The sequence below is a fragment of the Arachis hypogaea genome, chromosome 17 (assembly GCF_003086295.3).
Source record: "Arachis hypogaea cultivar Tifrunner chromosome 17, arahy.Tifrunner.gnm2.J5K5, whole genome shotgun sequence".
Classification (NCBI taxonomy): domain Eukaryota; kingdom Viridiplantae; phylum Streptophyta; class Magnoliopsida; order Fabales; family Fabaceae; genus Arachis; species Arachis hypogaea.
In genome coordinates this window covers 9810604-9874937 of record NC_092052.1, presented here as the reverse complement: position 1 = coordinate 9874937, position 64334 = coordinate 9810604, and the positions used below count along the sequence as shown (strand labels likewise).

At 31.9% G+C, this 64334-nt stretch overlaps 2 protein-coding genes and 1 long non-coding RNA gene across 3 annotated transcripts; 1 reads left to right on the top strand and 2 right to left on the bottom strand.

The window, feature by feature from the left end:
- The first annotated feature begins 14619 nt into the window (after nt 1-14619).
- On the top strand, nt 14620-17613 carry LOC112765319 (uncharacterized). Its single transcript, XR_003183638.3, has 3 exons — nt 14620-15244; nt 15319-15761; nt 17224-17613. It is a non-coding gene; the product is annotated as an uncharacterized lncRNA (long non-coding RNA).
- A 4887-nt stretch (nt 17614-22500) lies between these two features.
- LOC112766721 (RING-H2 finger protein ATL66) lies at nt 22501-23652 on the bottom strand. Its single transcript, XM_025812614.3, has one exon. It carries the CDS (start codon nt 23225-23227, stop codon nt 22670-22672), a length of 558 nt encoding a protein of 185 aa, XP_025668399.1. The 5' UTR covers nt 23228-23652; the 3' UTR covers nt 22501-22669.
- A 24688-nt stretch (nt 23653-48340) lies between these two features.
- Nucleotides 48341-49891, bottom strand: LOC112766208 (uncharacterized). The gene has a single exon (XM_025812101.2). It carries the CDS (start codon nt 49742-49744, stop codon nt 48671-48673), a length of 1074 nt encoding a protein of 357 aa, XP_025667886.1. The 5' UTR covers nt 49745-49891; the 3' UTR covers nt 48341-48670.
- Between the last annotated feature and the right edge of the window lie 14443 nt (nt 49892-64334).

Sequence of the window (64334 nt, the reverse complement as noted above, 5' to 3'; positions counted from 1 at the left end):
TCAATCCTCGTGGGATCGACCCTTATTCACGTAAGGTATTACTTGGTACGACCCGGTGTACTTGCCGGTTAGTTTGTGGGTTGTAAAATACCGCACCAAGTTTTTTGCGCCGTTGCCGAGGATTGACTGTGATTAACAACTATCAGTTGTTTGATTGCTTAGATTAGGCGTTTTATTTTTAATTTTATTAAAATTTATTTTTAAAAATTTTTCGAAAAAAATAATATATATTTATTTTGATTTATTTTATTTAATTTTTTTTCTTTTCTCTTAATTTTTGAAATTAAGTTTGGTGTCCCCGTAGTAATTTTTCTAAAAAAAAATAATATATATTTTTTAAAAAAATCCTAGTATCTTTCTTTGTTTAATTTTTGGAATTTATAGTTCACTTCTTTTCATTTATTTTCGAATTTTTATTTATTTTTATTATTCTTTATTTTATTCCTTTTCAAAAAAAAATATGTTCTGTCTTCTTTGCTTTCCTGTTTACCACATGGTGCGTTTCATTCTGTTTGGTATTTTGTACTAAGGAAAAATAATGGAGAGAGATTACATGGGTTACTACTCACACCCAAGTAGTGATTCATATTATGGTGGATGGAGGAACTATCCAAATTTTGGTTGGCAAAGTCAAAACCAAAGAAACTTCAATGCTCCATGTTCCAACTATCAAGAGCCACCACCTCCATATTCATACCACGAACTACCATCTCCATATTTGTACCAAGAACCACCACCTTTCTATTCATATCAAGAACCATCATCCTTCTACCCATATCAAGAGCCACCATCTTCCTATTCATCTCAAATACCATCAGATCTTGAACTCCTCATGAAAGAATGCCTACATGAAGACGAGTGTAAAAAATGTAGAGAATTATGTGCAGACGATGATCAAGAACCAGGAAGGGGAACAAGCAAATTCCTTCCCAAGAGATACAATGCAAGATCCTATGGAAGAAAGTGAGGAAACCAATCAAAGGAGTTTATACTCCAGTGAATTAGAGAACTTTCCCCCCTCACATATGGAAGAAGAGGAAGATGCACAACCTCCCATGTCCTTGGTAAGCAATGAAGAAGAGATTGAATTAGAAGAAAGCTACCAAGAGGAAGAGGTTGAAATTGAGGAAGCTTGCAAAGAGGTAGAAGAATTCAAAGAAGAGCACAAGGGAGTGGAGCTTGCAAGACCTCTTCCAAAGCCATCACCATCCAATACAACATTTAAGTGGGTAAAATTCCTATCCTTAACCTTTGCTTTCCCACTTGAATATGGGCTACTAGAGATGGATAATCAACTTAGAGCTCTTTGTGGCATTAAGAGTAAGAGGAAGATGGTTAGTGACAAGAGATGTCAAGCAAGGTTCAATATGGTTGCATGCTCCAAATTGAAGTGCAAGAATTGGTGTAGAGCTCACTTGAATGGGTCTAGAAGGTTGTTTGGATGTCTCTGTAAGGATTCAGATTGCTTGCCACCCGGTGGGAACAATAGTGATCCACAAAAAGACGGATGTAAAAGCAAGGTTTGGGACCCTGAAATTCATTCCCATAATCAACACTCTTGGGGTCTTGTCACTTGCTTCAACTAGCTCAAAGGCGTTATGCGCCTAGTTTGGGATCCCAGTAGCCATTGGAATTATAAACATTGGTGGAAATTCGTAGATCAATACAAGCATAAGCCACCATGACAAGGAGCTCACCACATGTCCAATTTAAGGACTTTAACTAAAAGTGCTTGGTAGGAGACAACCCACCGTGGTATGATTATTCCTTTTCATTCTTAGTTATTTTTTGTAGTAGTAGTTTTCTTACTTATTTGATTTTTATTGAGTTCTTACTAATTTTTTGATCATGCAGCTATTTTAGAACAGGAATCGGAAAAAAAAAAAAAAGAAGAGAGCATATGACGCGCAAGCATCGCTGACGCGTACGCGTCATATGCATGTGCGTGAAAAATAAAATTTCACAGAGAGTTGCGCGGGAGTGGCGCAAGAATGATGCCTATAGCACAAACAAATCCACGCGTACGCGTACCCCACGCGTGCGCGTCGTTTGTGATTTTCACAATTCGCGCGGGCGCGTCAGCGACGCGTACGCGTGACCTGAAAAATTGACGTAAAAGTGTGTTTGGTCAGAGAGTTATGCTGGCTTGGGGAAGGAAGTGTGCTAGACGCACAAAATTGACCACGCATACGCATCCCTGACGCGTGCGCGTCATTTGCATAAATGGTCGTCCACGCGTGCGCGTGCATGACGCGCACGCGTCGTATGAAAATATTGGTTCCCAAGCCACGCGAACATAGAGTTGTGCGTGCGCGCGGCTGGTTTCGTGCGAATCGCACAAAACCCAGGGCACGCGTACGCGTGCCTGACGCTTATGCGTCATTTAGAAAATTCCGCGACCCACGCGTACGCGTCGCCCGCGCTGCACCCCTACACTAGTTCGCCGCCCAGTTTTTAATTTTCTTTCTCTCTCTCCCAATCCTAATTCTCTCTTGTTCTTTTACCTTTATATTCTTCTTACTCTCACTATTTGTTTTTTTTTTTCAGTTCTTCTTTGCTTGAGGACAAGCAAACCTTTAAGTTTGGTGTTGACGCTTCGCTTAACGGGTTTTCTGTTTATTCCTATGGCACCAAAAGGGAGGCAAATCATCTTCACTGAGGAGCACAACCTGAAGAATAAAATGACCGCTCGGATAACTAAGGTGGTTGAGTTCTTTTCATTTTTTCCCTTCCGCTTTTATTATGTTATGTTCCGGTTTCTTGCTACTTTGTTTTGTTTAGTGCATGATCCTTTATTAGTAGATTTACAGGTCTAGTTTAGTTTTCTCTTAAATGCTTTAATTCTGAAAAGATGTCTCATGTGTTACCCACTGAGCTTGAATTCAAATAAAAAATACAGAAGTGATGTATTGCATGAGAAATTGAGTTAATTTTAAGAGTAGTCTTATTTACTTAAATGTGGTGGTATTTTCTGTAATTCTGAATGCATGACATGAACAGTGCATATTTTTGATAGTGAAGTTTATGAATGTTAAAATTGTTGGCTCTTGAAAGAATGATGAAAAAAGAGAAATGTTATTGATAATCTGAAAAATCATAAAATTGATTTTTGAAGCAAGAAAAAGCAGTGAAAAACACAAAGCTTGCGAGAAAAAAAATAAAATAAAAGAAAAAATAAAAAATAAAAAAAATAAAGAAAAAGAAAGAAAAAAAGAAAAAGCAAGCAGAAAAAGCCAATAACCCTTTAAACTAAAAGGCAAAGGGTAAAAAGGATCCAAGACTTTGAGCATTAATGGATAGGAGGGCCCAAAAGGAATAAAACCCTGGCCTAAGCGGCTAAATCAAGCTGGCCCTAACCATGTGCTTGTGGCGTGAAGGTGTCAAGTGAAAAGCTTGAGACTGAGCGGTTAAAGTCGTGATCCAAAGCAAAAAGAGTGTGCTTAAGAACTCTGGGCACCTCTAACTGGGGACTCTAGCAAAGCTGAGTCACAATCTGAAAAGGTTCACCCAGTTATGTGTCTGTGGCATTTATGTATTCCAGTGGTAATACTGGAAAACAAAATGTTTAGGGTCACGGCCAAGACTCATAAAGTAGCTGTGTTCAAGAATCAACATACTGAACTAGGAGAATCAATAACACTATCTGAATTCTGAGTTCCTATGGATTGCAATCATTCTGAACTTCAAAGGATAAAGTGAAATGGCAAAACTAGTTAGGATTGCAGTTGTAAACCCCACTATAAGAAGAGACATGGGCTTAATCGAACTCTCATTCTCATGCAAATTCACATCCTAAGCTTATATTAGTTTTGGTTGCTTGAGGACAAGCAACAGTTTAAGTTTGGTATTGTGATGCGTGAGCATCTTTCCTATCTTTTCCTAGTAAATTTGCATCTAATTTGTTGAGTTTAATAAAGAATTAATTATCTTTTAGCCAATATGGATGCTACTTTGAGTTTTTTTCAATTTTATTTATTTTAGGTAGCATTAGGCTGGATTTGATGGAGTTTCTGCAGCACAAGAACAAAAGGAGATGGCTGCGATGAGCAACGCGCACGCGTGCCTGACGCGTGCGTGTGATTTGGAGGTATCCATGGCGACGCGTGCGCGTGACTAACGCGTACGCGTGAATTGAAGATTTGCTCAGCGACGCGTGACTTGCGAAAAAGACCATCGACGCGTACGCGTGACTGACGTGTACGCGTGACATGCGCCACGTGCAGAAAACGCAGAAAATACTGGGGGTGATTTTTGGGCCCCATTTTAGCACCCAAGTTAGGCGCGGATCCAGTGAAGCCAAGTAGTCCCCACGTTACAAGACGCGGAGTAGTTAGTTAATTCTGATTTAAATTCAAATTTGATTTTAAAATAGAAAAAGATATTATCTTAATTTTAAATATTAGATTTTACAAGACTTCTCTTTTATTGACATTCCATTAGGGAATTCTATACAAATTTACATTCCATATTCCATGGGCAACTAATCCTCCATTGTTAAGGTTAGGAGCTCTGTCTATTTGTATGGATTGATTTTATTGCTTTCTCTATTTTAATTTATGCATGGATTTATAATTTAAGAATTGTTTTCGCTCTTTATTTTATGAATTTGGGTGGAACGGAAGTATTACCCTCTTTCTATTTGAGTTCTTGTATAACTTGGAAAAGCTCTATACTTGAACAACAGATTGAAAACAAATTCTCCTAAATTTTAATTATCTAAATTTAACAGGATACGTGACATATAATCATTTTACTTCTTGGGTAATTAGAGTTTTTGTGGCATATAAACTCGAAATTGATTATCACCCTCTAATTGAAATTAATTGACCAAGGAATTGGCAGTTAATGAATTTTAGAGGAGACTAGGAAGGTCTAAAGAATTAGGGTCTAGTCACATACAGTTTGCCATAAATTAAATCCTACATAATTAAAATAGTTAGTAAGAAAAGTAAATCTGGAAAAATAGATAACTCTGAAGCCTTAACTGCTTTCTCAATATTTTATTCCCAACGTATTTATCTGCCTGCCTTTAATATTCCAAATTTACTGTTAATGCTTTTGAACTTTCAAACACTATTTTCTGTTTGTCTAACTAAGCCTATCAAACACTATTATTGCTTAATCCATCAATCCTCGTGGGATCGATCCTTACTCACGTAAGGTATTACTTGGTATGACCCGGTGCACTTGCCGGTTAGTTTGTGGGTTGTAAAATACCGCACCAACATCCTCTAGTGAGTGCTGTAGTGACATCCTCTCAAGAGTCACTAGGAAGAGTAGCATGTCAAATCTTTGGAAAGGGATTGTATCCGCTTGGCATGAAGTAAAAAAGAATTCTATTTGGCGTATTGGAGATGGATCCTAAATTAAATTTTGGGAACAATTGGGTGCCTAATTTGGGCAGCTTGCAACTACACACCACTCAGGTAATTTCTCTTGGTGAATTAGAATCATCTTTAATGGACTTCCTTAATGTTTCAGGGGCATGGAATGAAGAAAAGCTAAAGAAATGGCTTCCAGAGTCAACGGTTACAAGGATCATGGCCATGGCACCCATCTCCGTGGAAAGAAGCGGATTGCATTGTCTGGGAAAACACTCATGACGGATGTTTTAGCTTGAAATCGGCCTACAAGTCTATCACTGAGATTCAGTCTCCTATAAATCGTATTTTCATACTTATTTGAAATTGGAGAGCTCTAGAACATATCCACCCCCTTCTTTAGTTGGATGCTCACCAAGCAATCCTAACAAATGTATAGAGAGCAAGAAGACATTTAACTAACTTAGATGATTGTCCAAGATGCAACAATGCTAAAAAAATAACTTTACATGTGTTGAGAGATTGTCCTTTTGCCAAGGATGTTTGGCATCGACTTTAAAGATAAAGAGAAATTCATGACTTCTTCAACCTGAATACTAGGGATTGGATTTGCAACAACATTTCAAAGAAGAATGAGTGGTCATCCTTGTTTGGAGTAGCCATCTCAGATCTTTACTTCTCTCGTAATAAGTTAATTTTTGAAGAAAAGCATACTCATTCAACCGCTGTCTCCTTGTAGATAAAAGTTAGAAGTGAAGAGATCATAAATCTTGAGACTCAGTAATCTTACCACAAGAAACAGTAGGTAGAACCGGAGCGTCTAATTCGGTGGAACCCTCTTCCGAAACATTACCTCAAACTAAACATTGATGGGCTTTTGTATGCCTATAATAGCAATGCAGCTTGTGGCGGTGTGTTTAGAGACCACTAGGCAGATTTGTGATGAGTTTCTCTTACAATGTTAAAAATTGCTCTATAACGCATGCTGAGTTGTGGGTTGTTATTAAAGAACTTCAAATTGTAAATGCTAATGAATTTCAACAAATTGTAGTGGAGTCAGACTCTTGGACGGAAATTAACTTCATGAAAGAAGGTTGCTCTTCTTCCCACCCGTACAACACGCTTGTTGATGATATTAGGATTCTTGTCCGACGACTTCAAAGTGTAGTGTGGAACCATACTCTTCGTGAAGGAAATATGGTAGTAGATTTACTTGCTAAGAAAGGACAAGAACTTTCTGTTGGTTTGCATATATTTGATATTCCTCTTCCTGATTTGGGTTATGTTTTATTTTTGGATTGTTCTGGTGCTCTCAGGTTGAGAGGACCTAGTTAGTTTGTGTTCCATATTTTAGGGCTTTGCCCCCTCTTTTTACAAAAAAAAGAAAAAAAGAAAAAAAAGAAGAGTATTGATGGATTTTGATAAATACTAAATATCCTAGTACACAAATAAATATCATCTAATATACAATACTTTAAATGATAACATAATCTTTTATTTTTAAATAAAAAAATAAAACATATTAATACAAAAATATAAATATTTGTATTCATTAAGATTAATTATTATGCAATAAAGTTTTTGTAATATTAAAATAATATCTAAACTGAACATAAAATATAAAATAATTAACTTTTATTTTATATATTCGACAAATAATTTGGTTATTATATTCAAAACTTATTAACCAACTACTTTTGTTAAAATAAATAATATATAATCTAACTTTTTATAAAAATATTTGTAAAATTAAAAATATTCACAATTTTTAAAAAAAATTATTCTTTTATCCTTTTGCACTTCTTTTTCTTTTTTTTAACACTACCATTTCAACCAATCACCGATCAGTGTTGGCTGTCCACACTGACCATTCATTACTTTCGGCAATCCTAAGTTCTAAATTTAAAATTTAAAATTCTAAATTTTAAATTTTAAATCTTAAATTCCATACCTTAAATTGATTTATTATATTTTCAAGTTTTTTTACTTGAATTTTAAATATTTTAATTATTTTTAATTTAAAATATTTTTTAGTGTTTAATTATTGTTAGTTAATATATTGACCAAAATATTGTTGGTGTAAGTCCCAGAATTTTTAAAAATTTTATTATAAATTAATTTCAAGTTTAATTATTTATTTATAACTTTAGTTTCAGAAATTTCTTTACCAAAGATAATTAAAGTAAGTTTTGATTAATTGAGTTTGGAATAAATTAAAAATCTTATTCAAATTTTATAATTATCGAGGTATTTTCTATATTTAATTTATAAAGTTTAGTAATTGTAAAATAATAAGAATTTTATATGATTTGGTTTAAATAATTGAGATTTTGAAATTTAATATTTTTAATTTTTACAGACAAAGAAAATTAATTATATTATCTCTAATTTTAAATTAAAATACTTAACTGGAAGTTAATTAACAAATTGATAATTAAATAATATTTTAAAAATAAACTTAAAGGATTAAATTAGATTTTTAATTAATACTATATACTCCTAATTTTATTAAAATTACCTAAACTACCCTAATATCCCCAAATTTAACTCTAATCCTAATTTTACCTAATCCCTACCCACACCCACTCCTCACCGCCACTCACTCACCCTCACCCCTCACTCACAGAAACCTCAACAAGAAAAGAAAAAGGGGGAAATGGAAAGGGGAAATGAGAGGGAAGAGAAGAGGGAGACCGTGAGAGAGGGAGAGTGCCAGGGGAGGAGGAGCTGTCGCGCCACCACCGTCGTCTCACCTGCGGCATCACCACCGTCCGTCGCGCCGCCACCACACTGCGTCGCTGCCGAAAACAGAGACGCGAAGGAGAGGAGGCCGCGGGTCACTGTCCTCGAAGCTTCTGTCATCACCGTGCAGAGCCGCCGCCACCGTCATGATCGCGGGCTGCTGCTGCTGCGCGGGTGATCGTCGCCGCCTTTGGGTCCATCACCATCGAGCAGAGCCACCGGGGAGAACCATAGTTGTCGCCGAAGCTCCAGTCGTCGTCAGAAGCTGCTGCCGATGCCGATCTGCATGCGCCGTCACCGTTGAGATCCTCCGCTGTCATTGACGACCCAGCCGCCACCGATCTGGTCCGAGAGAGAGGAGATGTGAATAGAAGAGAAGGCGGAGAGCCATCGCCGCTGCTGCTGAGTCACTGAAGCTTCTGGACTGAGCTTCTGCCACCTGAAACCCGCTGCCGTCGCCGGAAAAAGCACTGCCGGTAAGGTTTTAAGCTTTGGGTTTCATTTCTCTTGAGATTCCGAAAGTTTTATTGTCGTTGCGTGTTTGTTACAGTTGTGGTCATCGGAATTCGTTGCTACCACCACCATTAGAGGCAAACCCAGTTATTTTCTCGCTGCCGAAGGTATTACCGTCACTGCTCTGGTTCAATTTTGTATTGCTATCGCTGCTGTTGACTTGCCCCAATTCAAGTTTAGTGTCACTGCCTTAGTTTTAGCCTTTCTCTTGACTCTGTTTCACTTTTATACTCTGAACTGCCTTGGTCTCGTTTATCTTTTTGTTATGGTTTTAATTCCATTCTAGTTTCGGTGTCGCTTTGAATTTTCAGAGTTGTTTATGCGTTTGATTCCATCAAATTCGAATCTATTGTTGTTGCTGTGAGCGAAATCGGAGTTGGTGATGCTGCCATCGTCCCTGTTGTGTTGGAATCGCCACTGCTGCTGTGAGTTTAAACTAAGCGGGACTGTTGTGTTAAATTATGCGATTGCGACATCGAGGTAGGGGTTTTTCTTAAAATCTATTTTACATTACAGAGTTGTGATAAATAGATATTGATGCAAAAAGATATATTTCTGTGATTATATTTGTCTTGTGGATGTGATGGTTTGTTGGACTGGATTATTGGGTGCTTGATTGCTTGAGTGAAGTACGGTTGTTGATAAGAAGTGGATTTGAAAAGTTATTTACTTGATTATTAGGAAAAATAGTTTTTCTTGGTTTGAAGTTAAAGCGGTTTGATTTTGAGTGGGTCTGATGTTATAAATGACTTAATACTTGAGCTGGTTTAACTTAAAAAAGAGTTTTATTATTGGAATTGGTCTGGTCTGAAAATATTTGATACTAGAATTGGTTGAATTTTGGAAAGTGATTGAGATTTGAAAATGGTTTGAGAAATGTTTGGATGAGACCCGAAAAGGGTGGCAGTATTCGAGTTTTAGAGGAGATGCTGCCGAAATTTTATAAAATTAGAAGTTTCATTAAAAGTAGTTATTTTAAAAAGGTTTTAAGTATTATATGATTTAAAACTATTTCATTTATCAAAGGAAGAGTTATGTTTTGGATTGGGAATTGTTAGTGAACGGAATGGAAAGAAGGATGATTGAGAATTTTCTCTGAAATATGGTTTTTGAATGAATTTGGAAATGAGATTTGGATTGATGAATGATTATGATGTTGAGAATGTTGAGAATGTTGAGATATGATCTTTGAGTTATTTATATGGCTTATGAATTTGAAATATCTGAGATACGAGGTTCCCTGGATTAAGTGCCGTGGCTTGCCACCACGTGTACCAGGTTGAAAACTCGATACTCTGTTGACCCTACGACGTATGTGTGACCGGGCACTATATAAATTCCAGGAAATGTTTACCCCCATTGAGCAATATTGATTATTTGAGAAAAGCTATACATAGACTCTTGGGGATGCACGTCGGGGGACAGTCTAAGGACAATTCAGACTTGTCGGGTTGGCTGGATAACCGACAGATGAGCCTCATCAGCCATAGGACAGGCATGCATGATATGCATTTGTATGCTTTGTTTGGGTTTGAACTTGTTTTGGTTTGCCTAATTGCTAAACTCCTTAATTGCTACTTGAACTATTTGCTGTAACTGCTACCTACTTGTGCTTTCCTTGTCTGTCTTGCCTGTGTTTGTCCTGGTGTACTATATTTGAGAATGAACTTTGATGCTGAATTAATGATTGTGTTGCTTGATTGCGTGGTTGGTTTCTGATTGAGATTTTTCTTATAAAAAAGGAAAGGTTTCGGATTTCTAAAAGACTAAACATTGTTAATTTTGAAAAGGTTTTGAACGATTTTCTATTGGTTTTTAAAAGATTCATAAGGCATTGATAATCACTGAGGTTGAAAACAGTTTTTTTTATTGAATATCTTCTTATGACAACTTTGAAACTCCGTGGTAGACCGTGTGGTTAGGTTCTCACCCCCCTACAGCTTTACCTTTTCAGGAACCGGATGAAGAAGCATTAAGAAGAATTATATTGCGTTTGGTTTATATGTTGTTCTGTTAATTAGATTATTTTCTTTCCTCGTCTTTTTTTATAAGAGGGATAGGAGTTGTATGTTTTATATGTATATTATGTTATGAGATATTATGTAAGGAGTCTTGTATATGAATCTATGCCTGCTTGTATTTTTATTAAGATAAAGTATTTATTTCCGGTTTAAAAAAAAAGAAATCAGCGATACAGTATCGAGTCACAGGCTTTTATTTTTAATATTTAGTATGTAAAGTAGTCGTAATACTCCTTGCTATCAGAGTAGCGCAGCCGGAAGCGTGATTTCTGATAGTGAGGGTGTTACATTATGGTATCAGAGCGGTCCTTCTTGTAGAGCCTGAGGAATGGATTGACCATGCTTCAATTGCATACTCTGAGCGTTTGTCATGTAATAGGTCTCGTTCAGATAACGAGAATTAAAGTTTTATGCACATGATTGCCTATCAATTAACATTGTTAGCTTACCGTTGCATATATGTTGATGTTAAGTCTGGCCAACTTAATGTTGATGACTTATGTTAACGGGAAAGTTAATAGGTAATTATAGGCGAATAGGAATTGATAAGTAATAGGTAATGCGAGTCACGAGGTTCGGCGTTCGCTTTTCGTGCTTGGTTTCGATTTATGATTCTTGTTTACATTGCTTAGGTTCGTTAATAACCTTGCTTGATTGTATTCCTGAGAATTTGTTTGAGTCTTTTAAAAAAAAAAAGAAAAAAAAAAGAAAGAAGAAATCTGTTTTTATCAATGTTTATTTGCAATATTTTACCTATCTTTTTATAGACATATAAAAATAATTTCTATCTATGATTTTCTTCTTTCAGTACAACTTGAGTTATTTCCAACCTTATCGTAATCTTCATATGTATTCTTATGTGAATTGGAACCTAGTATTTTTCAAGACTCTTGAGAGAATATTTTTGCACATAGCTCAATTAAATTTTGTTTTACAAACTTTGCATAATTTATTTTAATTTCAGCTGTTTTGATGCAATACCTTATTTAAATTTTTTGTATTTCTTTTGGGAAGTGAATTCATTTCTTTTTGAGATTAGAATGTTATGTGACTAAAAGCTAAGCGAATTACAACAAGTATAGTTATTAATATTTAACTTTGAAGGTTTCGTATTAAGTATTAACTAGAAAATTAGTTATGATTTTTTAAAGTCGAATTATAAAATCTGATTTTCTGCACTACTCTTAAACAAAGTAGAAACTTTGAAAATCTATAACTAATTCTGTGATGATCGGAATTACATGGGACCAAGTTTGGATTAAGCTTGGAAATATAAGGAGCTACATTGGTGAATTTAAAACCTTTCCGTTAAGTTTATGATTTATGGTGAATTTTAGAATTGTGGATTTCAAAATTGATTTTTCTGCAGAAAGTTTAATACAACAGTAACTTGTTTCCTCTACTAGAAATTCTCCAGTTTGAATTTCAAAATGAAACCAATTTTAAATGTAACTTTAGTCTTATTACTTTAATTTCATAAAAATTCAGAATTGTTGAGGTTGTAGTTTTAAAAATATGGATTTTTGAAATAAGATGTATTATGTAGTAAAACTCAGGTTTTGTTTTCTAAGTTGGTAAATTTGAAACTTTATAATCTTTAGTTCTGGAGTGACATTGAGATACAATTAATTGGTGATGGAAGTTGAGTATATGTAGCATATATGATTTAAATTTCAGGGTTTTCTATGTTTTAATAAGTGAGTTATGGGACTTGGAAGAGATTATATTCAATGGTTTCTAAAACAGAATTCTACATAAAATTACTTAACTTCTAAGTTACATGACTCATTCATTAAAAATGATATTAATCTAGAATCAACGGGAAAAAGAAACCTGGATAAGTGAAGTTAAACCACATTAATTTTTTAAGGTAATTGGATTTAACTTAGATTTTATATTAAATTTTAAATATCATATGCTACTGCTGTTTTCTGGTTTTTAAACATTGCAGAGCAGTCACGATTTTTCTTCCATTCCCAAAGCTGGAGTAAGCAAAAAAAAATTATTATGATTTTTGATTTAATAGAAAGTTTAATCCGAGACAGTCGTATAGATATAAAGTTTGTACAATTCCAAGTTCATTTGATATTTTAAAAACAAGGTTGTAATTTGAAATTCAAGAATTTACTTCTAGTATTTTTTTTAATTCAGCTCAAATCCGGTTTAAATGAATACACTATTCTTCCTCTTGATTGTTCCCATCGAAGTTCTTAGATTCAAATTCTTTCTTGGGATTACAACTTGATTTCCGACCAATTTCGCTTTTGTTTTTATGCAAATTCTTGATTATGTAAAATGTTTTTCAAGGTTTTCGATGAAATATTTTACCCTTAGTCTAACTAATTTTCATTTCACAAACCTTGCATCATCTAGTTCGACTTGAAATTATTTTAACATGACGCAATATTTATGTTTTTACTAATTCTCTTGAATTTTGTAAATAATCGCCCTGTTCCCTTTCATGATTTCTAGTGGAGTTCTTTGAAATCAAAATTCTTTCCTATTTGCATTTTGAATCTTTCTTCCAACATACTTCACGACTTTTGACTATTCTAAGTTGTTGGTGATATAAACCATTCCTTCGTATTCTTGTAACTTTTATGCTCCTCTGATTTGGTTTCAGCTTATTTTGCTCTAATTTATGATTACCCTTTTCTCATTTTCTTTAGAATTCCTAAATTCAATATCTCTTGTTAAGATACGAAATGACTCTTTTTGAAACATTTTCTCATGTCCGTACATTGTTGCTTAGTTGTAATCCTATATCTCCTTTTGAATTCATGTGAATCTTATTTTTGCCGCTTATTCTTCTTTTACTGAGATTTGTATCTCTTTGATCATACTCGCGCTTATCTCTGAGAATCTTTGAAAATGTTCAGTGCTCCTCTTAATTAGGCGGTATAGGCTTATGTGTTCTAATCGTGCCACGTAATTTGATGCATCGTTTGTTCTAATGCGCCGTTTTTCTTCTTATTGATCCTATCAAATTTCCTTTATTCAAGAGTTATCTTTGTAATTCTTAGTTGGTTCTCTTTCCAACACTCTTTATTGTCTGTTCATCCTTATCTACTTGTGATACTAACACTTTTTTTAAAAATTCTCGCAAACACGGTCCTTGTCGCATTTCTTTCTTTTCTATGCTCTATTATCCTTCTGAATTCCTGAAATAAGTTATGTTGAAGTTTGAATTGTTGAATCTTGGAAATTGGTGTGAGACCAGAGTATGAACGTTAAGCACGTCGTTTTAACCTTAGCCTGTTTTACAACCTTTCGCCGCTTTACTTTACCATCACATGCTTTGTAACTTCTGCCTTGCAATTACACTCCTACCCTTATATTTATATGCTATATGATAATCAAAGTATTTGAAGCTATATATATATATGCGTGCTGAGGTTCTTTACTTCTCCATAAAGTGTTAAAACTATGTAATACTTTTTATAATACGCTAATTTTCGACAACGAAAATTTTTATAAGGTGGGTGGAATGTAAGTCCCAGAATTTTTGAAAGTTTTATTATAAATTAATTTCAAGTTTAATTATTTATTTATAGCTTTAGTTTCAGAAATTTCTTTATCAAAGATAATTAAAGTAAGTTTTGATTAATTGAGTTTGGAATAAATTAAGAATCTTATTCAAATTTTATAATTATTGAGGTATTTTCTATATTTAATTTATAAAGTTTAGTAATTGTAAAATAATAAGAATTTTATATGATTTGGTTTAAATAATTGAGATTTTGAAATTTAATATTTTCAATTTTTACAGACAAAGAAAATTAATTATATTATCTCTAATTTTAAATCAAAATACTTAACTGGAAGTTAATTAACAAATTGATAATTAAATAATATTTTAAAAATAAGCTTAAAGGATTAAATTAGATTTTTAATTAATACTCTATACTCCTAATTTTATTAAAATTACCTAAACTACCCTAATTAACCCTAATATCCCCAAATTTAACTCTAATCCTAATTTTACCTAATCCCTACCCACACCCACACCCACTTCTCACCGCCACTCACTCACCCTCAGCCCTCACTCACAGAAACCTCAACAAGAAAAGAAAAGGGGGGGGGGAACGGAAAGGAGAAATGAAAGGGAAGAGAAGAGGGAGACCGTGAGAGAGGGAGAGCGCCAGGGAAGGAGGAGCTGTCGCGCCACCACCGTCGTCTCACTTGCGGCATCACCACCGTCCGTCGCGCCGCCACCACACTGCGTTGCCGCCGAAAACAGAGACGCGAAGGAGAGGAGGCCGCGGGTCACTGTCCTTGAAGCTTCTGTCGTCACCGTGCAGAGCCGCCGCCACCGTCATCATCGCGGGCTGCTGCTACTGCGCGGGTGATTGTCGCCGCCTTTGGGTCCATCACCATCGAGCAGAGCCACCGGGGAGAACCATAGTTGTCGCTGAAGCTCCAGTCGCCGTCAGAAGCTGCTGCCGACGCCGATCTGCATGCGCCGTCACCGTTGAGATCCTCCGCTGTCATTGACGACCCAGCCGCCACCAATCTGGTCCGAGAGAGAGGAGATGTGAATAGAAGAGAAGGCGGAGAGCCACCGCCGCTGCTGCTGAGTCACCGAAGCTGCTGGACTGAGCTTCTGCCGCCTGAAACCCGCTGCCGTCGCCGGAAAAAGCACTGCCAGTAAGGTTTTAAGCTTTGGGTTTCATTTCTCTTGAGATTCCGGAAGCTTTATTGTCGTTGCATGTTTGTTACAGTTGTCGTCGTCGGAATTCGTTGCCACCACCACCATTAGAGGCGAACCCAGTTATTTTCTCGCAGCCGAAGGTATTACCGTCACTGCTCTGGTTCAATTTTGTATTGCTATCGCTGCTGTTGACTTGCCCCAATTCAAGTTTAGTGTCACTGCCTTTGTTTTAGCCTTTCTCTTGACTCTGTTTCACTTTTATACTCTGAACTGCCTTGGTCTCGTTTATCTTTTTGTTATGGTTTTAATTCCATTCTAGTTTCGGTGTCGCTTTGAATTTTTAGAGTTGTTTATGCGTTTGATTCCATCAAATTCTAATCTATTGTTGTTGCTGTGAGCGAAATCGGAGTTGGTGATGCTGCCATCATCCCTGTTGTGTTGGAATCGCCACTGCTGCTGTGAGTTTAAACTAAGCGGGACTGTTGTGTTAAACTATGCGATTGCGACATCGAGGTAGGGGTTTTTCTTAAAATCTATTTTACATTACAGAGTTGTGATAAATAGATATTGATGCAAAAAGATATATTTCTGTGATTATATTTGTCTTGTGGATGTGATGGTTTGTTGAAATGGATTATTGGGCGCTTGATTGCTTGAGTGAAGTACGGTTGTTGATAAGAAGTGGATTTGAAAAGTTATTTACTTGATTATTAGGAAAAGTGGTTTTTCTTGGTTTGAAGTTAAAGCGGTTTGATTTTGAGTGGGTCTGATGTTATAAATGACTTAATACTTGAGCTGGTTTAACTTTAAAAAGAGTTTTATTATTGGAATTGGTCTGGTCTGAAAATATTTGATACTGGAATTGGTTGAATTTTGAAAAGTGATTGAGATTTGAAAATGGTTTGAGAAATATTTGGATGAGACCCGAAAAGGGTGGCAGTATTCGAGTTTTAGAGGAGATGCTGCCGAAATTTTATAAAATTAGAAGTTTCATTAAAAGTAGTTATTTTAAAAAGGTTTTAAGTATTATATGATTTAAAACTATTTCATTTATCAAAGGAAGAGTTATGTTTTGGATTGGGAATTGTTAGTGAACGGAATGAAAAGAAGGATGATTGAGAATTTTTTCTGAAATATGGTTTTTGAATGAATTTGGAAATGAGATTTGGATTGATGAATGATTATGATGTTGAGAATGTTGAGAATGTTGAGATATGATCTTTGAGTTATTTATATGGCTTATGAATTTGAAATATCTGAGATACGAGGTTCCCTGGATTAAGTGCCGTGGCTTGCCACCACGTGTACCAGGTTGAAAACTCGATACTCTGTTGACCCTACGACGTCAGTGTGACCGGACACTATATAAATTCCCGGGAATGTTTACCCCCATTGAGCAATATTGATTATTTGAGAAAAGCTATGCATAGACTCTTGGGGATGCACGTCGGGGGATAGTCTAAGGACAATTCAGACTTGTCGGGTTGGCTGGATAACCGACAGATGAGCCTCATCAGCCATAGGACAGGCATGCATCATATGCATTTGTATGCTTTGTTTGGGTTTGAACTTGTTTTGGTTTGCCTAATTGCTAAACTGTCCTTAATTGCTACTTGAACTATTTGCTGTAACTGCTACCTACTTGTGCTTTTCTTGTCTGTCTTGCCTGTGTTTGTCCTGGTGTACTATATTTGAGAATGAACTTTGATGCTGAATTAATGATTGTGTTGCTTGATTGCGTGGTTGGTTTCTGATTGAGATTTTTCTTATAAAAAAGGAAAGGTTTCGGATTTCTAAAAGACTAAACATTGTTAATTTTGAAAAGGTTTTGAACGATTTTCTATTGGTTTTTAAAAGATTCATAAGGCATTGATAATCACTGAGGTTGAAAACAGTTTTTTTATTGAATATCTTCTTATGACAACTTTGAAACTCCGTGGTGAGACCGTGTGGTTAGGTTCTCACCCCCCTACAGCTTTACCTTTTCAGGAACCGGATGAAGAAGCATTAAGAAGAATTATATTGCGTTTAGTTTATATGTTGTTCTGTTAATTAGATTATTTTCTTCCCTCGTCTTTTTTTATAAGAGGGATAGGAGTTGTATGTTTTATATGTATATTATGTTATGAGATATTATGTAAGGAGTCTTGTATATGAATCTATGCCTGCTTGTATTTTTATTAAGATAAAGTATTTATTTCCGGTTTAAAAAAAAAGAAATCAGCGATACAGTATCGAGTCACAGGGTCCTATTTTTAATATTTAGTATGTAAAGTAGTCGTAATACTCCTTGCTATCAGAGTAGCGCAGCCGGAAGCGTGATTTCTGATAGTAAGGGTGTTACAGTTGGATCCTAAAACCTTTTTTAATACAAATATCAGTTTCTATAATTGCATTAGCTACCACACCATATTATTATTCATGCATAGGGGTGGTAATCGGGGCGAAACTTGCCGGATCGCCCGCATAACTTGTCAAAAAAGGCAGGTCGGATAGAAATTTGGGACGGTCATAATAAAAAAAACTGCTTAATTCACATCACCTAACCCACGGGTTTTGGTGGAGAGGGGCAGGCTTACCTGCTGGGCCGTAATTTTATTTTTAAAAATTAAAAAAAATATTCAGGCCCATATTAGTTGAATTTAGAATATTATTTTTGTGCTTATATTTAGAATGTTTGTCTATTTTATTTGAAGTTATAATTTAAAATATGTTTGATTGATTAGAGATTTGGATAATGTTTAATTATATATTTTGGATAATTGGATAATGTCAATTTTATTTTTTTTTTCAAAAAGCTTGGTTAATGGTTATATTTATTAGATATTTAAAATTATAAAAACTTTCATTTTTGTGAATTTAGAAATTATAACATTTTTATGTTTTTAAAAATTATAATTTTATTAAAATATTTGTGAATATATTTTTTAATATTTAGTGGTTTAATAATTTTTTCAAAGAAAATTGGCAGACTGTACCAGCCAGTCCGCCATTTGGCGGGACGGGGTAGAAAATTGGAAACGCCTCACTAGGCGGGGTGAGGTAGACTAGCCCGTCAAATGGCGGACTTTTGGCGGGAGACAGAGCAGACTAACTCGTTTGTCACCCCTATTTATGCATAAAGGATATTTTGTATTTATTTTTTAAACTGTAACATAAAAATATAAAATAATTAAAATTTTATTTTATATTATTTGACAAATAATTAAATTATTATATTTAAAATTTATTAACTAACTAATTTTATTAAAGATATTATATAATATAATTTTTCATCAAAATATTTTAAAAATATAATTTATTTAAAATATTATATATAATACATGAAATTATTAATCTTTTTATTTTTTAATTTATTTTAAAAAATAGAATAAATAATATAATTCTAAAAATATGCCTATCATATTACATATTTACTTATATTAATAAGACCTAAACTAATCAAGCTTATGCAGTTATAAATATAAAATATATAAATACAAAAAAAAGTATTTTGAAAATATTATGACATTTGTACACTAATTTTTCATAAATCAGAGAATAAAAATTTTAACTAAAACAATAAAAAAATACTTAGAAATAATAAAAATAAAAAAATCTTATTATATTTAAATATTATATTATAAAACTTTAAATGTTAATTTTAATAAATAAAAAATATTTATTTTTTTGTATTTATATATTTTATATTTTTAATTACGTAAGTTTGATTAGTTTAGGTCTTACTAATATAAGTAAATATATAATGTGATATGCATGTATTTAGAATTATATTATTTTTATTCTGTTTTTCTAAAAAAAATTGAAAAAAATAAAAAAAGTTAATATTTTCAAGTATTATATATAATATTTTAAATAAATTATATTTTCGAAATATTTTGATGAAAAATTGTTTTATATAGTAATATCTTTAACAAAATTAGTTAATTAATAAATTTTGAATATAATAATCTAATTATTTGTCAAGTAATATAAAATAAAATTTTAATTATTTTATATTTTTATGTTATAATTTAAAATTTTATTTTAATATAATTTTTTAATATTATAAAAATTTCTTATATAATAATTAATCTTATTGAATAAAAATTACTCATATTTTTTTATTTATATGTTTTATATTTAATTATTTAAGAATAAAAAATTTTGTTGCCATTTAAAGTATTAAGTATTAAAGTATTGCCATTTAAAGCATTTATTTATGTACTAGGATATTCTGTATTTATTAGACTCCATCAATGCTCTTCTTTTATATTAACCTTTGATTTTCATCTAATCAAATCTAAAGGTCTAAATAAATGTGGCACATTCAATAAATATATAATTATTGTGCTCATTTTAGACATACCCAATAATAATTAGTCAATAAAATAATAGATAGGCAAAACTTAAGAGTAAAAAGAAATATTAATTGATTATTTCCTAAAAGGTGTTAGCTTTCAATTTATTTCTTTTATTATCCCCATAGAGCTATTTTAAATGTTATAGTATTTTTTCATACATATATATTTAATCGAAATCAGAAAACAAACAAAGAAGGAAAGCAAGTCCCTTCTATCTCAATAACGGCAAATCATCATTGAACATATGGAGATTGATCGAATGATTTGTTTATAATTTAGTTTTATTTATATTTCTATGCACTTTGACTAGTAACTACAATTATATTGTATCATGGTTTTTTTAAAAAATAAATGAATTGAAGCAAAATAATACAAGTAGGATTCATTTTAGCATTCACTTACAATATAAAAAAGAACAAATAAGTTAAAAATGGTTTTTCTATAACTTTAAATATTAAATAAACAGTGAGAAAATAAAAAGAAAAAAGATAGGAAAAAAAACCTTAATTACATTGTTCACCAAATTAATTACTTTTTATCAAAAGAATTATCCATTTTGTGTAGGCTTGTTGATCCTAATCCTAACATTGGCTTTGGTGTTTGAAGAGAAAGATTATGATATATCTTAAAATCTTTCTTTTGGTGGGGTTCCAATTTGACAAATAGACAAATGAGCCCCTTTAGGGTTTTGGTTATCGTAAACTAATCCTTAGCCCAAATCAAGTAATGCTTTTACATATTTTATATTTGTAGTAGTTGGGATAACGTGCTTGCTTTTACACATTCCTTTATTTAAGTATTAGTATAAGCATTCTTATGGATGCTCATGGCTGCACAGATTTAATTAAATTTTGACCCGACTCTAAAAATTTATTGGATTTATTTTGATTCAATTTAAAAATAATTTAAAATAAATTAAATTGTAATGGATCGATCTGATATAAAATTAGTATTTATAAATTTATAAATTTTATATATTAAACTAACAAAATTTTATTTTTAAAAATTAAATTTAACAGATATTATATTATATTTATACTAAAATAAATTATTTTAACATAAAAATAATATTATATAATATAAAAAATATTAATTAATATATAAAAATATAATATAATATTATTAATTTTATTCTAAAATACATATTTTTATTATAAAAAAATTTTCAAATTGATCCAAACAACTTGAAATATAAACCAAATCTGACTCAAAAATAATACCTGATAAAAATGGTGATTCCAAATCCAACAAAATATATCTTGGATTTGGACCGAATTTGGACAAGCCAAAATCTTGAACACCCCTAAACATTGCAATAAAATTAAATCGATTATCCATTTACTCCATCCTAGAAGAACAAGTTCTTCTTCGTACAAGTTGCGTACCTAAATAAAGAACTCTTTTCAGTGTAAATTTAGAAACTCAACCAATTAAAATCTTATCTCCATTGGTAAATTAAAAATGAAAAAGTTAAAAAGAAAATTGTTCAACTACCACAATTCTCTAGTAAGTCCTCGCATTTGTTTACTTTCTAGTTTCTACCTGCAAAAGTCTGATAACTTGCTACTAAAAAAAGTATATGAGATCATGGGTTGGTTAATATATGGCTTATCTTTTCTACAGCAGAATCATATTATTGGCTAAAGTTCAAATTGTTAATCTATCTCTGCTATTTATATAAACATTAGCATATTATACATTTAATTAATACAAACATTATAAAGGGAGGTACTTTGCGTACAGTGTATCTGTGTATATCAGTTATGGCTGGTGGGTAGCTCGTGGATAGTAGAAACTAGAAAGTGGAAACACAAGATTTGAAAGAGAAAATATTTTATACACACAAGTAATAAAGTCTAATATTCAAACATTATATCTCAAATTGAAATTAAATTTAATCATAAAGTTGTACAATTAAACAGAGCCACAAGCCCACAAATAAAAATGCAAAAGTAGAATAGCCGAAACCGAAACAGAACACAAATGTAACTTTATATTCTCTCTAAAGTCCCAATATATTTGAGCATCTCTGATTTATGATTTATCCAATAAAAACAGGAGCATTATCTGTCTCATAACACCCAGCCATAGCTGACTCATAAGAGCAATATCTTTTGGGACTTTTATCAAACAGAAAAATGGCAATTGAAGAAAATTATGTGAACTTTTTGAACTTAAGTTCCCCATCATCCAACGTGGGAATAAAATTTAATTTAGTATTTTTCATAAACTAAGTCCACTATGGCACTATCTTAGACCTGAGTCATGTGAAATGGAATTTCTTGGAGCCCACAATATTTGTTTATAAACTTCTTTTATGATTTTAAAAGAGATTTATTTGATGAAATTATTAAGCACTTGTCTTCTCTTCCTTCTTTAATAAAATAAAAATCAGATTTGTTTAAGACAACTAAAAATTGACAACACATGATTTGAACACTAATCAAGGTTTGCGAAGACGCGCATAATATCAATACTTAATCTTTCCTTTAATTTTTTTCTTTATTTACCATATCTAGCCATTAAAAAAAGGCATTTTAAACATTGCTAATTCAAATAGTACAAGCTACAATTTAAAACAACTTCAATCCTGAAATATAATTACTCATTAAAATTTAAAAGCCTGTACGAATAATAAGTAATACCGTGCAGTGGTGCACGAACAAGTAATACTCTTAAAAATTTACTAATTAAAAATATTTTTATAAAAAATAAAATAAAATATATTTATTTTTTTAATAATAAGTGCCTTTAAGACACGTATATTCTTTAACATATTTCTTCTCGGACCATTTTTATCTGTCTCCTCTTAACACGCAGTCAAAACCCAAAATAAAGCAAACGCCGTAAAACATTTTTGCAGTAAATCTAATAAAATAAAGATAAACTCAGAATCCAAAAACCAAACGTTCAGAGTCACACACTCACACCTCATAATTTAATTACCCTAAAAGAGTATCCAAAACAAGTACCGTAATAAATTATCATTAATAATATGTATACTAATTTATATTAAAAAAAAAACTAAAAAGAAAAAAAATAGAGAACAGAGAGAAAGAAAGAGATCTGAATGAGAGCTCATTGTTCTTCATTGCTAATAGTGATTCTAATGGGAGGTTCTGGATACAAAATCCTCGGTAATGGAGGAGCGAGCTTGAGAGAAGCTCTGCACAACGGGCAACTCGAGTGATTCGTGAGCCACTTGTCTACGCACTCGCAGTGGAACCGGTGCTTGCAACCGGGAAGAATCTTCAGCTTCTCTCCGTCGCGGAACGCGCTCAGGCATATGCAGCATTCCAACGCGCCACCGCGGTTCAGATCTGTCGCAGACGCAGTTGGCGGCGCCTGGTAGAGCACGATCGGGAGTTTCTTGATGGTGGCGGCGTCCAGGCCGTTGGACTGAGGTTGAGTGTGCGGCGGCAACTGGTGGCGGAGGTGGATCGATGTGACCGGGATGAGGCCGCGGGAGCGGCAGATCCAGCGGAGGTAGACGAAGAAGGCGGTGGTGATGAGGATAATGACGAAGAGGACGATAACAAAGATGAGCCTCCGGCCTCGGAGTTCGATGGTCTCGTCCTCGAGTTCCGTGTTGAAGTGCCAGTCGAATTTGTGATAGTCGTGGTTGGGCGCCGACATGGTGCTGGAGTAATGGCGGAGAGAGACGCCACGGTGGTGGTGGTGGTGGTGATGGTTACTCGTACGGTTGCCGTGCGCAGCGAATGAAGCCGGAGAGCAAAAGATGATTGAAGATTAAAAAGAAGAGAAAGTGGAAACGGCAGCGTTTTTGAGAAACGAGTAAGAGATACTGAGATAGTGATTCTGTTGTGTGAGTGAGTGATGTGACTATGTGAGTAATAATTATCAATTAGTGTGGCTAAGTGAGTGCTTAAAATGTATGATCTCGCATTTATTTATAGTTACGTTTGAGGATTAGGTATACTCGCAGTTTTGGTAAGTGCTAACTTTATGTGTTTTTTTTTTCTAGAATTTAGCTAATATATGGATCATTACTATTAGTGATCATTTTTAAATATTTTTTAAAAATTATAAAATAAATATATTAAAATTTAATTTTTTTATATTTTTTATAAAAACTTTTTAATTTATAATCTTAATATATATATATTTAGAATACAAATTAGTAAAATCTATTTTTTATTATTTATATATATTATATTCTTTTTTAATCAGTAATTCATAAGAGATTTAATTTAGGGTTAAATTGAACTACAATTAATTAAATAGATTTTCTTGTTATATTATCATTCTTATCAGTATTGCATACGAGATTTTTTTTATAGTTGTTACAATAAATTATTGAGTAGTAAAAATAAAAATAGCAACAAAATATACATTAGACATATTTTTTATTTTTATTTATCCCATTATACATACTAAAATATCAAACACTAACTACACAATAATTTTTTCGCCATCAAAATTATTATAAATTAAAATTTTATTACTATTTACCACATACAAAAAAAATCTGCATTCATTTTTAACACTATTTCTAGAATTATTTTCTGATTTTACAATATCTTTTCATCTCTAATTTTGCATAAGAAATTTAATTTAGGATTCGAATTATGACCGTCTAAACATTTAAATTATTTTAACATAAATAAAAAGTCTAAAAAAATAATTTATTCATCAAAGTATCAAACTGTTTTTTTTTTTTCCTCTTCTTTTTACAAGGCTTGAAGGTCACTCTCGTCTCCGTTGCCGTCATCTTTGGAGAAGAAAAGTAATCTCTTTTACTTGTAGTCTAGCTTATCATCTAATAATATTACGGAAAATATAAATGACAAAAATAACTGAATTTTTATAGTGGGTTGACTAAATATTTAATATATTCATAGCCTAAAATTTTAATTTAAATTAGATACAGTTGATGATCAAATAAGGAACAGAAAAGGTTGTATCTGGTATCCAATAATTAGGACAGTAGTTGAATATTTTGTAAGGTTCTCCATATTATTATGTCTTAGGAGTAGGATAAGGAGAATAAAATTTTGTATTATTATTATTATTATTATTATTATTATTATTATTATTATGCCAGAAATTTGGCACAAATAGTGGATATAGGAAAAAATTCATCAGTTAAAATTAAAAATTATATACGCATAAAGTACACTATAATTAAAAAAAAAATAAAAATGAGTTAAGTTTAATAGTAAACTTATTTTATATTTAATGTTTAAGTTTATTAAAGATTCAAACCTATTTAAAATCTAAGTTTATTTAAAGTTAAGACTACTTATAATACAAGTTTACTTGAAATTTAAGATTATACAATTAATTTAGAATTTTTTTGTTAGTTTCAATAATTTAGGAAAATTTTTATTTATTCACACACATTTACTCTAAAAATTTTTAGTCATACTGACGCACAGAAACATGAGTCAATAAGTCCTTTTTTTTTTGTCATTTTCAGTTCTATTATTTAAATTTTATTATTTTCATTCAAACACTTGTTAATTTTTGTATATTTTAATACAAATATTATAATTTTTAATTCTTTATTTTTTTAATTTTATTCTTTTCTACTTCTTGTTTTTTATAATGGTTGATTTTTTTACAATTCTATTGGGTACGATTTTTAAAACCTAAGAGTAACCCAAAAAAAATGAATCGTATCTGCTTCACGAATTGAGATCTTGATACAAGTTTGGTCGACACCTTCGATCGAGGTTGAAAAAGCAAAATCCAAAAAAATTATTATTATTATTATTATTATTATTATTATTATTATTATTAGTAGTAGTAGTAGTAGTAGTAGTAGTAGTAGTAGTATACATTTATAATTCTATACGATGGATAATTAGCTACGAAAGTGATAACTATAATACCTATGAATTTGCGTAGTAGTAGTCGTAGACTACATCTATAATTCTATACGATGGCTAGTTGGCTACAAAAGGTGGTAACTATAATACTTAGGGATGTTCAAAACCGATCAATCCGAACAAAAGCGATCAACTGAACCGAAAAAATCGATAACAGAACAAATTAAAAACCAAAAAAAAATAAATTTTTGCAATTTTTTGTTCGGTTCAATTTTCGGTTTTGATACTAAAAACCTGAACTGAACCGAACCGGTGTATATATACATATAAATTAATTTTACAAAATATCCCTAACTTAAACCCTAATACTATACACTCACGCCGCTTCTCCTTGCTCTTTTCTTTCACACACACAAACTACTCCCTCTCACTCCCTATCTCTCACTCACGCACACTCCTCTCTCAGTCACAGTCCTCTACTCCTATTTGCCGTCGCTATCCAGCCGTCCAGCAACTGTCGTTTCTTTCTCGTCGTCCGTCGATGCCTCACGCTATCCAGAAGCCGTGTCTCTCAGCGTCGTCGTTCTCAGCACCGTCGATCTCAGCAGCCGCATCATCCTTAGTGTTGTGATTCTCCATTATTCTCAGTTGTGCTTCATCGTTCTCAGTCTCTCAGCCTCAGATATGATTTGTTCAATTTTTGTTCTGATTTCTTGTCTAATCTGATTTTTCTGAACTTTTTTTCTATTCTAACTTCTAATTTTTTTATGTTGTGACATGATGATTTTTCTATTCATTATGATTATTGGTTCTTGGTTCTTGGTTTTGATTTTCTGATTGTTGATATGATAATTTTCAATTTGTTATGATTATTGGTAATAACATTTATTTGGGGAATTTTTTGTTTATGATGTTTTATGGCTCTATTCTTAGTGTATTTTGATTTTGTTCTATTTTTATTAGATTTCAGGGTTTATTTTGATTTTATTCTTTTTTTGTGTGTTTATTCTGATTTCTGAATTCATTATTTTTTTGGTTGTGATTCTTGGTTTAAGGTTTTGGTTTTGTTCTTATTTTTTGCTATAAATTGGATGTGTTTGTCTTTGGTGTGATTGTGCTTGAGGTCACTTGTAGGAGGAAGAACAGAGATTTTTGCATCCCAAATCAGAGTCTCAATCTTCTTAGACATGTAAGTGATATTGGATAATAACTTAATTGTTTGTGTTATAACTTAGTTTCTGATTTCAGGTTCTTTGTTTGCTGAACAATGTTTTGCTATCTTGATAGAGAACATCAAAATATGACTGCTTTGCTGGAAAAATTAATGGAAGCAACTTTTTTTTCTTTTTGTTGTGTTGAACTTTTCATGCTTTTTGATTGTTGTATTATCATTTCTTTTGTTGTTGAACTTCTTGTATCAAAGATCTTTGTTAGTTATTATGTTGTATGACTTTATTTATAACTATGTGAAATTAAACTTGTTATTTTGTTGAATATCTTTTTGTTAAAAGTAACATAGGACAGAGCTTTTAGTAATAGGAAATAATAAGAACAGAATACTTTTTTGAATTGAAAAAATCGAACAAACCGAATCAAACCAAATTGATTTTAATTAGTTTAGTTTGGTTTGAATGGTCTCAGTAAAAAGATCGAACCGAACTACTAATATAAAATTGGATCGGATGGCTTTTTCTTAAAAAATCGAACCAAACTGCACCGCAAACACCCCTAATAATACCTATGGATCTATGTAATAATAGACTCCATTTATAATTCTATACGATGGCTAATTGGATAAGAAAATGGTAACTATAATACCTATGAATCTGCGTAGTAGTACTCCATTTATAATTCTATACGATGACTAATTGGATAAGAAAATGGTAACTATAATACCTATGAATCTGCGTAGTAGTAGTAGTAGTAGTAGTAGTAGTAGACTACATCTATAATTCTATACAATGGCTAGTTGGCTACGAAAGTGATAACTATAATATCTATAAATCTGCGTAGTAATAGTAGTCATGGTTCTAAAAACTAGACCAAACTGGTCAGTCAAACTAGTCCAACCGAAAATCATCAACAATTTCGATTCAGTTTGATAGATAAAACAGCTAATTTGAAAACTGTTCCAGAATCGTTGACCGAACTGGAACCCGGCCGATTTTCACTTTTCAACCTTAAAGTCATCATTTTGGGGTTTAAATTAGAAAAAAAAAAAAAGAAGAACTAGCCTCAGTGCCTCACTCTCTCTGTCTCTCACGCATATGCTTCCTTCTCTCAAAGAAAACCCTAACCTCCATCACTACTCTCTTCTTCAAGTTGTGTCATCGCCATTGTTCCTCTGTCACGCAGCCACTTCTCCACCACATCGGCTATGTTTCATCACCACACTCTAACCCTCCTTTGCTTCAGTTCCGCCACGCTCCACCCTCCTTTACTCGAACAATCCCAGTTTATTCTTCGAGCTCGGTCTCAGTTTTAGTCTTTGTCTGCTTCGTTGCTCTCCTGCCGCCGTCCGCCATCATCGTTAATTGACAAGACAGAGAGAGGGAACACGCTAGGAAGGGGAAAGAAAGGGTGGAGGTCGCGGGAGGATGCAATGCAAAGAGGGAAGCCGTTGCTGCTTCCGCCGTGTTTGATCTCGAAGAAGGCCACCAGAGCTGCTATCTCTATTGCTGCCTTTGTCGTGCCTTGCCATCATACTGCCACTAATTTACTGATAGTATTGATTTTTGGCTTAGATTTATCTATTTATGAGATTATTGATTATGTATAGAGCTATCATTTAGGACCTGTGGATGAACTGTTGAAGCAGATGAACTAGTAAACTTTTGTTGGAGAAACAAGAACATATCCTATACGTATCCCTCTACCATAGATATAATTTACGCTTGGTCCATAAGGCTGTCCGTCTGAATAAGAAGCAAGTCCATGAAAAGCACAATGACCAACGTAATCTGTCTAAGAAAATCCCATCCATTTTGCTATTGGTGATCAAATCCCATCACAACCTATCAAAATCTAATTATTCATGTGAATAACTTGTCAAAGAGAATCATAATTGGCCATCATATTTCAACCACATAACTAATTACTTATTTTGTCGTTACTGCTACTTTTTGTTACATTCTTGGATCAATATATATGGATAGCAAATTACGTTAGTGAATGATGATCATGTTCCAATCCTAGCAGGAAGACGAATTTAAACTTAGCTAATTAAACCAAAATATGCACTACTAACCTTTGCAAGAAGTTTAGACCCATCTGCAAGTCTTAACAAGGTTTTCCTATTTGAATTTGCTTCAATCTTTGCTAGTTTTGAAGAAATTTTATTTTTGCAGTAAATTTTTGCATATTTTGATAATTGATAACCAATTTTCATATTACTATTTTATGTTTGGATTTTTTTTATTATTTAACTTTTAAGTTTGTACTTTTTCTAAAGATTTAAAGACTTTGGTTGATGATATTTCATGTAGTATTTTAAATTTAAAAGATATTTTAAAGTTTATATTAGATTATAATTATATTTTAGAGTGTTTATTTATAATTTATTTATTATTTTCTTGTAAATTATTTTTTTTAGTTAAATTACGATTGAACCAATAAACTAGTAAATCAATGACTAGAATGGTTCAATAATTGATCTGATTTTCAGAAGCTTGATAGTAGTACACTACATCTATAATTCTATAAGATGGCTAGTTGACTACAAAAGTGGTAACTAGTAGTAATAGTAATAGTATTAATAGTAATAGTAGTAGACTACATCTATAATTCTATACAATAGCTAGTTGGCTACGAAAGTGGTAACTATAATATCTATAAATCTGTGTAATAGTAGTAGTAGTCCTGGTTCTAAAAATTAGACCGGACTAATTGATCGAACTGGTCCAACTAAAAATCGTCAACAATTTCGATTCGGTTTGATAGATAAAACTGCCAATTTGAAAACTGTGTCCAGGACCGTTGAACCGACTGAAAATATACCAGTCGGATCGAACTGGAACCCAGACGATTTTCACTTTTCAACCTTAAAATCATTGTTTAGGGTTTTAAATTAGAAAAAAAAAAGAAGAACTAGCCTCAGTGTCTCACTCTCTCTGTCTCTCACACATATGCTTCATTCTCTTAAAGAAAACTTGGTGCGGAATTTAGAATCCACAAACTAACCGACAAGTGCACCGGGTCGTACCAAGTAATACCTCAGGTGAATGAAGGTCGATCCCACGAGGATTGATGGATCAAGCAACAATGGTTGAGTAATTTACTTAGTCAGACAAATAGAAAATGGTGTTGAATGTTCAATTGCATAAAACAGTAAATTCAAAGAATTAGAAAGCAAATAGTAAATTGATATGAAGACTATGGGAGAAAACAGTTAAGGTTTTAGAGATGTTTATCTTTCAGATTAACTTTTCTTACCAACTATTTTAATCATGCAAGATTCAATTCATGGCAAACTGTAAATGACTAAACCCTAATTTCTTAGTAATTTAGTCTCCTCTAACCTAGTTAACCGCCAATTCCTTGGTCACTTAAGTTCAATTAGAAGGTGAGGTTCAGTTATAGTTTATGAGCCACAAAAACCCTAATTATCCAAATATAAGAGGATTATATGTCACGTATCCTGTTAAGTCCAGATAATTAGAAATTTAGGAGAAATTATTTTCAAGTTGTTGTTCAAGTAAATTGCTTTTCCAAGATTTACAAGAACTCAAATATAATAAGGGTTATTCTTCCGATCTACCAAAATCCTTAAGATGAAGAACAAAAACAAATTCTTGAAATTGAAATCAAAATATTAATTAAAATAGAAGAGTAATAGTATCATTCCATACAATAAACAGAGCTCCTAACCTTAACAGTGGAGGTTTAGTTGCTCATGGTTCAGAGAAAAAACTAGGATTCAAAAAAACTGTAAACTGTAGAATGAGGTGCGTAAAAAGAGAAAAGAGCCCGAAGGATTGAATCTTTTCCCAACACTGTATAATTCTATACGATGGCTAGTTGGCTACGAAAGTGGTAACTAGTAGTAATAGTAGTAGTAGTAATAGTAATAGTAATAGTAGTATACTACATCTATAATTCTATACTATGGCTAGTTGGTTACGAAGATGATAACTGTAATATCTATGAATCTGTATATTAGAAGATAGAAATTTTACTTTTCTATGTTCAATCTATTTTTCAGACTTTTACATCCAATGACACAAATTTGACTAAAATATTCTTAATCTTTAAGAATCTTAAATATTTATGAATTGGACTAAAATAGATGAAAAATATTTGTATATTATTTTTTTAAAATTTGTTATGATTTATAAATATGTTATGAATTTTTAGTGTTAGATCATGTTAAATTGATTTATTTTATAATAATTATATTAGGTGTACGTTTAAAATCAATCACAAGTATAAAATAGATGTTGCTGAGATGGTGGCTCGAGTAGGATGTTCTGTCGTAGAGATTTATGTCGGACGATTTGAAGTTCTTAGGAACTTTAGCCTTTATGATCTCTTCTGTGAATGGATCTTCTCCTCCTAAGGGACTTTCATCACGATTCGCCCGATTACTCCTCTTTTGTATATTAGCTTCTAGTTTCCGTAGCTTGTCTTCTAGCTACTTTTGCCGTCTTACCTACCTTTGCAACTCCCATTCTGCTTCCTGTTGTTGTTCATCCTCGTGTTCGAGCTGTTGCAGTCGATCCCCCTGGCCATGAACCAGGTCCAAGATTTCGGTTGTGTGAGGGCAGTCCTCGTCCTCAGGATGGTGGACCTCAGAATGAATCCTTCTTGGATGAAGATTTCTCGAGGTCCCTTTTCTATGAGGCCCTTGGTGTGGTGGTGGAAGTAGAAGCACGAGGGCCTGGCCTTCTGGCTGAACTTCTTGTTCAGATTCGAATGCGGTGTGGTCGTCTTCACGCTCGTGGTCTGCCATTTGTTAGAGGAAGAATTTCAGGTTCCCGGCAACGGCGCTAAGGTTCCAAGGATTACTTGAAATGGTGATTTAGGTCTGAACGTGAGATCCAGATCCTTTTTTGTGGCAGCGTCCGACCTCTTTGGTGCCAAGGTGTCGCCTGTCCGAGTTCCTTGTGAGGAGGAGGAGGTGGTACTTACAAGAGACTCCGATACTTAAGTTAGCAAGGACTTTCATAAGGGTTTTAGTAGATTAGAACATGAGTTATATCTGGGGGTTCCAATGTATTTATAGTAGAGTTGATGACCACCTTTGTTGGAGTAGTTCCATCTTTTCTGATAGGTAAACGTTCTCTTTATCTTGAAAATTTGTTAGGATCTACCTTCTAGATGAGGTAGAAATAGTAGAAAAAATTTAAAGAGGCAGTTACTCGTTTAAGTCAATTAGGACTGAACCTTTGTGTTGGTGTCCAACCTCCTTAAAAGAATTGGGTTTATAGTGAAATCCATCTTTATTGATGGACCTTTTTGTATTATTGGGTCTGACTCTTATTTTAGTCAAACTTTAGCAAAACTTATTTTATTTAGTCAAACTCAGTTAAAACTTATTTTATTTAATATTTATTAATTATTACAATAATTAATAAATATTAAATAATTACTTTTCTTTTTTTTTCTTTCTCTAGCATTCTGCCTCATTGGGATAGCATTTGCCTTTTGTACGCACGGACTCATCGTAAACAACATCTCCTATTTATATTATTTCATAAAGAATTTCCAACCTCTTTTAAGAATTTTTTAGAGAAATTACATATCGTTCTATGATCAAAGTCTTAACCTAATAACGACCCATTTAGCGATTATTAACAAACTCTTTACCAATTGTGTTATCCATTATTAGATCGGATAACAACCTTACTTCAACAAATATCTGGACAATATATATAGGTGATTTCAACAAGTAGATATAATAGAAAACATATGTATTCTAGTTTTTTTCATGATAATATCCAAGATTTTATGCGAGACTAATAAGCATGTCTATATCATTGTTAGTTGTTGGATTATCGTTACTTGCTCGTACTTGTGTTTAGTTATTGGTTGTCCATGAAGTTGCTTTCAATTCAATAATTCGCAATCTGCACGATATTTTTCCTTCAAAGAGTTATGTGTCATCCTATCTTCTCTTGTTCCATTAAACTGTCACCACTCAGTCACCACCCAATGAAATAAACAAACTATATCACTACATACTACTGTTAATTAAGAATACTAATTTATTTAAAAAAAAAAACAATACTACATGGAAAAAAATTATTACTTTTGATAAATATTTAGCTAATATTCTAATACAAAATTTTAAATTACTATCCTAATAGTATACAAATAAAATGTTAGTAAAAAATATTGACTAATAATAATAAAAGTTATACATTTAAATTATTCTCTTAATATTTAAATTATTAAAATTTTAAAGATATATGTTATTCTTTGAAAATATGAAAAAATAAAAATTTAAAACTTTTTTATTTAAAAATGAAATGGAATAGTAGTAAGATAGATAAGTAAAAACTTTCAGTCATTTTTCATAACCAATTACCTTTCTTGCAACAAAATTCCATTCGATCCCATCCAAGTTTGACCAGCGCTAACTTTCTTCCTTTAAAAGCTTTGGTATCCGGATTTGATTATTGACTATTTCACATTAATATAAAAAGGATCTCGTTTTTTAACTAAAAATATTAGTCATTTATAATTTTCCTTAGAAAATTAAAATATGATCTATTTTTTTTAATGTGGATAAGAATTTAAAAAGGTAACGGGACTCTATAAAAAAACGATAACTCCTCTTTAATTTCGGTCTCCATTTAATTAAATATCTCCCATCCTCTCTACTTTTGTTATGAATTTTTGTTTGTTTTCTCCTGCGAAAGAAGCGAATATTTGCGCGTATTCATAAATATTAATTTTTTTTAAATTTAAAAATTTAAAACAATCATAATAAAATTTAATATAATTTAATCAAATGTATCAAATTAAAATATAATCTCAACATAAATTTAATACAATCAATATACACATAAATTTTTTAACATACAAATAAAAATAACATAAAATAAAAAATTTTTCACAAATATTAAGAATAAATTCAAATTACACAGACACACACATATATATATATAAAAGGGCATTTAATTAAATTTTTCTCAGCAAAAAATTTACAGATTTCCATGGCCCCATCGGGCAAATACATCAATCCATTCCTCGTTCTCATTTTTTTTGTTCGTTGAAAACGGGTCTTCATTTTTTTGAGAATTTTGTCTATTATTCTTTCTGTTACGAGTAATCGCTATAGATATCTGCGGAAGCAGAATTTTTGTGCGATTCCTAGATAAGATTATTAACAACTAATATAGTAGCAATAATTTGTGAATAACTAATATGATATCGGTGACATTTTGTAATATTTACAATCGTGATAAAATAAAATGGGAGATGTTCTCAAAAAACGCGAAAACGTTTTTTATAAAGATACTTATGTGTCGTATTATTATTAGACGTATTAATGAATCAGTTATTTTTTGAATTTTTTAATAAACTATAATGAAACCGATTTTTTTATAACAATAACACTAAACCTAATTATTATCAGATTCGGTCGAACCGACTAATTTATATAACCCACTGGATCATTTTCTTTTAATTTTTTTTTAAACAAAAAGCAGAAATATATTTATCTTTTTATCAAAAAATTTAAACATGATTCGGTTTAGATTATGTAAATTGGTCAGATAAAATCGGATCTAATAATTATATTGCAGACAATTGGATTTATTAAAAAATAAATTATTAACCGACTTAATAAAGAAATTCAGTAATATCACAACATATGTAAATGTCTTAAAAAAAGGATATTTTTAGTGTCTTTATTGAACTGATTTCCGAATAAAATTTATTCCCAAAATTACGTTCATAGCTCTGGATATTGGATAAGATCAAGAGTTCTACTTTTACTGCCTATTCACGTTAGTACAAATTAGTTAATCCAAGTAAAAAATAGCGTCCAAGTAACTCAGAATAAAATGGTCAATTTTTACTGCCGCTTCGTCCCGCAATTTAAGTTTACTCGTACAACCAAAACAAAATCATTGGTGAAATATTTTTACCCCCAACTATGCTAGAAGAATTATGTTGACTGCTTTTACCAGCTTTTCTATCATTTGTTTGCTTTAAAAATATGCAAGTTAATTATCAATATCACAGTAATTCACGACAAATTTGATAATAAAAATATATTCGAAAATGTCATAATATTTAACTTCAGTTTTACTGCTATTAATTGATGCAAAAGTCATTTCAATAGGTAGAATGTAAATATCTTTATTAAAAATTTGAAGAGTCTAAAGACATGAATACATGTTTTGACTAATCATATATCTAACCTTTTGATGATAAGAAATGAACAGTTTTATTTTTCAGTGCATGTTTTCGGTCCATTAGGATTTGGTCAAATAAATAATAAACACGTTTAGCTCATCGATATCATAGACGACAACGGCAAGAGGGTTAATTTTTTGGAAACAAAATTGCCAATGTGTTGGATAAGAATACAAACATAAATTGATAAAATAAATAAAAAAAAAAGCTCGTTCAGAAAATAAGGTTTAATGTTTTGAATAGCTTCAAACATATAAGAAAATTAAAAAGTTTCTTATATTTAAAGTTTGATTAATAAGTATATTAAAAATATTTGTTAAGAAATCAAATTGAAATCTCATATTAAAAGATTTATATATTTATTATAAAAAACAATATAATTTTTTTTTTTATCATAGATCATTTTTATGAGTATCTTGTATAAAAGTATTCTTTTTATATAATAGTGCTAAGCGTATAATTTTTTTTAATACTAAATACTTATTTAGACTTGGGTATACAAATTGCAATCGGAGCCGGTTTTTTTTTTTTTTTTTGGTCAGATGGATTAGACAACCCCTAATCTTAGATATTATTCATGTATTACACATCCACACAACACACTCACACATACTACATGAGTTTATTTAAGGATTTATTTTTTTCTCATAGAACTTGAACCCGGGTGCAACTTCTTGTGAGGCAGCAGATTCTGCCACTAGCTGCCAATCGGCGACGTTTAAATCCACAAAAATGTATGCATTTTTTATAGGCTTTTTAATTCTCATCATTTAACTCACTTTTTTTCAAGATTTAACTCATGGGTTAAACCCATGGTTTTGCGAGCTCTCTGTTAGCCCACTTTAATACATATATTTTTGACAAAATATATTTGCATATATATTCTAACAAATAACAATACATTTAGAGATATGCAATATCAGAACTTGACTTATTTGGCAAATCAGACTTAAAAAATATTAAAGAATCTCGATGTAATTTGAGTTAGAATCTTAAAAGCAATATATTTTCTAAAAACAAATTTTGGAAGGCAAAAATAATTAAAAGAGCATTTTGGACTTAAAAAAGTTTAATTCAAAGAAGAAGCTTTTGTAAGAAAAAAGGCGAGATGGAGTATTGATGAAGGAACAAAAATAAGATTATGAGAAGATAATTAGGTACTATAATTGAACAGAATACAAATGTAGAGAAATTCAGAAATTAATATGGTAAAAAATTTATTATTAGAATTAGGAAGATGGAATGAGGCGAAGATTAGAAAATTTTTTCTCCATGTATAGGAGATTTGATTTTGAGAACCCCAATAAATGTGATAAAAAGAGAAGATTAGATTATGTGGCCTTTTAAAAAGAATGGAGTTATAGGAATTACAAAAAAAAATTAGAGAAGAAGAAAAGGGATGGAAGAACACCATCGTCGAGTGAAAATATGAAAGAGATTTGGAAGGGAATTTGAGAAATGCATGTCACCCAAAAGATTAAAATGTTTGTGTTAGAGAACTTACACGCTTGGTTATAAGGCATGCTTGGTTGTTCAAGGTTGTATGCAAGAGTATGGTATTGATTATGAAGAGACTTTTATTCATGTTGCTCATCTCACATCTGTTCGAGCTCTTTCTATAATTGTTGCGGTAAAAAAATGTCTCTCAATCAGATGTACGTGAAGAATGCATTTTTTAATAGAGATTTGACAAAGAAGGTCTATATGAAACCACCTCCAGGTTATCCTTGTCCTTCTAACAAAGTCTGTCTCTTTCGCAAGGCACCTTATGATCTTAAGCAAGCTCCTCGTGAATGGTTTGACAAGTTTAGCACCACTATCTGCAATCTCGGTTTCACTTGCAGCCCTCATGAGAATGCTCTTTTTATTCGTAAAAGTGAACATGGAGTTGTTCTTCTACTTTTGTATGTTGATGACATGATCATTACTGGAGATGACGTTGATGGTATCTCTAATATCAAAACCTCCCTTCACCGTACCTTTGAGATGAAATATCTTGGTTCTCTCAGTTATTTTCTTGGTCTTGAGGTCATATCCACAGATAATGGCATCTATCTCTCTTAGGCTAAGTATGCTTCAGATCTTCTTGCTCGCGCCAGGATTACAGATAGTTGCACTGAGTCTACTCTCCTTGAACCTAATGTTCGATTTACCCCTATGGATGACACTATTTTGGATAATCCTACTCTTTATCGACAGTTAGTTGGAGGTCTCATCTACTTGACTGTCACCCGACCAAATATCGCCTATCCAGTTCATGTACTTAGCCAGTTCTTGTCAGCTCCTCGTACTACTCACTATACGGCAGTTCTTCGCATTCTTCGCTATATCAAAGTCACCTTATTTCATGACCTTTATTTTTCTGCCCATTCATCTTTGCCCCTTCAGGCATACTTAGATGCTGATTGGGTTGGTGATCCCACTGATCGTCGTTCTACTACTGGTTATTGTTTGTTTCTTGGCGACGCTCTCATTTCTTGGCGTGCTAAGAAGCAAATGTTCACTGCTCGATCAAGCACCGAAGTTGAATACCGTGCTCTCGCTAATACCACTACTGAGGTTATCTCGATTCGTTGGCTTTTCGAAGATTTGGGTGCTCTTCAGTCGTCCCCTACTGATTTTTTTTGTGACAACCGCAGTGCTATTCAGATTGTCCATAATAATGTGTTTCATGAACGCATCAAACACATTGAGATTGATTGTCACTTTGTTCTGCAACGTATCCTTACTGATGCTGTTCGTCTCATGGCTGTTGGAACACTGGATCAGACTACTGATATCTTCACGAAAGCTCATCATCCGACTCGTTTCCGGACTTTGTTATCCAAACTCAAGATGGTATCCTTAACTCCCACTTGAGTTTGAGGGGGGATGTTAGAGAATCATTAGCATCAATTTAAATCAATTAATATCATTTATATTTATATAGCATATCTGTATATTAATTGTAAGATTCTATACTTTTATTACTTTAATTCTTCAAGCGGCTATATATATACCCCTTGTACATTATACTTTTGAATACAACTCATTTATACACAAATTTCTTCTCCAATTTAGTCTCTTATTTTTAACATTCAATACTGTCCAACTATAAAAATATAACATCATATGAAAATGACTGCTAAAATGCATAAGAAGATTCAACACCGAGAAAAAAGAAGACAAAGATATATTTATTAGCAGACTTGGCTTTTTAAGTTGGAAAATTTGAAAAACAAAAAATTATGTAATTTTTTAAAATAGCAATACATATCCTAAAATAACTATCATCAAGGCAAAAATAATAGAAGTGTAATTCACAAATGCACATCAAACAGAACAGCAAAACTAATTGAAGGTTTGTGAATAGTTTATAGAAGGGGGTTGAATCTATAGCCTCCTTTTTGAACCTCTTTTTGTCTTTGTTTTTTACTAGAATAGAAACTTAGTTGCTGATGCGTCTATTAAGTTGAAATTCAGGATACAATTTTATTTTGTCTCTTCACGATGTGTTTAGAAACAAAGCAACTGTTTATTTTTTGATAGCTATGACTTCTGAGAAATATACAATGCAGGAGACAGTTTTCTTTTGTCTCTTAACGAAGTAAAACAGAAGAACAGTAGAGAAGAGAAAATCACACATTCATGTATCCTAGTTCAACCATCATGTGCAATGTGACCTACATCCAGTCTCTCCCACAACAATGGAAGAATTTTCACTATTTTTCACAAAGATTACAAACATCAACTTTTCTAGGATTCAACACAATCCTATCTGGGACAAACCCAACTTCTACCCAAGCTAGATTTAGTTAGGTTCACCCCTAGACTTACAACCACTAAGTGCTCACCAAACTTAGTAAAGAAATCCTCTCAGGATCATGATATAACTACTAAGTGCTTACCCACCTTAGTAAGGAAATCTCTTCAGGATTATGTGTACAAAACATAAAAACATACAAAAGAATTTGACATAATTTTCTGACTTTTTCTGATAACTCTCTTTGCCTTTTTTCTCAATGACTTTTATTGATACCTCGCTTAATGTCTTTTTTCCATTGAAAAGAAACAAAAAAAGATGAATACTGAAGAACAAAAAATTTAATATAAACTCATGAAAGAGAAGAAGGATTAGCTTGAAAGCTATGAAGATCCAAACTTATGTGCTCACTCCTTGAATCAATCTCTGACTGTTTACCCCTTTAATAGAGGAGTAAACCTTCCAAAGCTTAAAACTTGCCTTGAACAGTTAACATTTTCTTCTCCAAATACAGCAGCAGCAGTGCAGAAGAGAGATGGGACTGTAGCAGTGATTAAAGCTTACATGCATCTATATCCAGCTGCTTCTCTTTCATCATTTTTCAATCTTCTTCAAAGATCTGAGCCATTCACTAATACTTTGACTCCAAGTTTCATTCTTGACTCTTAATTTGTAGTAAAGTTTCATAACTTCTAATTTCTTCAATTTTTCAATTCAGTGCTTGAGGGAGGATAGTATATTCAACAAGCTAAGCTAAAAAAAAAAAAGAAATCTTTTTTGAATCACATTGAATTTGATCGTTGCTTTTTGTTGCCCTAACCTCTGACTTTCTTCTTCTTTCTCTTTTGTTTCTTGATTTTGATAATCATTTTTTCTTCTTGATTTCAGTTCTAATCAAAACTTTTCTTTTTTCACTTTCTTAAAAGTAATCATGTGGATAAAAAAGAGAGAAGAGAGAGAGTGAATTCGGTCACTAACTTTAGTTCAAAAGAGAATGAATTATTTTTCTGCTTCTTAAATAGTGATTTGCAACTCTTTTCTTAGGTCATAAATAAGTGATTTGAGTGTTTATAGACTTGAACGATCATTGGACTAGATTCTTCTAATGTTGGCCTATACACTTAGCCAGCACATTATTCACATACTTTGAGCTTATTAACCCAATAATAATTTTAATCATCATCAATTAATTGTTATTAATTCTTTAAACTCAACACTAACGAACAAATATTATGAGCAGAATTTAAAAAAAGCAAGACAGAAAAGAACATCCGTGACAAAATGGCAAGCATGGAAGGTTATGGAGTCGTTCACACCATAAAAGGAACCAGAGAGAAGAGGGATTTTTAGTTTTGATGGGTTGGATTTAGTTCTTGGGTTAAGTGGTCTGAGTGGGTCAGGTTCTGAACGGGTTCGAATTCTTGTAGGGCTTAGCTTAAGAAAAAAAAATATAACAAAATCTTAATTTTTAAATAATACGTTATATTTTTAATTCTTTTCTCTTATCAGTTTAGATTGAGAATTTTAGTTATACATTGAAAAAATTCATAACAAATATTTTTAACAAAATCTTTAGATTACCTTAAAAAATTGTAGATAATTCATTGGAGTAAATAACAATGCAGCATGATGCATGCTTACAGAAATGCAAATCAATATCACGTTAAGCATTTGTATTTTTTGGTCCACACCCGTTGTTCGTACAAGCAAAGTGCATACTAATATATTGTTCAAATTACATCTTGTATATGTAAATTCATTAACTATTACACTTTGTATAGGAAAAACAACCATTTGTACCCATGAACTTTATAAACGCTGATAAAAGTATTTATTAAAGAAGGAAACTAACATTATATCCATCAAAGATGGATTCCGTACGACAAAAGTAGCCAAATCCTAAATTTATGTTGACTTTTTAATAAAATTCTAAAATTACCCTCACCGTTATCTTCAACCCCTCCTCTCTTCTTTCCCAAATCTCAAATAGTTCCATTGCCTAAAAACCCTAATCTCAATACCTAAAAATTTCAAATTATCATTTTCCTAACCCTAATCTCAATACCCCTTTCAACAAATTTTAACCCTCTCTTTATTCTTTTCATCAATTTACCACCTCCTTCACCAACACTATCATCACCGCCACCGTCACCAACCATCAGCCTCATCTTTCTCCTTCTCCACTGTCACAGCCATAAACAACAACTTCACTCTAACTTTTAATTTTACTTCTCATCATCACTTCTCCAATATCAAATCCTATCAACACTCCATTACCGCCATTACCATCGCCACCCTTCCTCCATCACTTTCAATACAATGTCAGAAGGAGAAGCACCATTGGATACTAAAAATTGAAACTTTAGCAAGATCGCTTTGGTAGGTCGCATGTGAGTAACACAAGAATCTTGCACATAATGGTGGTGATTTGGGAGAGTGAGAAAGTTCAACTTCGTTAATTATATAATGAATTTGTAATTTGTACTGTTATAAATATATGACCTTTTTTCATGGAGTCCATAAACTTGAAGTGGACTTAGGAGGAGTTGAATCGCACCACAGGACCTTGCACACTGGATCTCGGTTCAGTCTCACTTCCGGAGCTTCTCTATCTAGCGTTGCGTGGGAACGGATGGATTGCCTGGTTGCTTATTGTCGTCTTTGTCATCGTCAGCGTGGAAAGATGGCGGCAGTGGTGGTTAGTAGAGTAGTAGAGAATAGAAGGTGGTTAAGGTAGTGGTAATGGAGGTGTTTGAGATTTGGGAAAGAAAAGAGGAGGGTTTGAAGATAATGGTGAGGGTAATTTTAGAATTTTATTAAAAAGTTAACATAAATTTAGGATTTGGCTACTTTTGTTGTACGGAATTCATCTTTGATAGATACAACGTTACTTTCCTTCTTTAATAGGTACTTTTGTCAGCGTTCGTAAAGTTTATGGATATAAATGGTTGTTTTTTCCTTTGTATATGTAACAATTTATAACTAATGACAAATTCTTAAATAAAATTTTGATGTGCAATAAATTAATTTTTAACTTGTGATATTGAAAAATATTATAAAAAAATAATTCCAAATTAATTCCGTCAAAGTATTGGATCAATAGTTTACTATATTATTAGTTGAACCACATTGTCTGCTTATAGTTAATAACAAAAGGGCAATGCTACGTAACCAAAATATTATAGATAATAAATAAAGGTATATGACTAATAATATTTGCGTTTATAAGAGAGTGTAAATCATTCTCCTAATTTAATTGACGCAATTAACTTCTTTCTATCATTAATTATCTTTCCTTATTTAATTATACTAAAAGTTAATTCCAAATTTAATGTGAATCAGATTGCGAAAATTTCTCCTTCATTATTATTATATGTATTTATAATTGTATAATTTTTTTTCTTCCAAATAAAAATTTCAAATTCTTATATTTTTAATTAAAAAAAAACTCAAATCATCTCAACACATTTTATAAAAAATAAAATATTTTAAATTTGATCAATTTTTATTTATTAAAAATAAAAAATATCTAAAATTGTTGGTTCATGACCTGCAAAATAAAATAATAAATAATAATAAATTAGCACCAATTTATTGATTATGGATATTATATATATAAAATTATAAATATTATACGTATAAAAATATGGATGTTAAATTAGAGAATTTAACAACTTTTGGTATACAACTCATATTTTACATATAGGCTATTATAAAATAAAAAAATTAAAATTAAAAAATAAAATTTAAAAAATAATTATTAACTCGTCGTATTAAAATCAATTAATAAGTATACATATGAATAGTAAATAAAAAATATTAAAATTATAACCCTTTGGTGTACATGTAAGATAATTTGAAATATATAACAAGACACATAGTTTAAAATTTGGTAATATTAATTGTAAAAATTTGTTAATTATAAATATTATACGTATGAAATTATGAATGTTATGAGTATGAAATTATGGATGTTATTAATATAAAATTTTGGATGTTATGTGTATCTTACTTAATTATGGATGTTATGTTATGTGTATGAACTTGTGGATGTTATGAATAAATTTGTCAATTGAATAAATTAATTTAGGTATTTGACATTTTTTTTCCAAATCTAATTATAGTAAAGTTTAAAAATATATGTGAATTAAAATAAATCATTTTCACTTTCAAAAACATGAAATAAATTTTTAAATTATCAAAGACGGTGATTTAAAAAATTATACATTGATTTAAATGTATAATGTCTTCAAAAATAAAATATTAAAATATTTTGAATCATGATTTATTAGTATATATGTAAAATAATTTGAACTACATAATAAAATATAGTTTAAATAATTGATGATAAATACCATAACGGACAAAAAATCAATTGTAATTATTTAATGTAATTGATATTATAATTACCGTTCTTAAATATAATTATTATTAATCTTTATTGTATTTTTATATATAAAAATCAAATTATAAAAAGGAATATTAAGTATTGATTACAATAGTGCCTAATAAAAAGGGATATGATTTTCTAATTAATATCATTAATTAGCAGATTTGATAAGAACGGTGATAAGTAGAATGAACGGTGATAAGTAGAATGATAAGAGAGTGAAGTAAAAAATAAAACTGTTATTAAGTGATATAAATGAAGTAAAATATGGAAAGTTTTGGCTGATTATGGCTGAAAAATTTTGGTTACCAAACTTTTTCCATAACAAAAATATAATTTAAGTCAAATAAATGTATAACGTACATTATTACAGTTTATAAACATTCTATATGCCGTAATGTCAAGTGTGTTGTGTGTTATTTACGGATAAAAACAGGTCAGGTTTTGTTTTTAATAGGCTTGGTCTTTTATGTAGTTAATTAATTTGAGTTAGGGGTGGAAAAAGGTCAGGTAGTCTGTCAAAGGCCTGCAGTTTGGTCTGTGTTTGGCATAGTCTGACCTAACCTGTTATAAAATAGGCACAGATTCAAACGGTTATAAAAGCCTTATTATATTAATAGACTTGGCCCATGTTTACTAATTAGTTTTATTGGTGTGTCAGGCCTGCCTGGACCTTTTAATACATAATTACATATATAAATATTTTTTTATTATTAACAAAATTATGAGATATTTTAAATTTATTATATTTAATTATAAATAGTTTTGTATATTTTAAATACTTTAAAGTTTAAAAATTCTTATAAATATTAAATATGACATTTTACATATAAATATGTTTATTAAAAATTATTTTTTAAATAATATTTTTATTTTTATAAAAAAAAAATTAGCAGGCCTTTTAACAAGTTTCAGGGCAGGCCAGGCTGAATAACAAGCCAAGGCTTAGTACTTTGAAAAAAACTTATAGCAGGCTGCAGGACAGGCTCAGGCCAATCAACTACATGACAGGCCAGGCCTGTTAAGAGCAAAGTCTGACCTGACCTGGCCTGTTTCCACCCCTAACCTGAGCCTAGCCTGCAATCTACTATAGATTCTTTATAAAGTATTATGTTTGGCTTGTTATTCAGTCTGACCTAGCTTAAAACCTGTTAAAAGGTTTGATATTTTTTTTTATAAAAATAAAATATTATTTTAAAAAATTATTTTTTAATAAAAATATTTATATGTAATATATCATATTTAATATTTATAAGAATTTTTAATCTTTTAAAGTATTTAAAATATACAAAAATAAAATATAATAAATTTAAAATATTTCATATTTTTGTTAATAATAAAAAATATTTATATATTTAATTATAGGCCTGACAGGCCAATAAAATTAATTAGTGAGACTGGATCTAATTTATTAACATATTAAGATTTTTAAAAAAACTTGAGTCGGTGCTTCTTTTATAACAGCCTACGCCAAACACAGTTACTACTTACTACATATCGTATTCAAATAGGAGTAGCAAATAGACGGACTCAGCCCATCAAAAACTATCTCATAAAGTAGAATGGGCTTTCCCGGCCCTAATAATATGGCCTGAAAATTCCAAATCATCCTACTGTCTATCTGGCCCGTTTTCTTTTCTTTTTTTCCCATTTAGCTTACATTTTTATTTTAACACACAATTATTTTGGACAGAAGTAGAGAATTTTCCACTTGAATCCGTTAAATCTATTAACCCGTCGGAACAAGAACGTATTTGACACAAAAACTAAAGAGTGTTTTTCATTTAACGATTTTGGCAACCTCGGTTGAAATAGTGGTAACAATAACACAGGCTGCTGTTATTCGGTCGTTATTTTCCATCCCCTGCGAATCCTCTGCCAAATTCGGTCGTTATTTCAAAATTTTTTTGTTGGATTTTATGTAAACCAAAGCTTGCAATTTTGTGTTCATCAAGTCTAATAATGGATGTTGATTTGATAGTGAACTTGCTGCCGTGGAGCTTTTGAAAGCTTTGGCAATGCAAGAAGTGTGAGGATTCAGGTATCTCCACGGATCTTTATAGCTTTGGTACCAATGTACCATGACAGGTATCAGAGACTGTATGTAATGATGAAATTGAAACCAAGATAGAGAGAAAGATCGAGTAAAGAATGAAATGAATCGGTTGAATTGATTTTAAAATTTTAAGACTTAGGTATATAAACCAACCAAATCTAGGAGGTATTAGATATTTGAGTTAAACTACCATCGGAAGTGAGTGGAGTTAGATCAACTTCAAATTCGACTCACGAAAATTAAGTTAGGCTCATTAATAATTGAGTTTATTTCGTAAATTCAAACTCGACTCAACGAAAACTCATGAGCGGATTCAAAGAATAGAAACATAATTTATAATTATATATCAATAAATTATAACTTATATATATTAAAAAATATAAAAAAAGTAAAATTTATATACTATTTATCGATCAATTATAAATTTTTTATTTCTATCCTACATCAAAATTATATATAAAAAATGATTATAAAATTTAAATAATTAAGAATATTAATATATATATATATATTAAAATTATTAATACGCATATCGTATATGCATTTAATCTATACTTTTAATATTATATATATAATTGAGCCAACTCACGAGCTAATGAGCTGAGCTTATCCAAGCTCAAGTTCGACTCATTTAATTTATGAGCTCAATTTCAAGTTCAAGCTCGGCTCACCAGCTCACGAGTTCAGTTTATTGAGCTATTAACGAATCGAACTCGACCTGACTTGACTCACTTCTAGCTCTGAGTTCAACTAAGGAATTATTTTTTTTCCAGTAAAAATTATTTTTCAAAAAAATATTTATTTATCTTAAATTTTATATTGTAAATTTTAAATTTAAAAAAATTAAAAAATAATTTATAATAAAAATGAACTATTATTAATTAATTAAAATTTAGTATCTTAGATTGTATTTGTTTCTGATAACAGGACAAGACAAGACAGTGAGAACAAGATACAAAAGACAGAGACATAATTTTATGTTCTTGTATTCTGTTTGGTAATAAACTATAACAAATTATGAAAATCTAATTTATTTTCATTTTTTTCATTTAAAATTTAAAAAGAAAAATATAATAATAAAAATATAATTATGAAAAATTAACAAGAATAATAAAAAAAAAATAAAAAATAAGTTGTGTCTCTTATTAGTGTCTATGTATCCTTTTGTCAGGATAGACACAAAATATACTAATTCAGTGTCTTTGACCTAGATGGAGATATTGTGTCAAAAACACTGAATTAGTATATTTTGTGTCTATCCTGACAAAAAGAATAGAGTAATCTAAATTTTAATTGTCATTAATTTTAATTAATTTTTTTTGTAATCACTAATTTATTGTCTCACTTACATAATATTTGTTTTATATTTTTCATAGTGAAATAATAATTCATATTGATTTTTTAACATAAATATTTTCAAATTTTATCATAATTGGACTTAAAAAAAATATCAAATACTTAAATTAATTTATTCAATTGACAAATTTACTCCTAACATCTATAAATTCATATATATAACATCTATAATTTCATATTAATAACATCATAATTTCATACATATGATGTCCATATTAATAAATTTTTACAATTAGTATTATCAAATTTCAAACTATGTATCTTATCGTATTTTTTAAATTATTATCTCATATATGTACTAATGGTCATAATTTTAATTATTTTAATATTTTTTATTTAATATTCATATGTATGCTTATTATTGATTTTAATATAATGAGTTAATAATTATTTTAAAAAATTTATTTCTTAATTTTTGTTTATATTTCATTTTTCATTTTTTATAAATAATTCATGACATTATATAAAAAGTAATTTATTCATCTTTGTTGATTTTAGTTATGAAATAATCCTTGTTTAAACAAACCCCAACAAAAGTTTTTGTGCATGTCCCACTAAATTTAAAAATAATCTTATTCAAACAACAAACAAATTTAAGAACTGAAATAAAATAATTAATTTAAAACATCAAACTCAGCTGAAGAAGCTCCAAGTCTAACAAGGTTAGAATATATATATAAAAATTGAGCTCATAAAAGTTCCGCTAATTCATGTAATTAACTATATCCCCCAAAGCATGATAGCTACCGATACCACGAGACTAGAATAATACTCAAAAGGCTTTTCAATGATCAAATAGAGATAGTATGAATCTCAATTCTCAATACTCAATAAGACACAGCCATAGCCAAACGGTGAGTGACTAACCTATCAATAATATTTGAGACACTAAAAAAATTAACTCGTGGTCCAAAATTATCTTATTTAATATTTATTATTACTTATCACTAAAATAATTATATAATTATAAATATTATATATATAAAATTAGAAAAATTATATTATATAAAATAATTTTAAATATTATGTACCTAACATTATCATTAACCTATATATCAAATTGAATTTCACCGCAACTAAAACTCGATACTAGAGTGTAAATTAAACAGTACCAAGTGGATGGGAAACATGGATAAGCTACATTGCTACAACATTGTCATGTAAAACTTATGGGAAAGTTTTCAAATACATCCAATACGCAGATATTCTGGTTAAATTCTAGTAATCTTAACCGTTTTAATTATAATATATATTATATATAACTTTTAAAATTAAGATCAACCGAAGTAAAATTATTGAAATACCAATGTCCCTAGTACACTTTAAAATTCTTCCTAACTTATGAACCAAATGATGAAATAGTAACTACAAAAAAACCATGGAAGGTCCACATGGAGACTTCAAATGTCATGCAATTCTAATATTCTATTTAATCATCTCTTTAGAACTAACTAATGCTCAAAAAAGAAATGAATACCTTTACCTAGTAACAACTAAACTGTAGCTTGATGAGAAACCCTTATAAAACCACATCAACAGAATAAACTATACTATAAGACAATTAGCATGCAGATTGCAGACCAAAAGAAGTACAAGTTCAGCTCATATAATTTTTCCTTCTACATTATTTATATGCCGTCTCCAACTAGTCTTTCAATTTCAGTAGTAGCAGACAAATAAATATTTTTTGTCGAACCAGGTAAAACCCAGACAAATATGATCCTATGAGTATTGTAGAAAGCTTACTTCTTTCAACCAATTTCAGCTTATTTTCTAAATAAATATATATATATATATATATATATATATATATATATCTCTTTAATTTTATTTCTTAAATCCAAATCTGCTAGCCATAAATTCTAAACTATAAATTTTAAATCTTAAAATTATAAAAAAAAAAATAAAAAATAGCTAACATGAAACCGAAAATTGTTTCTCTTTACTCTCTATTGTTAACAAGCTAAACTTAAAACTACACAAATCAACAAGTTACCGCGCTAAACACAAATGTTCTACAAAGCCAATTAAATTTAAAAAAATACAGAAATAATCAAACAATACATAAATAAACAAATAATAACTACTATTGTAAATCATTGAGAGCTTGAAGAAGAAAAAACTGACCTTCAATCAAATCACAATCCTAGGGTTTATCCAGATAAATTATTCCACCAGAAATTATTCACAACTACTTTGAACTTTGGGTTCCTTTCTACCCACACTTTATTCACAATAGTAGTCCACTTATATATGGTCTAATGCACTATATAAAACTCAGATCAATGGATTCGATCAACTATTAAGAGTACCTATGTTGTAATTTGACTTCAATTAACAAAATCAATAATGAAGCTGAATGAAGCTACTGCATGCACCATCAAATTTCTTCAAAATTCAAACAAAAGTATGGATCATTGTAATTGTAATCCCACAAGCTAACTGGATAATCCTCCTCCGTCAACGAAGACCACATAGATCCGATACCCGGTTCCGGATCCGGATCTGGATCCACCACTGCATCTGCTCCAACCTCTGAGGAAGACAATGTTGAATCCACAGCGAGATTGTTATTATTATTACTATAATTCAATACTTCTTCTTCCATAACCATGCAACTCTCTTGATGAGGACGATGAACATAACCCGAAGGATGATTAGTAGTATTATTATTATTATTCTGATGCGAGGTTAACCTAATTGAAGTTGTTCCACCTGATTCATCGGCTTTTTGGTGACGATGGTGACACTGTTGTTGTTGCTGCTGAAGCTGCTGCTGCTGCTGAATTTGCAGCACTTGTGGTGAATACTGATGATGAAACTGCACCGGTGGTGGTGCAACAACACTGTTATTATTACCGTTACTAAAAGGGAAAACCCCAAATGGCACGAAACCCGAGGCGGTAGCAGCAGAGAAGTTATTATTATTATTGTTATTGTGGAGGCCGTTAAACACAACGGGAAACCGGGAACCGGATGAGAAGGTGAACCCGGAAGGGCGAGGAAGCAAAGGCCTAAGCGTTTGAGTGGAGGAAGAAGAAGAAGAAGAAGAACCGCCACGAGACGAAGAATTAGAAGAGTTAGAATTGACGGAAACTGAGGGTTGCAGATTCAACTGTGCCCTAGAACCGTAGAGGATCAAAGCAGCACGGTCATAGGCCCTGGCGGCATCTTCGGCGGTGGCGAATGTTCCGAGCCACTTCCTGGTCCGCTTGCGCGGTTCTCTTATCTCCGCCACCCATTTCCCCCAGCTCCGCTGCCTGACGCCGCGGTAACGAAACTTGTTGTTGTCAGGTCCACCTTTTCCCTTGCACTTGCGGTTATTATTGTGAGGGGGGTTATTATTATCACTGCTGCTGCTGCTGGTGTTAGGTGTTTGAGAAAGAGTGGGGATAGGGGCGGTGGTGGCGGTGGGTTTGGTTTCTTGGGGATCGTTAGGGTTAGAAATTTCCATTGGTTGGTGACTGAAATTGAAGCTTTAAAAAGTGTGAGGGGAAGGGTGAATAGTTCGAGGAGGGGAATGGTTTCTTGTTTGGGTGTGATGGGAAGAGAGGGAAAGAGAGATGGAGACTAGTTGTGGGAAAGTGTTAGGTGGTTGGGGCTTGAAGATGCCTCGTTCAGTGTTTTGATATTTGTTGATTAGTCCATAGAGGAGGCTACTTCTGAAGCTCTTTCCATGCCTTCTCTGTCAATGGTGGAATAGGGCGGTGCCATTCAAATCTATTTATCAACTCAAACTCTATTTATTTTACCTCTTAATCAATTCAATCAACATTTCATTTCTATATTAATTACTTCTATGTTAGTTAGACTTTTTTTTTTTACATAAAAAGACTTATTTATTTTATTTTTATAAAATTTAAAAATCTCAAGGTAATAAAATTTTTTGTAGACAAAAATGTTTTAAAAATTTGTTTGTGTACATATTCAATAATTTTAAAAAATTAATTATCTGATATTTCTTTTTAATATTAAGAAAATTAACATTGAGTATTGAGTATATTTAAAGTCATATTAACTACTTAGTATTTATTTTTTCTTTGTCACAATTTTTTGTCCCATCAACATGATTAAATGAAGTTAATGACTCAAATGAGTCAATATTCCGCCAAATTATATGTAATAAAACCATAATAATATTTGAATTTTTTTAATTAAATATAATCTATTATGATTTTAATTATTTATTTTATTTTGTATATTAGAGTTCAAAGATTAATTTCATGCGAAATAGATGATAAATAAATAAATAAAAGTTAGTGTTTATATTTTGTTGTAACAGATAAATTCAAATATTATTGTTCTTATTGAAGAAAAATATGGATTTACTTCGTGCGTGCGTGTAAGAGAGAAAAATATATGGATAGAAGTACAAATATCGTTATATTAATATTATCTTTGAAACATAAATATAAAGATAAAATTAAAGAACTAAATAATTAATTAAAAACTAACTAAATCATTAAGATACACAATTTTTCTTGTTCAAAGATATATATTTTATTTTTATATATTTCTTAAAATTATGAATAAAATATTTAAAAAAAATATCCATTTCTTCTTTTTATTTTTATATCTCGATCTCTATCTATATAAACATAATGGAAATGCAAACCTAAATTATTTAAGTGAGGAAATTAAAAGGAGAGAGCATTGTGAAAGCCTGAAAGGGATTGCTGCGCAGTGAAGAAAAGAAGACGACACTGAACACATCTCAGGTTCACACATTGGTTTTGGAATTTGGAACCATTATTACTCGTCTTTGTTGATTATTTTCTTCTTTTGACCTCATTAATTTACAATTTTCTTTTCCTTTTTCTCTGTTTTTGAGAGGATAAGTTAATTAATAAACACCTCTCGGTGCTTACCAAAAAATATCTATTGATTCCTAGGGAAGTAAACGGATTGAACTACATGATCACTTAAAAGAGTAGCACGCAGTACAATGTACTCCACTATATACTAGTAGTATTAATCTTGATGAATGATACTATGAATTTCTCATGCGCGTTACAATAAAGTTTGGACAAGTCTAAATTTCTGATTTTAATACCTATCCATTATTTCAATTCAATACATACATTCAATACAATTAAAAATATCTGAGAGTGAAATGTACATGCAATATAAGTTTGGGTTTCGGGTTGATTGATATAATGTGCGATTTTATGAAGTGAAAAGTGAGTCACTTCTTCTTGGTTGTGAAAATCATTAAAAACATATATGTATGTCATGAAATTAAATCACTTCACCTAAAAATTTAAAAGAATAAAAAGAATAATATAAATAATTATATCTTTAAAAGATTATAAATTATCTGATCAAGTCTTTTAATTTACATTACATGCATACCATATGAAATTAGATCAACCTCATGATATAAGCTCAGTTGACGCACTGTTTATTAGGGGGAAAGAAAACAAAAATAGGGCATTCGATTTATACATACATATGAGCTATAGCAACTTTAAGTGCCTGATATTTATAAATTATTATAAATATTTAAAAATAATTACAAAATATATACATTTAAAATCAACTACTAATTAACTACTGTATGTAAAAATATATATTTTGTATTTTATAAAAAATACTATGTTATTATATTATAAATTTAATTATTCTAATAATTAACTATTAATTAAAAAATATATAAATTAATATATATATATATATATATATATATATATATATAATTTATAAATTAAATTTTAATTATATAAACAATTTTTAATTTAAAAAGTGAGGAATTTATTATCAAACTTAATCTAAAACTGCAAAAATGATAATTTGATGATATACCATACCACATAATATATTATGCAGTAGTACGAAAGATAAAAAATAAAACAGGAATCATATGTGTGCCATGAATGGCTTTTGCATGCAAAGGGAGAGCCTGCCACGTGCCAATAATGAATGACATGATGCAGGTAGAAAGGCTTTCTGTTTAGTGTTCATGAGTGCGCTTCCCGGCTGTCCTTCTTATTCAATTTATGCCAATATATATTGTCATACTGATTATTATAACAAAAAGGACATTCGATTTTTATATATATATGGATTTAGTTTACTTGTAAGGACACACAAGTTAAAATTATTAATAATAAATTTTTTTAATATTTTAGTTTAATAAATATATTAATAATTTAAATTTTGTAATATTTTTTATGAAGTTTCTTTAATTGGTAATTTTTTTTTTGAAGTAAAAAAGTTCGACATAACAAGGTGGAACAAAAAAAAAACAAAAACTCATGACGCCAAAAATAACAACTACAAGAAATCGATTCATCGTAACTTGTAAAGGATCTGTAAATAATGTCCATCACACTTTCATTCCATATTTATCCGTCCAACTTTCATAGTGTTGCTTGAGCATATCTGAAATAGTCTATATCCTTCCAAAAGCGAACAATCAAGCACACCACACCTGCTAAATAAGCTCACAATCAATGAACAAGTGAAAAGCAGTTTCAATAGACTTATGACATAAAACACACATATTATCATTCGGGCCAATAACATCTAATCTACACAGTCTTTTTCTTATATTCACCTTACCAACCAGTGCAAACCAAGTAAACAACTCAACTTTTGGTGGGACGAATCATCACCAAATAGTACTAGTGAAATTATAACTTGTGATATCCGTCGGAAGTATCTCTCTATTTGCAATACCATCACAAAAAATTAATAGAATAATTAAATACTTTTTTATCAAATATCCTGACCACTCTATCCTCTCTCTCAATTGGTAATTTTATTATGTGTTCTTAAAGTATATATTACTTAAATTTTATATTATTTAATTAAATCTTTTATTATTAAATCATTCTAAGTATACTAATAAAATTTTGTTAAACGAAATGATTTCACCCATAAAGATTTTAATAAGAAACTTAAGCTTACATATGGCTGAAATGGTGAAAATATATATATAAAATCTCCTAAATCAGTAAACTCTAAACCCAATATATATCCTCACTTTTATTCTCTTGTAAGTCTAACAGATTATCGTATATTTGCAAGGTTTCAATTTATAGACCAAGAAGCTAGGTCTCTACTTGTAACTTGTAAGCGAAGGTTTCTAGAAATTAAATTTGTATATATTATTTGATATGGAAAATTTTTCCCTATACCAACTTCCAAAATAACTCTAGATATATATTTTCACTCAAAACTATTCGTGTTTCCAACTTTTCCTTGTTTTTTCTTCGTTAACTTCAAACATTTTCCTTATCAAAATTGACATTTTTGCTAACAGCTGCCGCATTGCGAGATTATATATCAGGGAATTTTTATTAAAAGAATATTGTTAATAATAAGTAATCTAACTTATTATAATAAAATATTTTTATTTTTAATTTCATTTTTTTATTTTAAAAATTTTATAAAAAACTAAAATTAATGAAAACATGATTTTATTAATTGAACTATTTTTCAATTTTACCTTCATAAAATCCTCTAATCAAGGGAGTTAGGCAGTGTTTATTTAGTAGGTGTGTCCAATAAAATTTGAGACACGGTGATATATTTATACCCATATTTTATGTTTGATTTTTAAATATTATAAAATAAGAAGAAACATAATAGTACATATTAATACATAAATACATAAAATTTGTACACTACTATTTTATTGAGACACTAAGACACAAAGACTAAGACATAAATTTTTTCACTTCTATTTTTAATGGTGGTAATTTTTTTAGTAATATTTGCAATTTATCTTCTATCTTAGGCATAATTACTAAATTAAGTGAAAAATTTATATCTCCTTATATATGTGTCTTCAATATTTATATATTTGTGTCTATGTCTTCGTCCATATATAAATTAAATACAACCTTAGGTTTTAAACACCTTAAATATATTAAACACACCAAAAACCTAAAAATTTTCATTAACTCTGTACCTTTCATTTTGTTTTCTTAAAAAGAAGGATTTTGCTAAAAGTGTCCTAATATTGTCTAAGGAGGAGTGTTAGGGACCAACAACTTTTATGATTTGTAACCATCAGATAGCCATCAATAATAATTTTAATGGTATGAAATTGGTGTGAGATTTCATCTAATAGCTCACTTTTCTTTACTGATTACATGTTGGCCAGAATTTAAAAAAGTTGCTGACCCTAAATTTTTTCATTATTGTTCTAAGAACATAAAAGTACAAAAAAAAAAGCTTTTTAATATATTTAATATACAGAAAAATTAGAAAATTATATTTAATTTAAATTTTTGTTTAAACTTTTTAATTGTAATATCATTAAAGAAAACTTTTAGAATATTTATTATCAAGAATAAAAAATGATCTAACATATGTCTAAAAAACACTTTTTAAGGTGTTAATTATAGAAATTTTACATTAAAAAAGTTTTCAATAAAAAATTTAAAACACTTTCTAAACTGAGTAATTTTTACTAGTATTAGATAACAACTCATTAAAAGAAAAAAATATTTTTCAGTAATTTTAAACGAGTGTTGACACTTTTACCGAAAACCCATGTTTTTAATTTTCACCTCTCATATGCTTGTGCAATAATGGGCAGAGCTTTTCATTGCTATGGTCCTCGAAATATTTTATATAAAAATGAGTAATATTTATTTATCTCCAATGTTTGGGTAAGTCCTATTTGTATCTTTGACGTTTATAAAAATGATTCAATATTATCCTACTATCAATTATACTAACAAATTAGATTATATTTTTCAATTATTTTCACTTGGATATATTCATTCTCAATTAGGTCTCACTTGGATGTGTTCGATTTTAATATTATACCCACTATTTATGTTTAAATTCAATTATATCCCTAGAAAAGTGAATTATGTAAATGTTATAGGAATTAGTTTCAACATTTGATGAGCTATTTTTCGGAGTAGATCATCGATTCTATTCCAGACATTTGTATTCTAACTTCAAAAAGAGATTTTTAAAACTCAAACTAAAGCGCTCATGATGTGTAATTGACAACAGGATAACATTGAATCGCTTTTACAAACGTTAGGGATACAAATAGGATTTACCCCAAACGTTAGGAACAAAAACAATACTTTACTCTAATACATAACATGTTATATTTTTATTAATCAAATTATTTTAATTTAAATTAATCTTAACAAAATAATTTAAAATTATAATTTCAATCTTATCACGTGCATGGCACGGGTTAATACACTTGTTTTATATAAAAATGAGTAATATTTATTTAAATATAATAATTAGCTTGTTTGGTTACAAATCTTTAAGGCAAAATTATGTGTGTATGTGTTTGAGACTCGCATAATTCATTCACTTGGTATTTGTTATGCTAAATTTAATATAATAGACTTTGTGTTTTGGTAGTTTTCAAATTGCATGTTTGGACCCTCAAAATTTCTCTCTAAGTTCCGCCACGGTACTGATGTGATATCATTTAATCTTCCAAGAGCAAAATAAAGTTGACATTTGACAACGGAGACACACCACAATAATGTGACAGTTATTCTTCCATGCAGAGCAAATAGCCAAATATTTTGATCTTGTACCAGAATTAATGACCACTTTGTATATGTATGGAGATGGTCGAGAAATGATACATTTTTATTATTCTATGTACAACAAAAGTAGTATACTTTGCTTTTCTCTTTTTATTTTTCATTAACTATGGCAACGTTTGGTTCAAAGTTCAAACACACGGACATACACATAGATATGGACATTTTAATATATATATTTATTGTTTGTTTGTTGAAAGAGAAGGCCCCGAAGGAAAATCCCAAATAGATTAGAATCTTGTCGGAAAGCTAGAAGGGAGAGACACAAATTTTGAAAATTTTTTTAGTTTTATTTTAAAGGATACAATTTTTTTTTTTGGAATAAGAACAAGTTCGCCGCACCCCCGGCGAACTCTATAATTCGCCGTACTCCCGGCGAACTCTATGATGAGTTCAGAAATAAAAGCAGGCCTATTGGAGAGAAAGATCAAAATCAAGTAGCCACAATTTCTCTGTTTACTTTCTTTCTCACTATTAATATTGTCGCTACAATGTCAGGAAATCCATTGTTATTCATTCATTACGATGGTAAAATAGTGTATGATGAAGAAGGTTCAATTGTCTTTAGATCGGGCCAATCGATAATTATCTATATGACACCGGAAGTCAACAGTTTAACAGCTTTGAAGAATGTGATATTGCATTCCGTCGGACAGCAGGAATCTAAAAGGGTGAAAAAAATTTACAACAGATATCCGACCGAGTTAGATGGCAATTTGTTTTATAAAAGGTATATTACAGTTGTGTTGTCTCTATCTCTGTTACTAGTATATTTATCAAACCATCGTTGTGAGCGATATTTCTATTGTTTTGAATTAGGTACCGGTTGCGCGATGACGAGGACGTACTGCTTATAAGGTCGTGGCACAACCGATGGACCAATATTCATCTGTTGGAGTTATACGTGTTTCTTGTTGACTTTGGTGGCCGAGGATCATCTGCAGATACTGTCGATGATAGTTCGACGAGTGGAGTTGTTAGACGAACTAACAGAAGGATGATGGTGGATCTAAATATGCCACCTGAGGGTAGTCAGGAGGGGTCTAATGTTGAAGTTCGTAACGTTGACTTAATGGATGACGGTCTTGAAAGTCATGACGGTTCTGCTATCAGAGATTCGATGATGGAGCAGTATGAAGTCAACCCCGATGATGGAGACGATGCTGACGAAGAATCACCCGAAATCCCTGATGATGGTGACAAGGAAGAGGAGATGAACTACTACAGTGACACCCGAGAGTTGACTTCAACCAGCCACACGTATCAAGGTCCTCCAGCAGGGGAAGCCACCTGATATGCACCCGAGAGTCAGATGCATCAGGGAAGAGGATACCCCCTATCAACTGCATGATGTATCCTCTCGTGTACCTCATCAGGTGCTCCTCTGTGGCGTCCTGCTCCATCTCTCCACAAACCGTGTTGTGGAACCAAGTGAGCTTCATAGTCCACTTCGTCTGTGACTGTCTGTCCTCTAGGCCGGGAACAACACCCAGAATCTGATCACATAACTCCTCAATGGTCCGTCCCTGATGGTGCTGCTCTCACCCACCTATGCATCCACTCACAGGATCACCATCAATCCTGAGTCCCAACTGATAGGCCACGTCCTGCAGAGTGATAGTCATCTCCCCGCACGGGAAATGAAATGTATGGGACTCAAGCCTCCACCTCTCTATCAACGCCGAGGCAAGGGATCAATCGTGCTCGAACTCAAACATATAGACCACGTACTCAAACCCGGCTCGTCTTAGATATCGCCTAATCTGCTCCGGCGGCCGTGTCATCAAATTCCGTCTGGTGCGCAAGATTCGAAGCGCCTACCTAACGGAAAAGAATTAATAAAAAAAGGTACCGTGAAGAAATATTATAGCAAGTTTACTTTTTATTCAATACAATAAAATAAAAAAAATTCATACCACTCGATCAAGCCTCCCAACAATGTGCTCAGCGTGATCCAATCTATACATCTCATGCTCATAACCCAATAGAGCACCGCTAGGGAGACAATGAGATATGTATACAATGTATACAATGAGCTCTTTATTAGGCCCAATTAATATTAATAGAAAGAATTAACCAATTAATAACCTTAATCCTATTTTGGCTGTTTAGTTTAACATACTACCTAATTTCTCATATTTACATTTTTTCCCCAAATCACTCAACCCTTTTGTTTCAGCGTGTTTTCCCAACCCCCCCTCCCCCGCACCCAAACCCTTCCCAATCTTTGCACACACCACTAACGGCGCAGAACCCAAACCCTCCCACTCTTTGCACACACCCAAACCCTTTTGAAACTGAGGAAGGGCACCCATCAACCCATTAATCCTCATCGTTGGCATTAAGGACGGCGCCCTCTTGGTCCTGAACATCCCGCCGTCTCTGCAAAGGAGCCGTTGTGTGTGACGCCGCCGACCAGGAACGCAATCAAGGAGCGCTCACCCACGAACCGAGCAGCAGCAGAGTTCTCATCGCGTGGGCGCTTTCCTCTCCTATCAACGGAGTAGCCGACCCAGGAAAAAACACCCACCTGCTCGTCAACACACCGTTCACTGGAAACACAAAGAACATTACCTCAAGAAGAATCATAACCATCCAATGTAAGTGGGTTTTGTTGTTCATTTTTGGATTGGTAATAGCTGTTGCATGTTTGAAAGTAAATATATTTTGTTGATTAAATCACTGATGACCCATGGTGAAAAAGCAGTGGTTGATGTTTATTATCGCAGAGACTGTGGAGTATGTAGTTAGTCTATGATCTTGATATGCTTGGTGATTTAATTTTTGCGCGGGAAAGGTTGGAAAATGTTTTGGATCGTGTTTATATAGCAGTCAAATTTAAATCTTTTTGTCCCTTTCCGTGTGGACCGTGTGCATGCAACGTGACGTATACAGGCTGACCATTGTTGAAAATGGGTTGATATTTGTTGGATGGTTACTTTAATAGTATATTGGATAATTACTTTAATAGTATATTGGATGGTTATTCATCAAATTTTTTTCTAGTGTCGTTAATTTTTTTTCTTTTGCCACTGCAACCAAAGAATTAGCTGAAACTGTTGTTATTGGTTTGTAATAAAGTTAAAGTAATTTTCATAACAGGCTTGGACTGTTAGATTTTTAAACCCGGACAACAAAATTGTATTTAGGACATTCTAACAAGGTATTATATGCTGTATGGATCTAAGGAAAGGTTTGATGCACTTGAGGTGCAACTTGTGTGGTGTGCTGTTGTTATAGCTTTTTATCTCATTTATAGATTGTGACAAGGGGAAAATTGTGAGGTTTGATCTTTGTATGAAACATTTCAATTAAATGTTTGTGTCCAATATTTTCCTAAATGAACTCATTTTCTGTTATTTGTTTTAATTAAAGCAAGATATTAACCCATAATTCAACTGATTATCATGATTATATGTTGGAAGAGAACCTGCTATTTAACCATTCGTATATGCTTCTTTGGCCATTTGTGGCCTTGTTTTTACATTATAGAAGATGATTTTTTTTACATAAATATAAACTATTTTGCATAGATACCTAACTCACTCTTTATTACTAGGAATTTTCTAGTTTCATGCAGAAGAACTAGTGCTTCTTTATGCTAGTACATGCACTTACAAATTTTATTCATTCCAGGACAATTTAAGACTAATAGAATTCTGCACTATTTTGCTAACTACTTTACTCTAATCTCTGAAGATATTATACCTGCATGTGGATGATGATGAAGCAACCCATCATTAATGTGAATGTTAAGACTAAAATGGTAGGAAACATGAAAGAAGCGTGATGAACTTGAATTGGGCTTAACTGAAGTGATTACTATTCAACAAACTTAATTAGTAAACAGTTTTTTTAAAAAAGTAAAGCCAATACTACCATTTCTTTGTTGGATTGGTGAAATTTTACAAGATTGAATTATGCACAAGATTTTCCCAAGCATCTAGGTTAGCAGGGTTTTGTATTCTACTATACTTCTGGTACCCAAGATTTTCTTTATATGAAAAATGCTATAATTTTTGTGTCCAATATTTTCTTATTTGTCTGGATACATAAGTATGATATTGTCGTACCATATAGCGTCCAATGATTAAGTTTACATCAACTGCAATGTAATATAATGCTATTATTTACGTTATTTGGCTGCAGTTTACCAGCTTCTTTTGTAAGACTTTACGACTCAGATTGCCGGCTGAATATTGCGTGTGTAAATTATCACGGTGCTCGACCAAACCAATCCCTAAACCGGCCGACGACACACTCAAATGGGTAAAAAGGTATCCCATTGATTACATTAATAAATGAACATAGTTGGTTATTTTTTATGAAAATATTCTGATCCTTTTTTGTTTTGCTCAACAGAAACTAGTTGAGACGCGATGCTCACCCTGCTACATCAACAATTTATTTACCCATTTGGAACGACATAATGGGCAAGCTACGTTAGCGGAGATTGAGGCCATTGAATTTGACTTCCTGCACCGGGTACCACAATGGCATGTGAAGCAGAGCATCATGCTCCAACTAGCTAGGGCCTATGACGTGGAGACAAACACTCAACGTCGGGGACATTCGAATTACTGCCGAACTTATCGGCAATGTATTCAGCATACCTTCTCAAGGTTAGTGTAAGTTATGTAAGATGTAAAACTCCCGGTTCGTGGTTATGCTTTTTCCCATGTTGACACGTACTGATTGTGGTAAACTGTTACGTTTCGCGCAGGTGTCCCAATACCGGTATTGCAGAAAAAAATGAGTCACATTTGGCAATAAAGAGAGAATTTCAGAAGAAAACTATAGCCCAGTTGTGGGACTTTTTGTTTGCCTGTCCGATGGAGACCGAGCAACAGAGGATGACCTTTAGAGGATACTTTATCTTGATTGTATTGAAGATGTTTCTTAACCCTACAAGCCAGCAGACTATTTCTCCATGGTACCTCCCTCCGATATTGGACGTCTCTAACCCAAGAAGATTTCATTGGCCGTATCAGATACTAAAGTGGCTGCGGGATGCGATAAGAAAATTTTAAGACGAGAACCGGGAAACATACGGCAAGTGCATGTTCGTGTTGCTGGTTTTGCAAATAAATTACGTAAATTTAAAAAAGATCAATGGCTTTATGTTTAAGTCCTAATATTCAAGTTACTTGTGTATAGGTTTTGTACTTTCACCGCCTAAAGCATGGTCTGTTACATGCATGTCGTGTGCCCGAGCCTTGGATTGTTAAATGGACCACTAATGAACTTGATAAGAAGGCCGACCATGTGATCTCACAGGTTCAACCTCTACTACTCTCTTTTTAACAGTACAGTAGAACATAGATGTAATTAGAGGTTCACGTTGATTTTTTTCATGTATTTGTTGTCCCATGTTGAACAAACAGGGTTGCGTAGTCAACAATACAAGAAAACAGAAAAAATAGAAAACAGACTACTAGTGAAGCAGTTAATGAGAAAGGAAGGAGTAAAAGGCCCTGCAAGGACACTGACCAATCACCGTCTATCAAAGGCAGCACTAAATCTCAGCCAAGCTATAAGGAGTCGGATAAGGTGATCCGCTTTCTTTATGATATGTTGTGCGCTCATTTGAACTAGATATATAATTTGTGATTTATTTATTTCCATGGCTTTTTATGTTTGAAATAATTTATTTATGCGGCTGCCAAGTTGATGGAGTGTGTGAAAATAGTTTGCATTGAAGATTGGTGTGGTCGTATGGTATGATTTTATCTTGAATGCTTGTTTGAACACATATGTTGTGTTTATATTTGTTAAGTTCTTATTTCGGTTGAGTTAGGTAATTGAATAGATGCAGCTAACATGCTCGACTCAGGATGAGGATGACCACATGTCGCTTGCTAGAAGGATACGACTATTCCAACAGCGGCCTCGGCCACATGATGCAGAACAAGCAGAGCCCGTGTGCAAGGGCAATCATAAAAGTCCGAAACAAGAAAACACTCAACACACGGATGCATCTCCACACACGCCACCAGCAGCACATGTCCAGCTCAGTGACTATGATTTTGACCGGTTAGTAATTTCAGGCTAACCATGCTGTATGTTTCTCTTCTTTATTTGTCATATCCTGCCTTGTTATTAGCCGTCTAGGTAGTCATAAATTGTTATTTTAGCTAACTTCATGTCGCATTCCTTTGCAGCGAATTTGACATCTCGATCGTTCAATGTCCTGAATTTGAGAAAGTTATGAATAATGTTGAAAAGGGGTGCGAATCAAAGGCCATAATTATGCAGCCCCTGCAAACTATATTGCCAAACAAATCAGGCTACTATACACCGAGTCCAGGGAGACCTAGCTTTTCACTCGGTTTAACTCAGTTTGAGAAGACTCCAACCCCTTCTCCGATTCAATCAATTCATCCAAGCCTAAAAAAATAAAGTTGGGAGAGACTAAGAAAAAAAAAATCAGAACATGGATAGTGGACTCGTCCTTGAACGGAGATCAAGATTTAGCTAAGTATGAGGGACGGGAATACATGATATTACAAAGGAAGGACTTCTGGTCCTTGAAACCCCGCAATTGGGTCAACAGCTGCGTAAGTATATGATCTTGATCATGCGTTTTAATTTCGTTTCTTTATATCGGGATATAGTTGACAATTGCTAGATAAATTGTTTAGGTAATTCAATGGATGTGCTACTCTTTCAACGACACTAACTCATCTAGGTTCAAGCGAGATTTCTATTGTGTGTCTCCAGGCATCTTGGTAATTTCATTCTTCTGGTTACACAGCCGGTTAGTTTTTGTTTGGATTCTGACTATGTGTGTGGGTTTGTAGGAATCAGTGACACGAAATGATAGTCTGGCTTCATTTATTGACGATGTGAGGCTAATTTATGCTGGTCTTAGTCCAAGCTTCGGTGAGGATACAAGGTTCTTTGACAAAGTAGTAGCAGCAAAGAGAAAATGGGTAAGTTACTTTTTCAGTTATGAAATATTTAATCACGATTTGTATATGTGGCTTCACGCGGTCTTTGGATTCAAATATTAAATACATGGTTAAAGTTGATTGAGTTTACTATACTATGCTGTTGGAAATGTGTTATCCTATGATGTGAGGATGTTGTGGTTCTTGAATGCTCAAGGTAGATCAATATGCTTTTTTTTATCTTCAAATTTTTTTCTAACGAGATAGAGCTATTCATATGCACTGTTTGCTGCAGTGGTTATTTCCTTATTGTCGGGGGGTCATTGGAGGGTATATGCATTTGAGGTGAATGCGAAGCGAATAGCTATACTCGACAGTTTGCATTCTGCACCAGTAGATGATGAACGAGATAAGCTCGATGTGTATGTGGTAATATACTATACTTCTTTTATTTAATATACAGCTATATTATCTATTACGATAGCATGTTATAAGCGATTTTTTGTTCCATGATTTTCAGGGGAGACTGTGTGAGGATATGGCAAGCATTGCTATTCCTGGCTTCGTTCGCAGTACGTACGGCCCAGCTCGTTCCTACGCCAAGGTCCCAATGCAACCAAACAAGTGAGATGAAATTATAACCCAAATTTGAGAATTTTTTAGTTTTCTTTAACTACTGTGGCATAGCACGTTACAGGTTTTTGACATCCTAATTGCAATAGTATTTTGTTTTCATGTAGCTTTGACTGTGGCATGTGCGTTATTAAACTAATGGAAAGGTGGACAGAAGATCGTGAACTTTACGAATGGGACCAAGTTTGTTAAGTAAACATTTGCCCGGATGTCATCATTCATGTTGTATGAATATTACTGTAACGGTTCTTAATACCAAATCACCTGATAAATGTTCTCCCAGGATTCACTCAGTTCATACAGGATAGAGTTGATGCTTGACATTATTTGTGGCCAACACAATGCATTGATTCAGCAGCTTATTTCATTTTTGGAGGCAACAGTTAAACCTGTTCAGCGCAATGCACCACGGAACAAGAAGAAGGACGTTAGTTCACCATACACTGCACCTAGCACGAGGTCATTGATTGAACGTGCGGAAGAATTGCCGAAGGGGGCAATACGCAAAGGAAGAAAGAAGTTGCTTACTTAGGCTTAGCTCCAGTGAATTGAACTACCTTATTGTGATTATTTTACTTGCTGACGATATGGCTACGGATTTATTTATGTCACATTAGAATTACATGATTCTAGGATTAATTTTTTTTTGGCTTGACATTAAAATGATATGTTGGTTATGTTACCGTGTAAGGGTCTTTGTTTTCTTGCAGCTTAGATTTCCGGAGTTATCAAAGCTGGACAGTAAAGTAGTCATATTTGTTAATACTGGACTATAGGAACAATAACCATCCACAGATATAGTTAAACTAAACATCTTATAATGTACTATAATGAATATCCATACGAATAGTGAAATTCAGCATCCGCTCAAGAATAAGAAATTGTTATTTTTAACTTTGATTCGAAGTCTTGATAAAAATCCAAAAATTTATAGTCACCCCGAGTGTAGAAACAAATAATACAGAATTTTTTATGTAATGTTTTA

What these genes read in the sequence shown, in the direction of transcription:
- LOC112766208 (XM_025812101.2), bottom strand. Translation starts at nt 49,744, where the DNA reads ATGGAAATTTCTAACCCTAACGATCCCCAAGAAACCAAACCCACCGCC.
- LOC112766721 (XM_025812614.3), bottom strand. Translation starts at nt 23,227, where the DNA reads ATGTCGGCGCCCAACCACGACTATCACAAATTCGACTGGCACTTCAAC.